The sequence below is a fragment of the Glycine soja genome, chromosome 15 (assembly GCF_004193775.1).
Source record: "Glycine soja cultivar W05 chromosome 15, ASM419377v2, whole genome shotgun sequence".
Lineage (NCBI taxonomy): Eukaryota > Viridiplantae > Streptophyta > Magnoliopsida > Fabales > Fabaceae > Glycine > Glycine soja.
The window spans coordinates 10,701,520-10,762,467 of record NC_041016.1 but is presented as its reverse complement, the minus strand read 5'-3'; the positions used below and the strand labels follow the sequence as shown (position 1 = coordinate 10,762,467).

Genomic DNA, 60,948 nt, shown 5'->3' with positions numbered 1-60,948 from the left:
TAAGAAATAAGATGTAACAAAAAAAAAAAAAAAGAAGAGATCAGACACAGAGAAGAGGGATGTCACATGGCCAATAAGTGTTTATTATAAAAAAAGTGTCCATTTATCGTTATGTTTTCCAACAAATTAAACCCCTTCTCTAAATCACCTTGTGACAGTTGTGTACAAATATTGTGTTTGAAATGTATAAATAAACCTATTGAGAAATGCTAATTTTGGACACACTTTTTTAACATTTTTTTATTGGTTAAAATTTATTAAAAATAATAAATTTTGTGAGTCACATATTATATTTAATTATTCTTTCTCTTAATTTTATAATTTTTAATAAATTTTAAAATATTAAAGGATGCGTTTGAAAGAATACGTTTCTAATACTTTTCTTAAATATTTGACGGAAACAAACAATGAAAATTCTCTTCAATGAAATTATGGCATTAATTAATCAAGTGACATCAATTAAATAAAATTCAAACTATTTCCAAATTTGAACGACTAATATTATGGCTAAATTAAAAACTATGCTTAAAAGAAATTATTTTAACTTACAGAAGAAATTTAATTTATTTTATCTTCTCTATTTTCTTCTCTTATGATATTATACAAGATATTATGCAAAAAATTATCCAAGCAAAACCTTAATATTTTTAATTTTTATTCTTTTATAAATATTATATATCTTTTTGAATTTAAAATTTAAAAACTTAACTTCTCATTTCTTTTCTTCTAAAATTAAGTTGACCCCCAAGAAAATGATGTCCTAAAATAAAGATGGAGAATGAAAATTGAAAACTTGAAAGGAAATAAGAATTACAAAACCACATAAATATTGGTGACGGGTTACACTCAAATATAAGTAAAAAACATGTGCTAATTAAGAAAATTAGTTTATATTTTAATCCACCATTCATAATTATTTTTTATATTTTAATCCGATTAAAATACATAACAAGCGACCAACTGTACCAATTAATACTCAGCTCTATTATTATTAATTGATAGAAAGAGATGTTCATAAATGAGCATAGTAGCCATATGTTAACATTTTTTTGGACAGCAAGCCATATGTTAACATTTATTTCTGATACCAAAAGATGACACTTGGGAAAATGCCATCCCTAGCTAGTAAGAAAGCACATGTATCTTTACCTGATTTTAATGTCCATCTTAAAGTCCTCTCCAATAAGCTGAGACAATTTTGAAACTTCCACAATATCAAACTGTGAGGAGGTATCATTTTGTGTTTTCACAAATTTCAAATTTTTCCTTGCTAAATTCTTGCTTTGCTTAGGTATCCCCAACACAGTTACTTTCTCTAAGATCCACTTTTTGTCCAAAGCAAATGCTCCATTGGTAACCTTAGATGTAACAAGAACGCTAGTAGTGTTCAGTAATGTGGCATTAAAGCTTACCAATGTCCCTGCTATGTCAAGTTGAAAAGTAGTGTTCCGAGCAGCTTCAGTTGTCATTGCTTCTCCTTGCATGGCCAAAATGTTACCTTCCCCAACATGCACATTTATGTGATCGGATGGAGCATCAAGAGTGACATTCTTGCCCGATTCGCCGTTCACCGAATTCGAGAAATTAAAGAGATCAAACCAGTTTCCTTTAGGGAAGTATGTATCAACAGTGGTTGCTCCAGATTTTAGCACAGGTGACACCAGAACCCCTTTACCTAATAGAAATTGTGAGCTTATTTCGTTAAGTTGTGACATCCTCAGGGAAAGAAAAGAAAAGGGGTCGTGCAATTGGTGTCCCTTTTGTGTGTGCTTCATACATCAGTGTGTACAAATAAGGGAGAAGACGATAACGGAGGCCAAGCACTTTCTTAGCTGAATCTGCAACGGAGTCCCAAAGATAAAGCTCTTGCCTATTGGAGTTCTTGTCTGAATGATCTCTGGCAAAAGGGTAAAAGGCCCCCAACTACGTACATTGAGGAAAACTAATTAATGCAGAGTTAGATACATGTATACAATGCTTTTGTTGTATCAAAATTGTATCATAATTAAACATTATAACAAGATATAAGGTTAGTTCAATAGTTTAGAAGGAAGGGCTTAAGAGTAATGGAAAGAGAAAAGAAGTCATAAATTTGAATCGTCATATATCACAAAACAAAGAAATTAACATTTGTCTATAAAACAAATCATAATTAAAGATTATATGTCCCTATATATATATTACTGCATGCATTTGAGAATCAATTTAATTACCTGTGTCCAACGGCGGCAAAGTTCTTCATTTGTACTTCCTAAGAAACCACATATATCTGCTCCAACCATTGGAATTCCAAAGATTCCGGAATTTAATATAGCCCGGATTGAGTATGCCAAATCATTCCATGAAGCAGCATTGTCTCCTGTCCAGTGGGCAACATACTTACCAGAACTCACAAAAGTTGATCTACTTAGGATGAATGGCCTTTTACCAGTTATATTCGTCAATGCCTTGTTTGTTGCTTTGGATTCTAGTAATCCATTCATATTGTGGAGGTTATACTAGCTCTGTGATATTACCAAAGTGTAAAGATGTTGGTGGGACTGTTCTGTCATTGATACCATGGGTAATTTTGTAGGGAGGGTTATCAAGAGTAGAATTTTCAATGGGAGAAGCAATGAAATTGGCCAACTCATTCATGTCAAGCCAAATACCATCGACAGGGAGAAGGTCCCTAAACAATTTGATTTCCCCACCCCAGAAATCTTGGGTGGTAGGGTTTAGAAAATCAGGTAAATAAACTGGTCCAGGCCAAACTTTACCAAGATAATTGGTTCCATTCCTCTTTATGTAGACATCAGCCTTTAAACCTCTAGGATAGGTTTCGTACGTGTCATTGATACCGATACCTGTTAATTCCAAAATTTAATTCAATTGATTTCGCTCAAATTAATGAATAAAAGATGCATGCACAGATGTTTCTAGATCCAACATTAATTAAGAACGTACATAATATGTATGATTTGTTTGAAGGAATAATGTTTATGGTGTCAAATTAGATAATTAAGTTAATTACCTGGATCCACGATAGGCACATATTTCTGACCATTTTGGTGAAGAGTGTCAACAAAATTTTTCATCCTTTCGATTGGAAAGTTGATGGGATCAAACGTGAAATCCTTATATGCATCCATCTAATCAATATCTGTCCACATAAATTCAAGGGGTATACCTGTTTTTGAATAGTTGGCAACAACAGTCTCGAGATCACTTACATTCTAGTAGCCATATCGACACTGATGAAAACCTTCACATACAACAGATAACATACATTAATGATCAATGATGTGAATTAACATGGGAATGAAGTAGATATATATAGTACTGGATTATAGCATTTGCAATGCATGAATCGACGACAAAATATATAAGGCTAGCATGGTGCTTGCAGCTAGGCAGGCAGTGATTATTTTTTTTTGTTCATAAGAATTAAATACAAATATCAGATAATTTATAATAACTCATCCACACTACTCAATCAACTAAACTAGATCCGACTCCGTAGTTATGATTTATTCAACTTGCCAAAGGACCAATAAGGAATGAGAGTAGGCCTGCCAATGAGTTGAGTGTACTGGTCCAACACCAGTTCAGGAGAGGATCCAGCGAAGAAATATAGATAAAAAACCCCAACAATTACCTTATAAGTAATGCGATCACCGATGTACTCGACGTCCATATATTCCATTGCTGTTGAGAAGCAACACCCCGTGTGTGGTGCCGGCCTTCACTCTTCCATCGGAGGAGGTTGATCTCACGTCCATGTAAAAAGGGTGAGAGCCATAGAGGTTGCTGTCCACGTTGGCGCTAGGAATGTCCGCATTCCACATGGTGAGGAGGCTCGGCTGAAGCTTGAAGGATTTCTTGGTGTGCTCACCGAGACCGTAAAGAGAGGCTCTTTGAGGTGGAAGAGAGGAAGATAGTTGCAGGTATTGATCCTTAAAAATAAGAAAATTTGAGGTGTTGGAAGGGTCTGGTGTGGTGTTGAAGAGGACATCATTGGAGGATTTGCGTGAGACTGTGAAGCCAAATGGGGTGGTTTTGTGGAGAGTGAAGATAAGGTCTGAGTCTGGATGAGTTAGTGTGAGATTTGAAGGAGAGTCTTGTGGCTGAGGCTGAGGCTGAGGCGTAGGAGAACTTTCAGGGGCACCTTTTCGCTATTGAGGGAGCCAAGAAGGTCATTAATTTTGGCAAGAGGAGCCTCTGGGAAATGGGAATGATGTCTTCTGGGATTTCCCATCTTTGGTTGTTGGAGTCAGTGATTCTCACTCTCAGCCTATCCTTGGTCTCAAAACTGCATGCAATTCAGATCAACCAATTATTTATATATATAGATCGATAAACCATGTGTCAAAATTTTATTATATATAGTATAAGACAAGTTACTGGATTTTTATAATTTTTTTAAAAGCTTGGGTACTTCACATATACATATGAGTGAAGTATCCAAGAATATTAGTATCAGATATAACTAAATTAAAATATTAGTGCTTTCATATTGTATGAGTGAATGGACAATACTTAACAACTTAAACTAATTGGTTGTTGATGATGTTGTTTGTTACCTGGCAGTGAGGGAGAGGTTTTTGATGTCGGGTCCATAAATATAGAGGGAATTTATGAGATTAAGGTTGACAGTCAAAGAGCTGTTTGTGGGATCATTGTTAACAGTTGAGATGGTGTAGCCATAACCAATTGTTTGATCATCCGATGATGAAGGGGAGCAAAAGATGAAACAAACACATACAAAAGATCATCTTAGTGTTGATAGTGGTAGCGACCTCAGTCCTCCATCGTGTAGCCATAATGTTGAAGTGAGTGTGAAAAAGGATAAGAAATGATAACATATCTTAGTGTTAGTTATATATAGTAAGCATGATAAAGCAAGGCGAGTTGACTTTTTTTAATACAAACGACTTGACTTTTTTGTTGACTTTTTTATTTTTGTTGAATACAAGCTAGTTGACTATCATGTCTTACATGAGCATTAAAGACTTATAGACCAAAATGGATTAAAAAAAACAATTTCTTGATTTGGTATAATTTTGAAATAATTTACCTAGCATCAGTTGCATGTTTTGATCACATAAGAGGCAGGAGATGTCATCATGAATGACTCTTTATGCTAGTATTTTGTCATTAAAGATATAAAAGATAATGTTTTATGCTAGTACACAATTGATATAAAAAAATATGACAAACAAAACATGAGACCACTCAAGAGGACTCTTCCTACTATAAGACAAAAAAATGAATATAAAGTGTCATTAAAGATAATGTCTCCTGCATTTTGTGTAACAAAAAATAATTCATAATAAATTATTTCAAAACTGCACCAAACGAGTAAATAGTTTTCTTGTTAACCCATTTTGGTCAAATAAGTCTGAGCATTACTCCTTGGAACCAACTACCATTTTTTCCCTCGTGCATTAAAGTGTATCAATCATGTTTGATCATTGATGCGAATGTGATTCAATTAGTCTTTTGCTTGACCAAATTTTCTTTTGGTAACCATCCATACCTTCATTTTCAATTCACGTTAGACTTTTCCTAATACTAACAAGCTCCTGGATCCATGCAATTCGTGGGATACAAGGGAATATAGTTTTAGAAATATAATTACATTCTGGTTATATTAAAAGATATTTACTAATGGAATATAACTTAATTGGTTGAATATAATAGGTAAATTATTGTAAATTTCTTAATACCTGTCTTTTTTAATTCATGTGGATAAAAAAATACTAAAAGATATTTTTAAGAATTAATTAAAATTTGAGATAAAATATGCTTTTAGTCCTCATGTTAAACATGACCAAAGATACTATATTTTAATATTAATGAATTTCATGTTCAATTTTTAAAAAAAATGTAAATTTAGTTCTTATTTTAGGCATTTTTAAATAATCAATTAATTAGTAACTAATTTGTATGTGTTTTTTATTTTGAAGATTAAATTCATAGGAATTAAAAACAGAAATAAAATACTATGTATATTTAATTAGAAATTATATTTGATATTGTATTACATTAGATTATTTAAAAATCATTCAATAGAAAAATCTATTTTTTTATCTCTACATATAAAATAATTAAAATATTAATAATATATTAATTTAGTGAACTAAATATTTAAGATATATAATTAATAATATATATATATATATATATATTAAAAATTAATATATCTAATAAATTATGTATTTATCAATAAATTTTGACCCTTCACAGTAATTATTTTTATATATTAATTAATTAATAGTTATATGTATAATATTGTTGCATTATACCAATAAAAATATATATTGGTAACATATTTATATACTTATCATTATGTACATTTAATTATAAGTTGTATAAGATAATATATTATACTAACTTATTTAAAAATATTTCAATAGTCAAATATATAATATAATTAATATTTATGAATAATATATTTATATTACTTTTAATATACTAAATATTTAATTTTGATGTAATTAAAAATATTGTGATTTAAAAAATTGTGTATAAATATTAAAAATGTTAAGAATAAAAATATGGGAAAAGATAAATTATTTTTAACTTTTATTTCCATAAATCCTTAAATTCTATTTTTTTACAGATGGACACCATATGAACTTTGATTTTATTTTAGGGAAAAGAGTATCTAACCACTCTAAATTTTACCTTTTTCACAAATACACATCCTAAACTTTAATTTCATCCTCTTAAACTTTATCATTTTTTTAATTAGACACCATAAAATTTATTTTTTTAATTGATCTTTAAACTTTATGATTTTTGTAAATAAAGACCTTGAACTTTAATTTCATTTTAATTGATACTTAAAATTTATCCTTTTGCAATCATTTCGTTCTATCAAATTAGAGTTAAATTATTTATCTTAAATGCCAACATTTAAGTATCAATTAGAATGAAATTAAAGTTTAAGATGTTTATTTACAAAAATCATAAAGTTTAAAGATCAATTAAAAAAATGAAGTTTATGGTGTCTATTTAAGAAAAAGGATAAATTTTAAGATATAATAAAAGTATAATAAAAATATGAGTTCCAAAAAAAACAATAAAAAGTCTTTATTTGATTTGTAATTATAAGTTTTATTGTGATTTATTGTTTGCAATAGATATTTATAAAAAAAATAAATGATTGGAATTTAAAATAAATAAATTGTTTAATTTAACAACAATTTAATATAAGACACTATAAGTCAATTTTAAGGATTAATTGAGATTCCGATGTCATCACCCCTGGGTTTGCTATGTCTTTATCATCTTTGTTATCACCATACAATTAATTACATCCTTAAACTAATTTTAATATGATAAAATCTCTAATTATATAAGATTATTTTGAAACAAAAATTTAGACAAAAAAAACTAAATCTAAATTTTACAAACTAAAAAAAATGATTATTATTTTTAGAAGTTTTGAACTTACAACTAAAATCACTTTAAACTGGCTTGGCTTGTCCCTTTGTTCAATAAAAACATGAGGGCATACATGAAATTCAAATTAATATATAGTGGACTCATTAGCAATTTGTAATTTTTATTCATATTACAGGACTATTAGTAAAAGATATGTATTTTTGATGTCCTAGTAAAAGATAATTCCTTAAAAAAAAAAAAATCTCCATCATTTATTATTTTAATATTATCCACATGTTTGGTGTAGCGTTGTCAAAGAAAGAACGCACGTTACTTGAAAAGTAAAATCAATTGGAGGAGAAATATATATTCATGTACTTGCATTGTTAACGCTAAAACAAAGACACTCACATCCTATAGATAAAAATGGTGGTAGACCACTTAATTGATGATCACGGTAGAATGCACCATGTCGGTTTGATTTTTTATAGAACGTGGGGGCAAATAAAGGAGATAAGTTGGAGATACGAGGGACCACCAATAATAATCATCAAATTTAATGCACCTCGTTTCAAAGTTTCAACAATTGCTTGGCGTTAAGCAAAGTTGAAGTGAAGCACAAAAGGACAGGATTTGCTCATCCCGTATCATTTCTTCATTGGGTTTATCGAAAGGATTTCCGATTTTCGAAGCTGATGACAAAGAATGAATTTTAGAGAAGAGTGACAAGGGGTAGCAACGCTGCAACTGCAAGGACACATGCATTGTAAGATAAGATATGGAAACAGATCGAGAAGAAGAAAATATGAAAATAGTCATCATAGTAGGCTACAAATTAATTTTACGCCAATGAGGATTTCACCCTAACGTGTAGTTTATTTACTCCAAGTAGCATATAATCCATATACTTATAGGTTTCTTTTTTTTAAATATTTTCACCCCCTTAAACAAGAGAAAAATTATGATGAACATACATTATAAAAAAATCAATATTTAAAATAAGTTTAGATATTTTTTTTTCTTGGTGTACAATAGTCTTATAGAAATTAGAATCTATAACCTTATACATACTACTTAAAACCCCATTTTTTGGCCAACCCTAGAAGGTTTAATACGTTTATATTTGATCATAAGGTTTAATAAGTTTATATCTGATCATGATCATGGTTATCTTTACACCAATACATTTCATTGAAAATAACTCATTTTTCTAGTGAATTTATATTTGAAATATAATGCTTTTCATTTTAATTTTTAGAATTTCAATTTTAACTTTTCATTTTTTTTGCACAGCTTTAACTTTTAAAAATAAAGTATAGGTTTTATAATTGTAAATATTTTTATTTCTAAAATAGACTATTTTACTTCTACTTGAATCTATGTTTATTTATAATCTAAGCATTCCTTTAAATTAATCAAATGATTGAGTACAAATGGTTAATATAAAAATTAAGGTTGAATTGTTTAAATAATATACAAATTTGATTCTTAATAAAAATAATTTTTAATCAAATTTTAATTAACTTCAAGCTGAATTTCAAATTAATGAATTTCAAATTAATAAGAAATCTTTTTTTTTGACGAATGGGATGATTAAAAAAAACAAAAAATTCCTTGGTGCAAAGAAAAGTCCTAATGCAAAGTGAAAATGGTGGATGCTTGCCAAAGTGACTTTATATCCAGCGAAAGAGCCATAATTTGAACAAATTGCGGAATTACACTTGCATCAAACATGATACGCTTATAACAAATACACGTGGGAAAATATTGTTGGTGGTTGGTTCCAAAGAAGACAACAAATAATGTTAATATGAGAAACAATAGTGAAGTTAACTTGCCTCGCCTCCATCATGCCATCATTTCCTATCCTTATTCACACACTCACTTCAACACTAACACTATGGCCACACGATGGAGAGTGACTAAAGCCACCGCTACTATCTTCAGTGTTTTTCTCATCTTTTGCTCCTCCTTTTCATCGTTGGAAGCAACACCAGTTGGTTATGGCTACACAATCTCAACTGTTTACAATTTTCCCATAACCAACTCTTTAACTGCAAACCTTGATCTCATCAAACCCTCCTCTGTTTTCGGACCCGACATTCCACACCTCTCCCTCACTGCCAGGTAATAACAACAACATCATTAACAACCAAATAATTAACGTTGTTGATTGCTGTCCATTCACACTTACACAATTCACACCATTAACTTGTCTTATACTAAAATTTTGACATGTAATCTATCTATGTATCTATCTAAAATTGGATGTTCTGAATTGCAGTTTTGAGAACAAGGATAGGTTGAGAGTGAGAATCACCGACTCCAATCACCAAAGATGGGAAATTCCACAAGAAGTCATTCCCAGAGGCTCCTCTTTCCAGTATTACCCTCTTCGCTCCCTCAATAGTAAACAAGGTTCCCCTCAGAAAAAACACTCTTTCAGTCTCACACATCCAAATTCAGACCTTGTTTTCACTCTCCACAACACTACCCCATTTGGCTTCACAGTCTCGCGCAAATCCTCCAACGATGTCCTCTTCAACACGGCACCTAACCCTTCCAACCCCGAAACTTTTCTTATTTTTAAGGATCAATACCTGCAGCTCTCTTCCTCTCTTCCATCACAAAGAGCCTCTCTATTCGGCCTCGGGGAACACACCAAGAGCTCCTTCAAGCTGCGACCGAACCAGACCCTTACACTGTGGACTGCAGACATTGCAAGTGCCAACTTGGACTTGAACCTTTATGGCTCTCACCCTTTTTACTTGGACGTGAGATCATCCTCTTTTGATGGAAAAGTGAAGGCTGGCACCACACACGGGGTGTTGTTATTCAACAGCAATGGAATGGACATTATGTATGGCGGTGATCAAATTACATATAAGGTCATTGGTGGGGTTTTTGATTTCTACTTTTTCGTTGGATCAACTCCTGAACTGGTGTTGGAGCAATACACTGAATTCATTGGCAGGCCTGCTCCCATGCCTTATTGGTCCTTTGGTAAGTCAAGGTTTTTAATTGCAGTCATGATCGAAGTGTTGTTGCGATCCTTGATATTGCGAGAATTTAAAGACAAATGCGATTAATGCAGCCAGGCAGCTGTAATTGCAGTCACAGATACTCTAAAATCCTTAACATTGTGGCCAAAATTGCAGACAATTTTATAAAATTTTGCTTTTGAGTCTTCAATTTCATTGTTTTTAACTATTGTTAAAGAAAAATAATATAGAAATGACAAGCTTTGAAACTTGAAAGGAGGTGTAATTTTTTCTACAGGTTATTGTATCATTGATAATAGAGTAGTACAACTGCTTAGCTTGTTTCTATAGTCTTGTAGTTTCCAGTGTCCTGTGATTTTGTGTTACAGATACCTGGGAACAAAGCAGTTAGTCATATGTTTAGTTGTTTACTTTTTGCTACATAAGTTTTTGAGTGAATATTGGTTCTCATATTGTAGATACATATACATACTGTAGATTCAAGGCAGAGGAATAATGAGCTACAATTATGCTATGGCATTAATAAAGGAAGTTATTTACATGTTTTCTCGAAAAAGAGAGGCTAGTAAATATAGCATGATTCCTTTTCGTATCTGAAGTAAAAATAGTAGGAGATAAAGCTAAAATGGCTTTGTTTTCTTTTCCTTCTTGAAAACTTTTAGCATTGACAAGTGATCACATTTTCTATTTTGTTAGTGACGAATCTTGCTACTCTGTTTCTTCCAAGGACAAATGGTCGATTCATGCCTCATTGAATTAAAGATGTGTTGGTGAACCTTGTGTACTTTATGAATTTATCTATGGAATGGGCCACAGACATCAAAATCTAACTTATCAATTGCAATTTTTCTGTCTATTCAAGCTAATCCATTTTATCTACTTCCCTTGTTAATCCACATAATTATTATCTATTGTGAAGGTTTTCATCAGTGTCGATATGGCTACAAGAATGTAAGTGATCTCCAGGATGTGGTTGCCAACTATGCAAAAGCAAGTATACCCCTTGAAGTTATGTGGACAGATATCGATTACATGGATGCATATAAAGATTTCACATTTGATCCAATCAACTTTCCGCTGGATAAGATGAGAAGTTTTGTTGATACTCTTCACAAGAATGGTCAGAAATATGTGCTTATCGTGGATCCAGGTACCTAATTTTTACACCATAAATTTTTTTTTAAAAACGAAAATCAAAATCATTATGCTTGAGGAAGCATCTGTACATTTTTTTTTATTAATTTGAGGCAAATTTTGGAAATAGGTATCAGTGTAAATGAGACATATGCAACCTATATTAGAGGTTTGCAGGCTGATGTCTACATAAAGAGGAATGGAAGCAACTATCTTGGTAAAGTTTGGCCTGGACCAGTTTATTATCCTGATTTTCTAAACCCTCGCAGCCAAGCATTTTGGGGCCGGGAAATCAAATTATTTAGGGACCTGCTCCCTATTGATGGTCTTTGGATTGACATGAATGAGTTATCTAATTTCATTACTTCTCCTCCCATTCCATTTTCTAATCTTGATAATCCTCCCTATAAAATTAACAATGTTGGAGATCAACATTCCATTAATGACAGAACAGTTCCAGCAACATCTTTACACTTTGGTAATATCACTGAGTATAATGTCCACAATTTATATGGACTACTAGAATCCAAAGTAACTAACAAAGCCTTAAAGGATATAACTGGCAAAAGGCCATTCATCCTAAGTAGATCAACTTTTGTGAGTTCTGGTAAGTATGCTGCCCACTGGACAGGAGACAATGCTGCTACATGGAATGATTTGGCATACTCAATCCCTGCGATATTAAATTCTGGAATCTTTGGAATTCCAATGGTTGGAGCAGATATATGTGGTTTCGGAGGAAATACAACTGAAGAACTTTGCCGGCGCTGGATCCAGGTAAAATTGATTCAGTAGTATGGATAATATTTTGACTTGTGTGAAATAAATAAACATATATATTTAACTTCTTTTATTTTCCTCAATGAAGTTGGGGGCTTTTTACCCCTTCGCAAGAGATCATTCAGACAAGAACTCCAATAGGCAAGAGCTTTATCTTTGGGACTCCGTTGCAGATTCAGCTAAGAAAGTGCTTGGCCTCCGTTATCGTCTTCTCCCTTATTTGTACACACTGATGTATGAAGCACACACAAAAGGGACACCAATTGCACGACCCCTTTTCTTTTCTTTCCCTGAGGATGTCACAACTTACGAAATAAGCTCACAATTTCTATTAGGTAAAGGGGTTCTGGTGTCACCTGTGCTACAATCTGGGGCAACCTCTGTTGTTGCATACTTTCCTAAAGGAAGCTGGTTTGACCTCTTTAATGTCTCAAATTCAGTGAATGCAGAATCAGGCAAGTATGTTACTCTTGATGCTCCATCTGATCACATAAATGTGCATGTTGGGGAAGGTAATATTTTAGCTTTGCAAGGTGAAGCAATAACAACTGTTGCTGCCCGGAAAACTGCATTTCAACTTGTGGTAGTTATCAGTAACAGCGGAAGTAGTTTTGGACAAGTGTATTTGGATGATGGGGAGGCACTTGACATAGCAGGGGTGAATGATCAGTGGACATTGGCAAGCTTTTATGGCGCATTACACAACAACAGTGTTTTAGTAACATCTAAGGTCACTAATGCAAGATTTGCTCTGGACCAAAGGTGGATCATAGACAATGTAAGTTTCTTGGGGATACCTAAGAATAAGAGATTTAATGGAATGGATTTGGCAGGAAATGAGTTGAAAATTGTGAATGGCATGGATTCAATGAGGACGGCAGTTGTGAAGTCAGAATTTGATAGCTCTTCTCAATTTGTTAATGTACAAGTTTCAAAATTGTCACTTCCTATTGGAGAGGAATTCAAGCTGGAGATAGAAATCAAGTAGAAGGGTACTTTAAGATAGCAAATTCCCACAAAGAATTTGTGCTCTCTTTATAGTTGCATCGTTTTGGCTCTTCGTTTTATCACTGCTAAGGTTACTATATAAGGATGTCATTTTCCCAAACCACGACACAAACATTCATAAAATGTCATATTTTGTGTCAGGAATAAATTTTACAGAATATTGTCAACATGGCTATGAAGTTCAAGCCTAAACGTATGTCTGCCTATCAATAACGGGGTGAGTATTACCTAGTACTGGTGGTCGCTCTTAATTTATGCAATCAATGTAGCAATTACCTTTAGTTGAGGTTCCATGAGTCCTACTCTTATAACTCTTCACACTCTATTTAGTTGGATTCATGCTAGCAGTGCAGTATCCACAAACATCTTTTGCGTAGACTGATAATAGAAACTACTGTTTCATTTGTAGTTCAACTTATATGAGATTTATTAACTTACCGAGGAAACCACAAACTGCTTCTGACACCAAATCTCAGGTCCCAACTGAATAGGTTAATTGGTCCTTTGACTTTATTTGATTCTGACTTTATTTTCAATGCGGGATTTCATTCATAACCCACGTTCCACTCACAACTCCGCTTGCAAATCACAATTCACTTGGATTCCCATTTCCTAACAAGTGCACAAATAATACACTCTGCACATCTACAACAAGCATGTCACTAGTGTCAAGACAGAATCACAGTAAATAAAGTGAGACGCTAAATTCAAATACATGAATAATTGTTCTGTGCACATCTAACATGTGTGTTTGGATGAACGCTAATAATGTTGATTTTGAATTTAATTTGGTTAATTTTGATTTTAAAATAGTGTGATTTATGTTTTGATGTTTTTATTTTAAAAGTTAGTAATGTAACCAAAAAAATTCTAAAACTTTGTAAAGTTACCTAAATTGCTTCAACTTAAAAATCAACACTAAAACCAAAATCATATCCAGATTGCAGAATCAAATATATAAAAATTTACTTAAAATCATGTTAATTGATTTTTGAATGTAATTCTGGAAAATTCAAAACCCACTCTACACAAGCACGTTACAGTGTGAAGTGATATAATCAGAGTATTTAATATAACGCGGTGTGGAAGTTTATGGGGTAACACCTACATATTCTTGATGATTATTGCAACCTTGTGCAACGGAAACAGTCTCCTCTAACAATTCGTAGAGATAGCAGCAGGACAAATGCCATCATATGTTAGCAAATTATAAAGGATTAATGTAATACTATTTCATATATCCTCAAGTGATCAAAAATCGATTTTTTAAAATTATAAATACCCGTGAGGAAAAAGTGGTGATTGGTTCCAGGTAGTAAAGCTCACAAAGTAAAAGACATGAAAGTCAACTCGCCTTCCTTCCACGATCATCCTTCGTTTCACATCCACACCCACATCAACACATGGCTACAACCACTGTCATCACTCCACTACTATTCTGTATCTGTGTTTGTCTTGGCTTCTGCTCCAGTTCTTTGTCAGAAGCAACACCAGTTGGTTATGGCTACATCATCTCAACTGTTAACAGTTATCCCATAAGCGTCTCTTTGGCTGCAAACCTTAAACTCATCAAACCATCCTCGGTTTTCGGACCCGACATTCCGCACCTCTCTCTTGCTGCCAGGTAACAACATCCAATTAATTAACGATGTTGACTATTGTCCATTCAGTCAATCACACTTAACGTAATTCATATCATTAACTTGTCTGATATAATTACTTTCTAGTTCTAGAGAATAAGTGTCTATGACGGATCCTAATCAATTTTTACATTACAGGTATTAAAAATTTTCAAAAAACTAATGACACTTGATAACATATCATGTGAAGATTCATTATCACCTAATAGTTTGTCATATCTATGTGATGTATCAGTCTAAATAATACTACTATTGCTTGTTCTAAATTGCATGCAGTTTTGAGAACAAGGATAGATTGAGAGTAAGAATCACTGACTCCAACAACCAAAGATGGGAAATACCCCAACAAGTCCTTCCCAGAGGGTCCCCTTCCCAATATTACCCTCTTTACTACTTCAATACCAACCAAGGTTTCCAACACTCTCTCAGTCTCACACATCCAGACTCAGACCTTGTTTTCACTCTCCACAACACCACCCCATTTGGCTTCACAGTCTCGCGCAAATCCTCCAACGATGTCCTCTTCAACACGGCACCTAACCCTTCCAACCCCGAAACTTTTCTTATTTTTAAGGATCAATACCTGCAGCTCTCTTCCTCTCTTCCATCACAAAGAGCCTCTCTATTCGGCCTCGGGGAACACACCAAGAGCTCCTTCAAGCTGCGACCGAACCAGACCCTTACACTGTGGAATGCAGACATTGGAAGTGACAACTTGGACGTGAACCTTTATGGCTCTCACCCTTTTTACTTGGACGTGAGATCACCCTCCGCTGATGGAACAGTCAAGGCTGGCACCACACACGGGGTGTTGCTACTCAACAGCAATGGAATGGATATTGTGTACGGCGGTGATCGCATTACTTATAAGGTCATTGGTGGAGTTTTTGATCTGTACTTTTTCTCTGGATCCTCTCCAGAACTGGTGTTGGAGCAGTACACCGAACTCATTGGCAGGCCTGCTCCCATGCCTTATTGGTCCTTTGGTATGTCACACGCACCAAATTGCTTTCATTACTTGTGAATTGGTATACACAGGAAAATTATTACATAGTATCCCACTATCATAATCCTGATTAATCTCCGTATGACGTATCCCACCATCATAATCTTGGTTAATCTCCATGTGACGTATCCCACCATCATAATCTTGGTTAATCTCCATGTGACACATAATTGAGTTTAATTAACATTTTCTAGTAAATTATAAAAAGAAAATTGAATATATTTCATTTGGAGATTGATCAGGACCATGTCATGTGGTGGTCCCAAGCTATACTCATGTGATGATCTCAGACCATACAATAATTTCTTGACACAGATTAAAATCTAAGTTATGAATTGCTATACATATAGTATGTCTATTCATGCTGATCCTCATTGGTATGATCTTTCTTGGTCGGGAAGGTTTTCATCAGTGTCGATGGGGCTACAAGAATGTAAGTGATCTTGAGGGTGTGGTTGACAACTATGCAAAAGCAGGTATACCCCTTGAAGTTATGTGGACAGATATTGATTACATGGATGCATACAAGGATTTCACATTAGATCCCATCAACTTTCCGCTGGATAAGATGATAAGTTTTGTTGATGCTCTTCACAAAAATGGTCAGAAATATGTGCTTATCTTGGATCCAGGTACCTAATTCTGACTATAGCAAAATTCTTTTAAACAAATAAAAATCATATTCTGCTCTTAATGTTTGAGGACATATCTATGCTTCTTTTATTAATTTGTGGTAGATTTTGGAAACAGGTATCAGTGTAAATAAGACGGATGCAACCTATGTTAGAGGTTTGAAGGCTGATGTCTACATAAAGAGAAATGAAGTCAATTATCTTGGTGAAGTTTGGCCTGGACCAGTTTATTACCCGGATTTTCTAAACCCTCGCAGCCAAGCATTTTGGGGTGGGGAAATCAAATTATTTAGGGACCTTCTTTCTTTTGATGGTCTTTGGCTTGACATGAACGAGTTATCTAATTTCATTACTTCTCCTCCCAATCCATCTTCTAATCTTGATAACCCACCCTACAAAATTAACAATGGTGAAGTTCAACAATCCATTAATTACAGAACAGTCCCAGCAACATCTTTACACTTTGGTAATATCACTGAGTATAATGCCCACAATTTGTATGGACTACTAGAATCCAAAGTCACTAACAAGGCATTGGTGGATATAACTGGTAAAAGGCCATTCATCCTAAGTAGATCAACTTTTGTAAGTTCTGGTAAGTATGCGTCTCACTGGACAGGAGATAATGCTGCTACATGGAATGATTTGGCATACTCAATTCCATCGATATTAAATTCAGGAATCTTTGGAATTCCAATGGTTGGAGCAGATATATGTGGTTTTGGAGGAAATACAACTGAAGAACTTTGCCGGCGTTGGATCCAGGTAAAATTGATCCTCAAATGCAGTAGTATGGGATTACATTTTCATTTTTTGAAATAGTATAAAGTAATCAATGCCTTCTTTGCCTAAATATACAGAAGTAACTTGTGAAAACTGAAAAGTACCACGATTTTTGTTTGTTGAAAATACATGCAAAAATGAACTACGAAATACCATATTATACTACTTTAATTTTTCTCAATGTAGTTGGGGGCATTTTACCCCTTTGCGAGAGATCATTCAGAGAAAAACTCCATCAGGCAAGAGCTTTACATTTGGGATTCAGTAGCTTCATCAGCTAGGAAAGTGCTAGGCCTCCGATACAGTCTTCTCCCTTATTTCTACACACTAATGTATGAAGCACATACAAAAGGGACTCCCATTGCAAGACCCCTTTTCTTTTCATTCCCTGAGGATGTCACAACATATAAAATAAACTCACAGTTTCTAGTAGGTAAAGGGGTTCTGGTGTCACCTGTACTACAATCTGGGGCTACCACTGTTAATGCATACTTTCCTAAAGGAAGCTGGTTTGACCTCTTTAATGTCTCAAATTCAGTGAATGCAGAATCAGGAAAGTATGTCACTCTTGATGCTCCATCTGATCACATAAATGTGCATGTTGGGGAAGGTAATATTTTGGCCTTACAAGGAGAAGCAATGACAACTGATGCTGCCCGAAAAACTGCATTTCAACTTGTGGTGGTTATCAGTAGCAGCAGAGATAGTTATGGACAAGTGTATCTGGATGATGGGGAGGCACTTGACATAGCAGGGGAGAATGATCAGTGGACATTGGTAAGCTTTTATGGCACATTACACAACAGCAGTGTTATCGTAACATCTAAGGTCACTAATGGAATATTTGCTCTGGACCAAAGGTGGATCATAGACAATATAATATTCTTGGGGATACCTAAGTATCAGAGATTTAATGGAATGGATTTGGCAGGGAATGAGTTGAATATTGTGAAAGGCACGGATTCAATGAGGACGGCAGTTGTGAAGTCAGAATCTGATAGCTCCTCTCAATTTCTTAATGTACAAGTTTCAAAATTGTCACTCCTTATTGGAGAGGAATTCAAGCTGGAGATTGAAATCAAGTAGAAGGGTATTTAAGATAGCAAATTCCCACCAAGAATTTGTGTTCTCTTTATAGTTGCATCGTTTTGGCTTTTCTTTTTACCACTGCTAAGGTTATTATATAAGCATGTCGTTTTCCCAAACCACGGCAGCAACATTCATAAAATGTCATACTACTTTGTATCATGAATAAATTTTACAGAATATTGTCAACATGGCTATGAAGATCAAGCCTTAACATATTTCTGCATATTAATAACGGGGTTAGTATTACCTAGTACAAATGGGTGGCTTATAATTTATTCAATCAAATTAGCTGTTACCTTTATTTTGAGGTTCCTTGAGTCCTACTCTTATAACTCTTCACACTATACTTAGTTGCATGCAGGCTAGGAGTGCTGTATTCACAACATCTTATGTGTAGAGAGTAGAAAATTAAGACATACGAAACTACTGTTTCAGTGTTTGGCACATTAGGGTATTAAACTCATGAAGTTCAATTTATATGAGATTTGTTAACTCATCGAAGAAACCACAAACTGCTTCGACACCAAATCTCAGGCCCCAACTGAAAGATTGATTGGTCCTTTGACTTTATTTGATTCTCACTTTTTTTTCAGTGAGGGACTTCTTTCCTATGGAATCTCAGAATTCACTCATAACTCACGTTCCACTCACATCAAAATTCACTCAAATTCCCATTTCCTAACAAGTGCACAAATAATACTCTGTGCACATCTACACCAAGCACGCAATTAGTGTCAAGTGACAAAATTCTTTTCAAAAACTTGTGAGGTTCCTTGAGGTCCAACCCTTATAACTCATCACACTCTATCTTTAGTTGCATGCAGGTTAGCAGTGTAGTATTCAGTGATTACTATTCACAAAACCTTATGGGTTCGTAGTATGACATTCTCTACCCATACATATATGTGCTAATAATAAAAGGAAAAAAAATTATAATTAATTAAAAGTTCTTAAAACACATTTAAATAAAATCCTTTCAAAAGGGTAAAAGGTTTACATTCGCTTTTTTCGCATCATAATAAAACTTATCTAAATAAATAATAAAATCATCTCGGTTCAAACAAGGTCGTCCAAGACTTCATGCAATTAATATAAAAACCTATATCCCAATGTCACATCCTATCAGAGCATTGTGTTCCCGCGTCATTTAGCATTAGGTTCTCCATAACCATTCACCTAACCATCTACTCTCACGAACACAAAGTTCGAGATCATCACATGATCCAAACACAAATAGTACACGGGGAGTGAGTTATCACATTCCTAACTAATAGAGAGAAACGAGACAACTAGATATACATATCATGTAAATGAGATACAACTTACTTTAAGATAACTCACATAATTTCACCACTTTGTCGCGTAACATCACATCACAACACAACACGTCTTATTCATTTTCACATCATTCACGTACTCAAAGATCAAAACACAATATCATTAAATCAATCAATATCAATAAATACACAAACATTATGCAACAAATACACTAAGACTCAAGCCTATATGCAATGTGGTACCATATCAGTGAAAAATCACCCTAGGACGCTTAGGAGTACATAACAAGTCACACCACACAATGGGTATGTCAAGTCATTCTCACTAAGTAAAATCATAAAGTGACAAGTCATGGTCACTCTATTTTGCGAGAATGTTCCAACCATATGGGATCAACATAAACTTAAAGGAGTACTCAAACCGAGTGTCTTTACCCCCAAGGTCTAGACTTCGAAGAATCCGTTAGAGCCTCACCTGCCTGATTCAGGTCCAACCCCTAAAACAATTTTTTTTTACACACAGACACTACTCATGAATTATACAATACACATGACCTCATACTCATGTTTCAAACACGTTTAACACATTACGTTACAATTTAACATTGGTTCCTAACAAGGAAACTTACACTTTCCCTTTAACATTGCGCATAAACATTTTTCTCAAGGTAAACACTGGTTGGGTTATTGTATAATTCACAACGCACAATACAAGTATAATCACATCAAGTGTTAAACACACTTATTTACAACCAAATCTCATGTCCACAATTTAACATCTCATAATGTCACAATCCACCATCACATGTTTACGCGTATCTCACAAATTAACACATGTTCAACTTTGCACTTATACTCAATCTCAATAACAATATTATAATTTCAAAGCAACATGTTATCCCACAATTCGTCACATATTTAATTTATCACTTATACACAATTTTAATCATAATTTCATGATCACAATATAACTATTTATCACGTTAATCCTATCAAAAACACAACCAAATTATACAAAAATATTTCTCAATCCACAGGGAGTAAAACCCCTTAAAAAATTTCACATAATTATACAGAAAGAATTTCAATACAATAAACATCAAAAAATAAACCCCAATTTGATCCTCTAAGGATTCCTACACTTGTTCATTCTAATCCCAATTGCGATAAACTCATCCCTTACTTCTAAGCAGGCTCACGTGTGTTCCGACAGTGATAGCGGCATCTCTAACGATACCCTGACATTCCTCAAGCTTTTTCCTCTGGTTGCTCTGATAAGGTTTCCAAACGTTAGAGAGAAGGAGAAAAAATTGAAGCCTTCATTCCATTGTATACGTGCAGTGAGTATTTCTACCTCCTCAGATATCATTTTTCAAATCTCAACGATGAAGATATGCGGAAATGAATTGCAAACTTGGTGTCCAAATTCCACAATGACCCAATGATTAATGAGTCCGGGATCATAGTTTTACTGAGATAGATGTTGGGTCTCTACGGGAAAAGAGAAAACTCCAATACGAAGGGAATTTTTCTCATCTCCAACATTGTTTCATAAATTCCAACGGTGAAAATGTTCGTAAATGAGTTCTGAACCTGGTGCTCAAATGTCACGATGATCCAATGATTAACAAGTTGGAGATCATCGTTTTACTGAGATATGTTTGAGTGTATGCGTAAAAATAAAAAATTTTGGGAAAACGGAGAGGAAGAGGAACAGCAGATACTAACCTCAATCTGAAAAATCACCTAACATATCTCTATTTATGGCTAGGGTACTCTCAATCCATTATTTACTCTATTTTTTATTTATTTATTATTTTATAAAGAAATACTCTAATTTATTTTCTATCAAATAAATAAATCAAATATTTTTTTATTTTTCTTCAAACCATTATTTGAATAAAGTTATTTCTCCTTATTTATTTAATTATAAAAATCTCACCATTTTTTAAAACTATTTATTTTTAACTAAAAAAATCTTTTTAATTTATTTTACGAAATAATAGAATATTATAGATAGTATATCTACAAGAGCATCCTCGGATGATTGTAATTTTTTCCAGTAAAAATGATAATAAGAATATCTTACTGCAAGAATGTCATTGTCGGTTGAGTTGAGAGTGTAATTGTGTAAGATACCCAACAATTTAAAAATATTAATTAACTACAAATAAAATTTAAAAAATAGTTATAATTTGTTATAGTTTTCCACATTTTTTTATCAAAATTAAAAGTCTCATCTTAATGATTTGTATAATAAAAAAACAAATTCGGCATAATAAAATATATATTAAAAATCAGTATAGAGTATTAAGATAAACTATAATTTTGATGAAGTAATTGCAATTTAAGTTTTGTCCAATTGAAAAAACCAGCTTATAAAAAGCCTAAAGAAAACCCTTGAATAGTGACTGAGGGGTTTAAGAGCATAAGTGGCTTGTGCAGTTGAGCTGAGCACTCAGTTGTTGAACCATGCTTTCTCGCACTCGCACCTTTCCTCTCATTTCCCTCGCTTCCAAAGGTACTATTACTCTCTCTTTTCCCTTTTCTCTCTTTACTGACCTAACGCCGTTTCTCTTTCCCGATTCCCAAATCCAGTGTGTGCCCCTCCACTGGAAGCCCTCTACTCCACCCACATTGTCGGCGACAAGCCCGTTCTGGTAAGTGATCCGTTCTCTTTCTCATACATTCAAAATTCAAAGCGATGCCTGCGCCGCAGCCACTGTTGTTCCTTCAATTATCGAACAGGTTCGGGATTTTATTCATTCTGCACTCTACCATCCGTTACATGGCTACTTCTCCCAAAGATCGCGGTCCGTTGGAGTTCTTCCTAATGCTATTAAGTTCAACCAACTTCAAGGTGCTGCTCCTTGCATTCGTTTATCTGTTATCTTAGTTATTTGATTTTTGAGAATTTAATACTGCAGTAATATGTTTGTTGAATGTTGATAATTAATAAGGCTAAACTGCGTACTCCACGTGCTTAATTGGAAATCACATTTTTTTATCCCTATGCTAACCCGGTTAATTGATTGGAAAACATTACACTGACACCCATTATACTTTACATTAACCCCCTTAATTGTTTTGAAAAATATTACACCCATCATACATAAGGGAGGGACTTATGTGTAATTTAAAGAAACCTTAGAGGGTGTTAGTGTAATTTACTTTTTTTTATATATATATATACTTAACTACTTTCTAATTCATGTCTCTAACTATTGGTAACTCGAACTTGCCATAACAGACAGACGTTTTAGTTTAAATCTTTAGCAATCCTGGCTGTTGAACTGTGAAATGTGAATAGTGTGACAGTTATCTAATAGGGCACCACAAATTTCAAAGTTCAAGACCCACCAATGCTGAAATGTGAACCAAACCAGTTTGAGGCTCTAATACGTGCCTCAGATTCTGGTGGAGGAAAGTAGGAGGTTGATAAAAGTTGGGGATGGTGAGATTGTTTTCGAGAGAGAAAGGAGTAGGAAGTTGATGCGAGTATGGAAATAATAGCCAGAAGGTTTTATTAGTTTGGATTACATGATGCAGTTTTTTAGCCTTTTGATTTTGTTCAGGCAGAGCTGTTGTATCCTGCAAATAATGACATCGGCTGTTCCCTTATTTATAGCAGAAAATGGGGTTAATATTTTACTTTGCCTGAAGGAGGGTGAGTGTACTTTACCCTATTGAGATTGATTGTTTGCTAATTTTTGACTGTCGGTTGTAAATATTTAGTCTGGGGAATTGGCTTTTCAATATTCTGCTTTCATATTATTTCAGTCCAGACAGTTTGTCAGTTCTCTGGATTAAAGGCAAAACATAGAACTTCTTAAAATTCCCAAATTATTATAAATTTAGTTCCAATACCTGCTGTTAGTTTAAGAAGCTGACTAACTCAATTTAACACTGATTATAACTTTAAATTTTCTGTGGTTTGTACTCATGTAGTAGAGTGGTGACATATTTCAGGCCGGAAAGCTTATATGAAGTACTTGGATAATATTTACAAGCAGAGTGACATATCATGGTTTACACCAGTGGAACTTTTTAAGGTACACTCTATGGGATAAAAAAGTTTCTAGTCCTTAATATATAAAATCAATAATATGACTCAGAATGTGATTTTTATGGTTCTCAGTTTGCTATGAAGAAAATTGTTATGTTTTATTTAATCAAGAATTTATAGTTTCCATGAACGTCTATTCTTTAAGAGATATTATCATGGTCAAGCTCAACCTTATTGTCAACAGGGGCTGCAAACAATAGAAATAGATTTAAAGGATCAATTGGTGTCTTTTTTGGGGCTGTGAGCATTACCTGCAAATTTGGGGTGCTAAGATGGATGCATCTAGGGAAAGTCTTGGCGAGAATTGACTAGGTTTTCAAGAAAATGGATATTTTATCCTGTCTGGCTACATAATGAGACATTTGAATTTGTAGGTTAACACTAAAGAAATCTAAGTTAAAATTGATAGTAAGAAAAATTAAGCTAGGTATCACACAAACAATAGGACTGAAGGACCAAGTCTGAATTCAATTCCCCATAACTACAAAACCCACAAGGAATAATTGGATGTTGAAATTATAGTTACAAAATTCTCTCAGCCATCCTGTGTATTGCCTACCAAATTCTCCCTACCATGTTCAGTTCACCCAATTCATCATTGGAATCTAAATGCAAAATCAGGCACATGTTGGACATGGGATGGTGTGCAATTTTTCAGAATTTGTACAGTATTTTTGGTAAGCACATCAAATTATAATGAAATTACTTTCTGGTGCTTGAAACATCTGTAGAATCATAAATAATATATTTATTTTTCAAAAATTTTGAATCATGTGTGTCAATGCAGTGTTATAGCTCTTTTATGTTTATTTATTTATATATTTGCTTTTGTAGCCTTGGTATGCTCATGCTATTGCTGAAGCCATCATGCGCACTGCAAATTTCTCTGTGCCTCTAAAAGTAAGTGTATTGCAATCTTGTTGCATTTGATCGTTGTTTCTTGCGTAGGTTCATCTGGTCTTTTTCCCGAATCTAAATTTGTCTCTTCATCCAGCAGCTGAGCTTATGAGAGCCCTGCATTATGCTGCTATTCTGCACTAAACCACTTATTAGATAATGTTTCAGTTCTATATAAGTTTTTTTCATTCATTTTTATTATCTATGTAAGCCTCATATTTCGTTTTTGATAATAATGTAGAAAGCATCATAAATTTATCTTATTTACGCAGGCTGTTACTTTTTATTACTTCAACCAGTATTTGATACAATCCTCTAATTTGCAATCAGATATATGAAATTGGTGGTGGATCTGGAACATGTGCCAAGGGTATAATGGATTACATAATGTTGAATGCTCCTGCAAAAGTTTATAACAGTATGACTTACATGTACGTGCCTTGATACTCAATGTAATATATATTTTATTATAAAACCAAATTATAGTGCTAGACACAGTTTTTAATTTTTTTTGTTGGGATAGTGGGCTGTGCTTATATTTTCTGTACCCCTATTGTCTGTGTACTTCATCTTTCTATGTTGCATAATTCTCCCATTAGTAACTTCTATTTAGGGTCAATCTTTAATTTGGGAGTTCTAATTTCATTGAGATATGATATGAGATTATTTTTTATATGAATCCCATTTTTAACCTTTGAAATTCAATGTAAAGAGAGTGATAAAGTGAGGTGGATTGAAAGGGATTGACAGTTAAAAAATTCAAGTATAAAAATAAAAGAAAGGTAGTTTGAAATGATTGCATTGGTAGTTGCAGCCTCGCGGGAAAAGTGTATAAAATGCATACCCAAAGGAAACAAGAGAGAGAATATTGTGAATGTCTAATTGAGAGGGAGAAAATAATTAGACTTTGAGTAGATTTGTGGGACAATATTCATATTATGAATTTTTACTGCATTTCAAATTATAATAACAATTTATAGTTATATTAAATGTTAAAAAGTTAGTGGGGGCAGTTGTCACTTGCCCCCCTCACTGTATATATGGATCCATGCCTGAGTAGATTCACTATTTTAGTAAGTTTGTCTTCTGTACCTATCTTTCATTGAAATCATATGATTCACATCTGAATTGCCATACCATTTTTTAACTACAGCTCAGTTGAGATTAGTCCTTCACTTGCTGAGGTGCAAAGAGAAACTGTTGGTGAAGTGCGCAGCCATATACCAAAGTTCAGGGTAGAATGTCGTGATGCTGCTGACCGGATTGGATGGGGTAGGATGCTATTATAATTCTGCTGAATTACATAAATTTTATTGTGGCTTCTAAAGTGATTCAGAATCTAAAGATTAAGCTACCCTGTAGTGGGGCCATTGATCAATTTACTAACATAGGTTATAAAAAATGCTACAAACAAGGGGTTAGTGGAAGGCAATGAATTGTTATGGTACATGGAGCTCAATTGTATACCTATTTTTCCCTTAAAAGTTAAATTTCTTAAACTTCAGGGCTCTTTTTTGGAAATGTGTGGGGACTTGTTTGCAGTGTGTCAAAGATAAGTTTATGAAATAATGCTAATACCATTGTTTCCTCCTTTACAGGGCAGGTGGAGCAACAACCATGTTGGGTAATAATGCTTGAGGTGTGTTTTATAATTGAGAAGCTTTTATGTCCTCCAGTTCAAATATTTTTTCCAGTAAAGGAAAAGGACTTGTGGAATGGTCACGGGAGAAGAGTTTCAAATCCTATTATGTTTCTGAAGCAAATAATGCATTACTAAATGGGGGAGAAATCACATTTTGCATCTCTAAAGTCCCTAAACAATGATGTTTTAGGGGGTAAAAAGGGATTTTGAAGCCTATATCATGGTAGTGTCACAATAGAGAATAAAAAGCCACTATTTTGGTTGCAGTGGTCGCTATTGAACCCTTTACTATTTGAATCCCATAGCTGCCCATGGCCGCTTTGCTCTGCTATTATGCTATAGGGAACTATTGACTAATATGGTTTCAACTGAGCAAGCTTCTGTGATGCTTTCTATGATGCTTGAGTGCTTGACTTTCAATGTGATTTCAAATGCCTAAATTAGTTTGTATGATGAACCTAAATCCCTTAATTTGGTGCAGCCCAATGTATGATGAATTTTAGCAAGGTTAGGGAATTGGACTGCCTGTAATATAGTCTTAGAATCTTAGAATGTGAGTTTAGGCCTAACTCAACCCCAAAAGCTAGCTCAAGGGGTGAGAGTTTCCCCTCACTTATATACTCTTACTTGGCTTTATCTTTAGCCGATGTGGGACTTGGGTTTTTGCCAATATATAGCGACTGTTAGCTGTTATTGCAGCACTTGAACTGCTATTAGTGAAATGGTCTGCCACAACATGTATGATAATGGACAGTATTAGGAACCATGCGAGTGCTGACTAGCCTGTTCTCGAAGTTCAACCAGGTGCCATTGGACAGTTTTTGGCATTAAACACTTGTGCTGGTAGTTCTCCTTTAGAAGCTAAGATCTGGCATTTGGCCATCTGCCATTGTCAATACAAATGCATCACAAAAATCAAACAATTATGAGTGCGTTGCTATGAATCTAGGTATTAAAATGTTGCAGACTAGAAATGATATTCTGCCCCTGTTTTTTCTCTCATTAATGAGGTATTTTTATAGTTATTATTATTTAGATATTTCACAACAATTAATTTACTTCGTGTAGGTACTTGATAATCTTCCGCATGATCTTATCTATGCAGAGAATCAAATTTCCTCATGGATGGAAGTCTGGGTTGAGAGGCAACATGACCAGTAAGTCTCAGCTTTATGTGTGGACGCTGATCTTACAAGTGCACATACCCCTTGGCACATATTCAAGTGCTTCATTAGGTAGTATCTGTTAGAAAATCTCATAAATATCTGATGATATTTTTTGTATCTTGGAATATTTTAGAGTATCCTAGATGACCTTTGTAGTTGTAGGCCTATCATATCATGTAAATAGGGGGGTAACATGTTTTAGGTCCTTCTAAAATGACTATTGCTCGAATTTGATCGGTCTAAAAATTTTTGTATTATTTTCGTCCCTCTCATTTTAAAAAGTATTTTTTTCATCCTTCAAAATTTGAAATGTATCACTTTTGGTCCTTAAAATGCTTTCGATAGCTCTTTATACAAGGTAAAACTGGTTTAGATAGCGCTTAAAATGAAAAAAATACATAAAATTAGAGGGACCAAAATCATAGGTAAAATTTTAGAGAGACCAAATTCGAACATTAGTAATTTTAGAGGGACCTAAAACATATTTTACCCTAAATAGGGTGTTATCTCCTATATTTATTTGTATTTATTGTTGCCTGAAGGCTGTATAAAATGGACTTTGTTGCGTAGTCAACTCAAGACACTATTTCAACATCTCTTGCATCTATTTTTCTCTCTTTCAACATGGTATCAGAGCGGTACCATCCTCCACGACCTGTCTTGACACTATGCTGCATTGGGTTCCCAAAAATTTGAAACACCATTAGTCACCTCTTTTGTTGTGTCTCTTTTTTTCAGTGTGACTGACACTTTTCTAATAGTAGATTTTCTTCTGGATAATTCACTTTTATTATCTATAATTTTAATTACATTCTGATTGTACTTTTATGTCTTAGACAGAAACATTATAATCTTAGTTGTGTATTTTGTTCATTGTTGGATACAAAATTAGTTGATACTGTTGGTGTCTTAAAATATTGAATAGTATATCATTAATTCTCAAAGATATCCATCGGCATGAAAATGCTGATTCTATCACAAATAATTTTTTTAATCACCTCTGTTATAATTTGTATTTATTGTATTAAGTCTATAAAAGACAGACTTCCTTGTGTAGTCAAGACAGTTTCAGCATCTTTTGCATCTGTTTTTCTCTATTTCAACATAAGCGACCACAAAATAAAAAAGAAGAAAGATGTTCTCTTTTTATCATATCAGTGATTATTAAATCATAACATTATTCCGTGGCCTCTTTTATGCAACCTAAATGAGAATTACACGTCACCAACCATTTTCTACCTTTAATAGGGAAACATTCAGCGAGTTATACAAGCCGTTGCAAGACTCACTAATTACACGTTGTGTTGAGATCATGGACTTGGATAAAACCAAAACAACTCAGAGCACTGCAGCATCTACTATGAAAAGCATTTGGTCTAAGGTTTACCCAAAACCACGTAGATGTTGGCTGCCGACTGGTTGCTTGGTAAGAATCTCTTAAATCTTCCCTAAGTCACTAATGTATAAATTGATTATTGCATTTATTATCCTTTCACTTTTCCAGAAATTACTTGAGGTTCTCCATGAGGTGCTACCAAAGATGTCTTTGATTGCTTCTGATTTCAGCTACCTACCTGATGTGAAGATACCTGGTGAAAGAGCTCCATTGGTTTCAACTAAAGTATATTATTGTTATACTTTTAACAAAACTGCAGTTGTTTGTTTTCACATCTTGTAAACTTTAGAGAGAATTTTAATTAACTGAGTTTTCCTTATGAATGCAGAAAGATGGGAGCAGCTTAGATTATGATAGTTATATGGAGGCAAAGGTTCAGCTTATCACTAGCTTCTTTCCTTTTCAACATATTTTCCATATTCTCACTCATTCACTTCATCTGGTGCCATACATGATTAGAGGATACTCTATTTGTAACTTGAGACAAACATGTATTTCCTTACAATAATCTTAAAAAGCTGTTGAATCTTGAATCCCATATTTCCATGGTAGTATAACAGAAAGAGCCTGATATCCAATAGTTCAGCTTAATAATGGTTAAGCATCTTGGTTAATTATTTTGTTAGTAATTATTTCCGGCTCATTTTGTTGCATTCACTTGCAACAAGAAACTATTTAAGCTCAATCATGATTTGTAGTTACTTCACAGGAGTACAAAACTAATTATGCATGCTGTCTTATATTAGTGATGATCTTACATAGAACAATTTCTTCCTGAACTTCTAAAACTACATGGTTGTAATAAAGCATGTGTTTATCTTTTGCAGGGTGACGCTGATATCTTTTTTCCTACAGACTTTTGGCTCTTGGAACAAATTGATCATTATTGTTCTGGGTGGCTAAAACTTCATGGTGATCATTCATCAAAAAAAGGAAAGAAAAGAAGAACAATTACGGTAATTTCCAACATTTCTATTATTTGATGAGGCAATACCAGATGTGCTTTGCTTCAAGATCTCAGTAATTAAATGTTCTCTAGCTTAATGGTTTATATTTGATGTAGCTGGAATCATCATCTTTCATGGAGGAGTTTGGTTTGCCCACAAAAACAAGAACCAAGGATGGATACAACCCACTCTTGGATGACTTCAAGAATACCAAATTTTATCTTAGTGTCCCTACACACAATATTAAGTAAGTCATGCTCAATACTAGTACTTGCATTCACAAGAACGTGACACGGGTGCTTTATTGAGATTATACATGTTACGTGTATACCATTATTTCATGGTCTATGACCATAAATGAATTTCAAAAATATAACGTGGTCATATACTGTCGTTGGGAAATTTTGCCTTGGACATGTAGCCCTCCTCTCTGAAGCCCCAGAAATTGTCTGATTTAATTGTAAGATAGACATTTTATGTAGGTTTTAGAATAATGAGTTGTAAAGATCTTAATTTTTGTTGTCGTATTTGTTAGTACTTTGTACTATATACTGCAAGTTGTCTCTATCAAATAATATAAGCTTTGAAGTGTTGAGGGAAATTAGCCAAGGAGAGTGAATGGGATGTGGTTATAAGCTTTCGAAGAGTCATGACTTCATTTTTTTTATTTGTTCTAAGCAAATGAATACTTGTTGGAAAATTCTGAGTCTATTTTCATATGAACAAGTTAAAAGATGAAAACTCATAGGAGGATAATTTAAGTTATGATAAAAAGATTGGCTATTTTTCAGAGTTTTAAGCTACCTCCTTGAATAGCTTACAAGGAACGAGGTTCTATCATACCATCATTTTGCTCTCAACAATTATGCTTTTGAAAGTTACATTCTTCCATGTGTCTAACCAAAATGGTTTGATATATATATATATATATATATATATATATATATATATATATATATATATATATATATATATATTTTACCCACAACAAAACAAGTTAAGAAAATCCAACAATTATTTGATAAGAGGCATAATCTCCAAGGTTGATGCTTTGCTGTCTGAAGTTTGCCCTGAATTTAAAGTTGTAGAATGCGCACCCTCAAATTTGGCTATCTTCAATTCCAGCAAGCTCAAGTTCTTCATGGTGCTCTTGTGCATTAGATTGTTTTTCCAGTTTTTGGATACTTTCCAATTCTAATGTCACTTTCATGGTTGGTCGCTTTTTCCCATTCAATTGTAAGCATCTTCTTGCTAGATTGGAAACTACAATGATGTTTTCTTTCTCCCCTTCCTGAATGACTCTTTCATCAATGATATCAAACAAACGATTTTCCGCCATACAGAGAAGAAAATATGGAGCTAAACTTTTAAGTTCTTGTTCTTTAACAGAGGATATTGGCTTTTGCCCTGTTAAAAGTTCAACAAGAACCACTTCAAAGCTGTAGACATCACTCTTCCTTGAACTGCAGTAGTGAGATGAGTAGCTTCAATGGAAACCATTCTTGATGCACCATAGTCTGCTACTTTTGCCTTATACTTCTCATCCAATTATTATATATTTGTCGACTTCACATCTCTATGATAAATGGGCTGAGAAGCAGCTGAGTGTAAGAAAAATAGAGCTCCAGCAACTTCAGAAGCAATTCTCAAACGCATATCCCATGTCATTGGTAGCTCATTTTGTCCATGTAAATATTCATAAAGGCCATTAGGAATGAATTCATAAACGATCAAAGGGATTTCCGTCTCCAAACAACATCTTAACCACATTTCTATGGTTAATTTGTGAAAGAATGACAAATTCATTGATGAATTCTTCAACCTTCCCATTGACCTTAAATTTTTTCACTGCAACAATTTTCCCATCTACTAGCATCCCTTTGTAAACAGTACCTTGGCCTGCTTTACCAAGTACTCTAGTTATATTAAAGTAATTAGTGGCCTTCTCTAAGTCCTTTAAGCTGAAGAGTTTAATTTTGTCAACATTAACTTCACCAGAAGATAGTCTTTGTTCTAACAACAACCCTCCATTTTGTTTGAAGAACTTTTCTTTGCGTTTCATTGCCATCTTTTTCCTTATAAGTTTATGCAACCACCACAAACCGTTCACAGCTGAATACAATAAAATCTGGGTCAAAGTCAACATTTTAAATAGAAATGAACAATTGAACACGTGCAACGAACCCCCAATAATTTAGTGAAAACATTCGTCATTCGTCTAAGTAATTTCTTAACATTTTCTCTTGTTGCAGCCCAAACTTTATTTGTGCTACTAGTAGTAGGAAGACATGTGGGCATGTGGCAACTTGTCCCGTTAAGTCATAAATGGACACATTTTAATAAGGACAAAACATAGTACTCTGCTTTTAAAAAAACAAAAATCACTTTTTAAAATAGGATAGGATGATCTGCGGGTTAATCTTGGTCCCATATTATGTGGGACTGTAACCCTATAGGACCACTCATTAAGGGGGCTAAGGCCCGGCCCCCTGGGGCGATTATGGAGGGTCAAGTCCTAGGACAAAAGTGACAGTTCTATTGACACTTTTTCATCTCTTTCCCCTTACATTCCATTTAATGCTATTATTCACCTCCTCTGCTTATGCAATGGAAAGCCAAAGTCACATCCTTGTATAGTTTTATTCGTGTCTTACTCACAGAAGAGAACTATGCGTGAAGCCATAATATTGAATGCAAAGGATCAATGAACCGATTTTGTTTGAGACAATACTTAATATTCTGCCTGCTTTGTTTTTTTCGATTTACAATAAAAAAAATTGATGAGCAATGCATTGATGCACCGATGAGAAATACCGATATTGTTTTCATAAAATTTTTGTCCTGCAAGCTAGATGCTTTGATGTTTTAACATTGCTTTCATGATTGATATGATTGGCTTGTCTCTTACTAATCACAAGTGATTCAAAAGTTGAGAGTAATATATATGGTTAAGCATCTTCGTTAATTATTCTGCTATTAGTTACTTCTGGATTGCATTCACTTGCAACGAGAAACTATTTAAGCTCAATCATCATTTGTAGTTACTTCACAGGAGTATAAAACATTATAGAATCATTTTACGAATGTCATCGTTTTTGTTTGGTATGCAAATATTTTTTGGGATAATCTCTTTTTACATGTTATATACTTTTTCTGATGAAAATGGATATATACTTTTTTTCTGAAATAGAAATATGATATGTTCACAATGGGTATATACTTTTTACATGTTGATGTTAAAACCACCCTTTTATGTTATAGTGTGCTTTGCTTCAAGTTCTTAGCAACTTAATAGTTTATATTTTATTACGTAGCTGGAAACATCATCTCTTTCATGGAGAAGTTTTTGGTTTGCCCACAAAAACGAGAACCGAGGATGGTTACAATTACAACACACTCTAATTTATACTTGTTAAAAAAGTTGATTAATTTAATCAATATAGCATTAAGTTTATTTTTTAAAAATTATCCTTAAAATTATTAAGTCTAACTATAGTATTACTTTTTTCCACTTAATTACTTTCCACCTAAATAATAATAATGAGGTTTTAATTTGTTAAGATTAAACTCTTCAATGGTACAATTCTCATGAGAGTAATAAAAAATTCGTAGCATTTATTATTTATAAAATAAAACTATTAAAAGTATTTTGGTCAACATATAATTAATGTAATGGATAATTAAGAAAGAGTCTTATAAAAAATTTGAAATTTTTCAGAAAAGGCTTATATTTAGTAACAGGAGAATTATAAAGTGTACATTCTTCCATGTGTCTAACCAAATTGGTTTTTATTTTACACACAATAAACAAGTTAAGAGAATTCTTCAATTATTTGGAGTAGGCATAATCTCCAAGATTGATGCTTTGCAATCTGAAGTTCCCCCCAAATTTGAAGTTGCAGAATGCGCAGCTCAAAGTTGGAAGTCATCAATTCCAGGAAGCTCAAGTTCTTCATGTTGTTCTTGTGCAGCAGACTGTTTCTTTGATTTTTGGATACTTTCCAATTCTAATGCGACTTCTTTCATAGTTGGTCGTCTTTTCCCATTCAACTCTAAGCATCTTCTTGCAAGATTGGCAACTACAACGATGTGTTCTTTCTCCGCTTCCTTCATGACTCTTTCATCTACAATATCAAACAAGCGATTTTCCTCCATAGAGAGGAGAAAATATGAAACTAAACTTTTAAGTTCTTGTTGTTTCGCAGAGGATATTGGCTCTTTCCCTGTTAAAAGTTCAATAAGAACCACTCCAAAGCTGTAGACATCACTCTTATCTGTTAATTGACTAGTACGGAAGTATTCAGGGTCTAAGTATCCAAAAGTTCCTTGAACTGTAGTAGTGAGATGAGTAGCTTCAATGGAAACCATTCTTGATGCACCAAAGTCTGCTACTTTTGCCCTATATTTCCCATCCAATAGTATATTTCTTGACTTGATGTCTCTGTGATAAATGGGTTGAGAAGCAGCTGAATGCAAGTAAAATAGAGCTCCAGCAACTTCAATGGAAATTCTCAAACGCATTTCCCATGTCATTGGTAAGTCCTCATTTTGTCCATGTATATATTCGAAAAGGTTACCATTGGGAATGAATTCATAAACAAGCAAAGGGATTTCAGTCTCCAAACAACATCCTAACAACTTAACCACATTTCTATGGTTAATTTGTGAAAGAATGACAAATTCATTGATGAATTCTTCAACCTTCCCGTTGACCTTAAATTTTTTCACTGCAACAATATTTCCATCTACTAGCATCCCTTTGTAAACAGTACCTTGGCCTCCCTTCCCAAGTACCCTATTTATATTAAAGTGATCGGTGGCCTTCTGTAAGTCCTTTAGGCTAAACAGTTTAATTTTGTCAACATTAACTTCACCTGAAGAGAGTCTTTGTTTTAACAACAACCCTCCATTTTGTTTGAAGAATTTTTCCTTGCGTTTCGTTGCTATACTTTTCCTTATAACTTTATGCAACCACCACAAACCAAGGAGTAAAATGACGGTTCCGAGGCTTGAAGAAACTCCTGCACATTTACATCTTATAGTTAGGTTGGCACACGATTAGATATTAGAACACTTTACGTAAACACATCCACACCCAAGAGTACAAGGTGAAGATGAGAGTATAAGATGAACAAAATCTCAACAATGCAGTTTCTTTTACTGCAAAATCTCAATAATGTAGTTAAACTTGGTGGTTAAGAATAAAATTTTTAAAAACAAGCTTGACCATTCATATATGATTGTATGTTCAAGTAGTTTATCTCTTATGGTCTCACTTGGTATGTCTCTATATGTGTGTATGGAAGACCAATTAAAACTTGATGTCAAAATTTGTAAAATTAGCACATTTCATAACTTCTTACAAAATGTGTTTATTGATTTTTAATATTTTTATTAAAACTATTAAAAGGATCTAGTTAAATTGGTTGAATAGGATAAATGAATTATAATAAATTACTTAACACTTTTTTATTCCCACAGATAAAAAAAATATTTTTTTATTAAAACTCCATTTTGATATATATCGCACAACATAATTAATGCTATTGTTTTTTTTTTTTTTACTTAAATAAGTTTTTGTTCTATAATAAATTAATGAGTTTTATTTTTTGGTCTCTAATATTTTTTTTAATTTGTCATATTATTATTTTCTTTTAATCCTTCTAATATATCTATTTTTTATTTTAGTTCTTATACAATTTTATTCATTTAGTATTAGTTTCTTTTTGAAAAATATTGGACAATAACTACTAACAAATGATGATCTTCATAATAATATGGAGGGACAAAAACAAATGATAGACTTTTCCTGTTATAAAAATAAGACACAAGATAAATATACTTTTCTTTATCATTTCATGCGTACCTATGGCCCACTTTAATCGAGTTTTGTTTCTTTCAGGAGAATCCTCCATAGCTGAAATGTCAAGAATCAAGTTCAAATAAATTTTATAACAGTAATTTATGTAGTACAAAACTGAAAAAAAATATAAAAGTAAAAAAATGATAATAGTTAAAAAAATCAAAACTAAAAAATAAAATATTAATTAGAATGTATTTACAATATAAACTATTTACACTACATATAATCCAAATACAAATTAATTATGGCAAGTATATTTATTTTTATAATAACCACTTTACATATTATTATATCCATCATTATTTTCTGTTAATTATATTTAAGATGAACTCTGTTAGTCATATCTAACATGGTTTTTTTATTGGTTGAATGTATAAAAATATTTATGCCATCAAAGTCCACAATTAACCGATAAAGGGTAAATTTGTTTTCCATTGTAAACTAAAATGGGAAGGAGCTCTACAAAAATGGCGTACTACATTGGTTATTTTCCACATTTAATGTCGATTATGTGGTGGTTATTTTCCACATTTAATGTCGATTATGTGGATCGTCATCGTATCACACGTCATAGAAAGGGTACGATGACAATTTACAATAATCGTCATAAAATGTGTGAACATTCTAAGAACGGTTCATTGCGAGGAGCGTCTTAGAATGTACCACATTCTAAGACGGTTGCGTTGCGAGAACTGTCTTAGAATGTAACACATTCTAAGATGGTCTTAAACACAACTGTCGTAGAATGTATTATATATCCATGTCAACCAAATCTTGACGGCACGACCAAACTTAGGGCACGAACTCAGTTGGTACCACAGTACGATCAGGACACAACGACGGGCCGACATGGGAGATACTATTGACGGAGTGTGATTGACGAAGGCGACGATATCGATCAATGAGGGCTTCGACTGTAGGGTCAGTTGTTAGTCACGACTAGCTAGCTACACGCAAGTGATGAAGGACCCATACTAAGTGAGTATATGAACGCTAACCTTGACGGTTCTCTGGATTGAACCACCTTTGTACACAACATGCAATTTACAAAATTGTCATTGCGTTTCTACCTACAAAGATAGTAAACCAAAAACATCGTCATTCTCTTCATGTTAATTATAGTAATGTCACCGCGACACATTCTAAGACGAGTGATGGTTGTTTGGTCAAGCAGGGCAAGAAGAGTAGTGCTGAGAATATAGAAATTGGAGCTCATAAACTGATGGGGACGCCAAGTGAAAAAATCCCCACTTATAATCGGGGGTTCTGTTGGGTTACTTCTTGGTCATGCTGGAGATTCAATTCGGTGTTCGAGTGTCCTTTCTTCTAAAATACACCGTAGGTCGTACCCCAAAGGTGGAAAATAATTCATATACCAATTTTGTAACTTATTAATGATATGTGATGACAAACCCTTTATTTTTCGTTTGCATGGTGAAATTTGACGAATCCTGTGGACCACCATCATACATGCACCATAATTTAGAGTTCTTAGATATATCTAAGGTGCAAAATCTTATTATCATGGATCCTCTTATCCAAACCATCTCCTCTTTCTCCTTCAACACCCCCTCCATCGTCCTTGCATGATAAGATTTTGCATTTGTTTCCCTCCATCTTCTCCTTCGACAATTAAATAATAATTGGTTTAAAAATCAGGTACGTAGAAGGATTGGTTGTGGGGATAACACTTTGTTTTGGCATGATAAATGGGTGGGAAATATTTGTTTGAAGCAACAGTTTCAAAGGCTTTGGTATTGTTATCTATCCAGAGATTATCATGGTCTTGGATAATTTCTAAACGAAACTTGTTTTGATATTTCTTTTGCCAATCGGTGTAATAGTCCTTTTCAATGACGTTAGCTACCTCATGATATAATTTTTGTTTTGATTATAGGTCACATTTTGTGTACAGATTATCATTAGATTAATTTAATTGAATGGTATGAAATGTAAGTCATATATATATATATATATATATATATATATATATATATATATATATATATATATATATTGAAATGATACTTTTACACTTAATTGAGAGAATCACATTTAAGCAAAAAAATCATAAAAATTACTGTATTATTTTTTAAACTCGCATAATTTCTTAAATTATTTACATATTTTAATTTTAACTATTCATAATAAAATGTAATGATTACTATTTTTTTTTCATTTTTAGGTATAAAAACTGTTTCAATAAATGCATATAAAAATCAGAAATAAATTTGAACTAAATGATTAATCAATGCTGTAAAAAAAAGCTAAATGATTAAGCAAAATTAAATTTAACTCTGAGGGATGGTTGTATGTAAATAGGGGACATACCTAATTTACAGCCTTGGTCAAGGTAGGGATTTCCCTTGAAGCCATATTTGCATGTACATCTCCAACCCGATTTTGATTGTGCAGATGTAACATTAGTGTAACTGCAGTTGTAGTTGGCATATGAATCCGCATCTGTACGGAATTCGGGGAAGGAATTGTTGGGCATGTGAATCGGAATCTCCCATTGAAGCACCGCAGGAACATCTTTTACTTTCTTTAGGTTCCCAAGAGTAGGAACCCAGTAACTTGAATTGTATTCATCGTACACGTAATTGAACTGAAAATAATCTGCTTTAATCAGCCCATAACCGCACTCTGGTTTGATCTCACTTTTCACTTCTACAGTTCCAACTGAGACGTTGTATGCTTGAAGGTACGGTGGCAGTGAAGTCTCACAGCAGTACTTGCCGCGACAACTTGACACGTCCATCATATTGGCATTTTTTGGGTCGTCGTAACACACGGACACACAGGCAGTAAGTATCGTGTCGTTTGACAACAACAAGGCTGCGTTTTGGCAACCTACGGTCACAAATGAGTTGTAATCCTGGGAATACACGAAAGGACCACCTTCGAGATTTATGCCTGTACTAGTGTTGTCGCAACCAGGGTGAAAAATTGGATTCTTGATCCCGACCGTACCGTATTCAAGATCAATGTACATTACCTCTAGATTTATATACTTGAGGTAGGGTGCGATCAGTTTCTCACCTTGAGAACCATTTTTATTGTGTCTGCATTCTATTTCAAACGGCTCGCTTGCATAGCATTTGGGTTTGCGCATTCCGAAAGGGTAAGGAATGGAAACATTTCCACATTTCGAATCGCAACCGAATCGTGCTATAGTCTCTTTCTGATTTTGTGCAGATATTATAGCCTGATTCTGATATTGTGCACATGTTAATGGATACATCCGCCCTATCATCACAATGATGATATAAACAAGTTTCAGAACCATTTCTGGCTAGCTAGAGGAGTGATCCTAGTTTTGAAGAGGGTGTGTTTAATTTCCAGGTTAGACGTTAGAGGATGGATATTTATGCTCCCGCCTTATATTGCCAGCATCACTTGTCTATGTAATTTCTTGGCATTTTCTTCTACGAGAACTCAAAACTAGTTGTAGCTAGGGGAGACTTGTGTCAATTAACTTGTCCCACACGTTTCAATAATTCACACTATTACTATAGTTTAGTTTGATAGCTAGACAATAATTCTACTAATGATTGATGTAGACTTGGACAAGGTGGAGGAGACTAAAAGCAAAGACGCCTACAATGCTACATTAAATATTGAATGGAATGTCCTCATGGCCGTGTTCCAACAGTGTTGGAGATCTAGTGTAGGTAAGTGGAGGATAAATTTTATCTTACAAGCTGATTTTATGGAGTTAAATTTGATCGAAATTTAAATTTCAAGATACTATCAGAATATATATAAGTAATTATTATTAGGCTTATCAAGTCATTCATTATCTTATCGTTATCTTATCACTCGCAAATATTTAATACTGCCAATTCTACCGTCGAAATGTTCCTCAAACTTTGGGGCAGTAAGCCAGTTTCATTTTATGGCATGAGACCGACCATACATATCCTCATGCAGGATTGCTGAGTGTTGTGCTATGATTATCTATTCCGCGTGGAGAATCAATTAAGAAAAAAAGCAAAAGCCTTTACTTTGTCAATTATTGTTGCTTTCGGCTACAGCACGTGGCCCGCTATCCACCCAAGCCTTTACTTTGACAATTATTGTTGCTTTTGGCCTCCACCCTTACTAGTAAAGTTAATTAAAGTCAATATTACTTATTAGTCAATAAATTACTTTCTAGAAAAGCTAAATCAAATTGTCGACAAGAAAAATAGAAGTCACATGTCCTTAATTATAATCAATACACTAATATTTGGTTTGATAGTGAACAATTAATAAATAATAACAAAATAGTGGAAAAGAGAATCAAAAGCTATGGTATATTCAATAGCTTTTCGAAAAAGCTAAATCAAATAGTCGAGAAGAAAAGTATGAGTTTACGCACGAGTGTATTGTCGGCATAAAAAGTATCTCCAACTCACGAGTGTTAAAAAAATTAAATCGAACTGAATTATCGGAAAACTGCTGATACGAATAACGCTACTTTATTCTACCGCTATAGTTAAGGAACTAAGGAAAGCTAATTGAGGTAATTGTTCTCTTCTTTTCTTATTTCCTCTGTTCCTTATTTATAGATTTTCTTACAAAATATCCTATAGTTTGTTATAACAGAAGTGTGAATATTGCCACTAATCAGGTAATGATAATAAAACGTGCAAAATGCTTGTGTTGGTATCCGCTGAATTGCTATCATTACCCACCGTTTCAAAACAACCTTGTCCTCAAGGTTGGACAATAAAACAAGCGAAAACAGGGGTGAGTTTAAAAAACAGGAGGTATGTTAGGGAAGTTACTTTGTTTGTGAGCTGGTTTAGGCCCAACATTATTAATGTCTGAAGCAGTAAGCGAGTGTGTGACCCATGCCACGAAACTGAACGACCAAGGAAAGGAGTGGGTGTGTTACCCGCGCCGTAGAGCAATCAAGGGAGGTGTTAAAGACGGTAACAGAGATAATGGTGGAGGCGGTGGCTTCGGAGGTGGTGGTGGCCGTGGCGGCGGGCATGGCGGCGGGCGTTGGCGCCGAGGACGAACAAAGCAACGCTAAGTCTCAGAAGCACAAAGAACCCAAATCCAACGAGGATGAAGCTGATACGCAACCACGACGTTCCCGTGCAGGTTGATGTCGTTGTCGTGGGGGATCTTGCGGTAACAGCGGGTGTTGGTGCGGAGCGGCAAAGGCCACAGCTGGATGGACTGGAAGTGGCGGTTGATGTCGGCACGGTGGTGCTGCCACACGCTGACGGGGAAGTCGATGGTGCTGGAATCGATTCCAATAACAGGACTATCTCGTTGTCTAGCCATGGGAGGAGGTACGTGAGAGCAAGGCGGAGGAGCTGGCGGTGTCGATGGTGGTTGCGCTGAAGGAGGAAACGGTGGCAACGGCGGCGGTGGTGGCTGTACCGGAGAAGGTGACGGGGATCGTTGGCGGAAAATCATGATATCTAGTTTCCGGCTAAGGAAATCAAGTTTGAAGAGCATGGAAGCGTGGAGCGCATCTAAACGAAGGTGAGATGCATGGAGATCGGAATCCACTGCGGCGAGGTTGGCCATGGCTGCCTCGAGCCGGTCCAGGCTGGCGTTGAGAGGTTCAGCATCTGCCATTGAAGAATGGCAGAGAAGGGGGCAGGTCGGACCAATTGATACAAATAACGCTACTCTATTCTACTACTACAATTAAGGAACTAAGGAAAGCTAATTAAGGTAATTGTTCTCTTCTTTTCTTATTTCCTCTGTTCCTTATTTATAGATTTTCTTACAAAATATCCTATAGTTTGTTATAATAGAATTGTGAATATTGCCACTAATCAGGTAATGATAATAAAATGTGCAAAATGCTTGTGTTGATATCCGCTGAATTGCTATCAACTGCACTGAATTGAAATATAAAAAACTGGCCTATTTTTTTATGAAAACTGAACTGAACTTTTTTTTAAGTTTAGTTTTACAAAACTGAACTGTTACAATCCGTGGTTGGATTAATTGTTATAAAATTGATCTATTATACAATATCTATTAAACTTATAAAAAATTAATATCTTGATACTGAATCAAACAAGCACATAATAACTTGTTGCAAAACCAAATTAACAACAACAACAGAAAAAAAAACCAGTCCATGAATATATAACAGTTCAGTTCGGAGGACCAAAATAGTGCAGTTCGGTACAAACTTTTAGAATGCAACTCACTGAACCCAAAAAACCAGATATCATGAAACACAACTAGCACAATAGCCATTGATAGAATCATATGATACTTCCGGTCACACCATAACATAACAAATATCAAGACATCTAGCAGTTAACATGCATGATCACAAAACATGATACAATCACCACAATCATATGAAGGGATTATAATTGCACACAAATGATGCATCCTAACCCATGCTACACACAAATAGAGATTTGAAGCACAGTCATTGTCAGACTATTTTGTAGGTGAAAATAGTCTAAGTTCTTGTAATCAAATTAAAATAAAAAAGTTTACATGCCACACTATCAATTAAAATTAGAGCATTCACCCTTTAGTCCCTTTTTAATTCCCCAAAACCTTTTCCAGTTCTCTCGTACAAACTATATGCTTCAATAATCCATACAAAGAATAAGAATGTCTCGACAAAGATACATATAAATTGCAATAACATATCAAGCTGATTCTAGGTGGTATATAGTTTACCGGTGCTTGGTTTTGTAAATTTATTGTCTGAATGTTACACTGGTGCTGTGCAAAGGGGGATATCGAGCCATGTTGATATATATGTGGTGTAGGTAAACCATGATCTAATTACTGTAATTTTTGTTCAATCGGGTACTACTTGTACCTGTTTTTTGGCTTTATCAATAAAATGCACTTTTGTTGGCTTTAAAAAAAATACAAAGAAGAAAATAACAAGAAGGCAGTATTTGGTAAGAGAGCAAACACACGGATCCTCATGCACCATTGATGAGTCCTGTGCTCTGTTTTATTATAAATAACTCCTAACAATTACACTTACAGAGTTTAGGCTGTTACATGTCTTCAATTACCAAAAATGATTATCGATTCTGCATGAAGAACAAATTATGAAAATTCATCAATTATTATAATGTAACAATAGGTATAACCTCCGAGTCTGATGAGATTGTTTCACTGCTTAGAGTTGGCAACGAATTTGATGTGGAATATGCAACCCAAGGTTGGCAATCTTCTATTCTACCAAGTTCAATTTCTTCATGGTTTTGTTCTGCATTGGATTTAACCAATCTCTTGATCCTTTCTAACTCAAAAGTAACTTCTTTCATAGTTGGACGTTTCTTTCCATTCAACTCTAAGCATCTATTTGCAAGATTAGCAACTGCAATGATTTGCCCCTTCTCTGCTTCTTTCACAACTCTTTTTGTCAATAATGTCAAACAGATTATCCTCCTCCATACACTGAACAAAATATGAAGCCAAATTATTGGATTCCGCATTTCTCACTGAGGACATTGGTTGTTGGCCTGTTAAAAGTTCAGCAAGAACTACAAAACTTTAGACATCACTTTTTTCTGTAAATTGACTAGTGTGAAAATATTCGGGATCCAAGTATCCAAAGGTACCTTGAACGACTGTGGTGAGATGAGTATCTTCAATGGAAATCATTCGGGTTGCTCCAAAGTCTGCAATTTTAGCTCTATACTTTTCATCCAATAGAATATTTGTGGATTTGATGTCTCTGTGATAAATGGGTTGAGATGCAACTGAGTGCAAGTAAAACAGTGCTCCTGCAATTCCTGTTGCAATTCTCAAACGAATATCCCATGTCATTGGTAAGTCCTCGTTTTGATCATGTAAATATTGAAAAAGGTTACCATTAGGAATGAATTCATAACAAGCAAGGGTATTTCTGTCCCCAAACAACATCCTAACAGCTTGACCACATTTCTATTGTTAATTTGTGAAAGGATGATAAACTCATCCTAACATCCTAACAGTACCTTGGCCTCCCTTTCCTATAATTATGTTCAAGTTAAAGTGGTCAGTGGCTTTCTCTAAATCCTTTAAGCTGAACAAAGTAGCTTTGTCCACATTAACTTCACCAGATGACATTCTTTTTTTTAGCAACAAACCACCATTCTTTTTGAAGAATTTTTGTATGCGTTTCTTTATCACTCTCTTCCTTGCCACTTTATACAACAACCATAGACCAAGGAGGCAGATGATAGATCCCAAGGCCTGACGAAACTCCTACACATAATTTATCTGTTGACTACAAAAATTGATGTGAATGCACTTATATTAATCAGTAAATTTAAATTCATAAAGGCTCTAGTTTACAATACGGGGATTTGAGTAATATGCATAAGGTTATACTTCTAACTTCAGGGCAACTATTGTAAAAAAAAAAAAAAAAAGAATTCCAGGAAATTATAAAGAAAAATGTTTCTTGGACAACTTTGAGTTGTCTACAACTCGAGAGAGAAGAAAGAGGAGAGATATAAGTGTGTGGAGAATGGGCTCTGCATGAATTGTTCGAGCTTGTTGACTGTGTAGGCTATGTCTAGCCTTGTCATTGAAAAATACTGAAGGGCTCCTATGATGCTTCTATATTAAGTAGCGTCAACTGCACTTGTGCCATCATATTGAGTGAGTTGAGAAGAGGTGGACATTGGTGAATCAACAACCTTTGCATCTGCCATTTGTGTGTGGCCAAGCAAGTCATGAATATATTTGTGTTGACTAAGGAATAGTCCTTGAGTGGTAGGAATGGCTTCAACCCTAAGGAATAAATGAATGTATCCCAAGTCCTTAATGGAGAACACCGTAGCTAGTGTGGAAATGCACCTATGTATTGCTTGATCATTGTTACCTGTAATTAAAATATCATCAACATATACCAATGTGTTGAGTTTGGCATCACCTTTGAGATAGATAAACAGTGACGGGTCGGATTTGGAGTTGATGAACCCATAGGAGAGTAAGAAGGAATACAAGGTGTTAAACCAAGCTTGAGGAGCCTGTTTTAAACCATACAAGGATTTCTTTAGCCTGCAAACATGATAAGGATAGTCTGGATTGTGAAATCCTGGTGGTTGTTGCATGTAGACAGTTTTCAAAAGCTTACCATGCAAAAACACATTGTTGACATCAAGCTAACGAATGTGCCAACGGTGTTGAATGGCAAGTGTAAGAACTAACCAAACTGTTGGCGGTTTAATCACCAGGCTGAAAGTTTGATCATAGTCTAGTCCAGGGCGATGATGAAAGCCTTTTTGCGATTAGACGTGCCTTGCACCTATCAATGGAGCCATCTGAGTGCCGCTTCACTCTGAACATCCACTTACACCCAATGAGATTAGAGGCTTTATTTTTGGGAACTAGATCCCATGTCCCTTGCTGGATTAGTGCATTGAATTTTGAGGCCATGGCGGCATGCACGCCACTCCAGGGAAGCCATTGCTTGTGAGACAATGTAGGTTCATGTGATGGTGGTATGGGATGTTTTGTGACCAGCAAGAATTTTTTGTTGGGTTTATGTATGTCGTTCATGGACCGTGCAACAGGTCTTGAAGGCACCGAGGTTGATGTTGATGTGTAGTCGACTGGTGGTGGCATTGGTAAAGGGTTGGGAGAGGTGGTGTTACTTGGTGGATGGTGTGGTTCGGGTGTTGGTTGATTAGATGTTTGGGTAGTACTGGGTGATTGATGTGTTATGGATGTATGTTGATTTGGTGTGTGGGAGTTATTAGAATTTAGAGGTGGGGTTACGGTTGAATTGTGTGACGTTGAAGTGGAGTGATTTGAAAGAGTTATGTTTGGGCTGATTTGGAGGGATATTGGAGAGTGATGTGGGGATGCGATTTGGGGATTGGGTGCCATTGAATTTGGTGAGGCGGTTTCGGCCAAGGGAGGTATGATATTGGGGAGTGGAAGCCACGAATTGTGTGGTGATGGTTGAGGGTTGGATTGGGAGAAGGGGAATTGGTCTTCAATGAAGATTACATGGCGAGACATATGCACCTTTTGATTTGCTCGATTTGGACAAATATAGGAGTGATATTGTGTAGAGTAGCCAAGGAAGACATATGGTGTACTACATGGAGAGAGTTTGTTTGGAGCTCTGATACCATATGAAATGAGCGTATAATATGATAAGGATAATATTTGCATTAATATTCACAGCATACAAATGTTCAGAGTATATGACATTTGAATTTTGAATTGACTCCTCATATTACTCTTCGATTCTCTCCAATTGCTTAAATTAAGACTTTTGACAGCTATTATTCTTAGATTAGCTCATCTCATGAATAGTTTGATTCTATTGTCTTAACAAGAGTCAATCTAAATTAACGTGAAATAAGATTTTTTTTCTGACAGAAAATTATTATTGGTATTATTTTTAACATACTAATTATTATAAAAATTAATAAACATACATTATTCATGTTATTTTTTATTGGATGAAAATTCAAATATATATATATATATATATATATATGCTCAGATATATTTTTTTGTCATTATAAGATTTGCAAAATTTAGATTTTATTCCTATAAAAATTTTGATATATTTTTCATTCTCATAAACTTATAACTTGTCATTTTTGGTTCATAAAAAATTTCAGATATTTGAACTATAACTTTTTTACATCAGTTATATATAATGGGTGTAAAAAAATCTACCCTATACCTTGCTCCAAGTCAAAAAATTATATATTATAATTTTAAGAGAACAAATTTTTTTAGAAGAATTAAATTTAAACTATCAATTTCACAAAAAAAAAACATATTTTAGTCATTTTATATCTAATATATTGAGAACCATAGATCAAACATATATAATATATAGAGAACCGCATTCATATTTATAAAATTTTCTTTAGTAATTGTTTATATTCAAACCTGGATTCTTGATCCATTACCAATTATTTCAGCAGATAGCTAGATTGAATTTAGGCCAATTGATGACATCCTTAACACATAAATGTCACTAGGGAGAATTTTCTTGGTAGATTCCTAAACTAAATGCAGGTGTCAGATTATGTTAGAAAAAGATATATAAAAAAAGTGAATCAGAAAAGCAAACACAAAGCAGAGTGAGTAAGGCATATGCCAGGAAGATCCTTTCCTCCACTTTCCATTTCACTTACAAATTAAAAGCCACTTACTAAAACCAACAAGTTTTCTTCACCTGAGCACCATTATTGTATTGTCACCTTGTGTTTGCTCTTATCAGCAAACGTTTTGGCACTAACTCTTCTTTCTTCCAGCCAAGGTCAATATGAATCCCAAGTTCAGATCATGGGACAGCGTTTGCAATCATCAAGGGAGCAAAAGGAAGAAAGGGAGCTCTTCATATATGTTAGTCCGACTAGTTAGGTCACAGTTGTAATCCTTAACCTTGAAGGGCAACCAATGATCCTTTGGCAATGTATGTATCCTGCTATATATCAGATATATACGTGCAGTATAATAAGGATTCTTGGTAATTAGTTTCCTTTTTTTTTGCTCTTATGTTTATTGTTTAATGGATGTTTCTGAGCAACATATTTTTATTTGGATAGCCTTGGCCCTGAGTTACTATTAATGTTGAGATTGAGATGTTCTGCATGTTAACCTCTTCCATACGTGTAGTCCTCTTATACAAATATATAATATACAAGGCTTAAAAAAGAAATGTCCTTAACTGTAATTTCAGACATAACGTCAAGATTTGTTTGATCTTTGTGACCGTAACGTGATTAAAATTACAGCCACATCAGTTCCATTTATATGTAATTTCTCTCGATATCAATATCAAGAATCATGACAAAATCGAGACTACAACAACAATTTAAAACCTTGGGAAAATATGTCACCGTAAGTACAATATTGTATTCACATGTTCAGTTTGACTATTCAGCTAAGCCATCTTCTAACATATGGTATATTCATTCAATTTAATGCAAGTATTCTCTAGCTTAAAAAGCAAAACTCGGTGGACAATTTAGTCGCAACCAAGATCATGAAAAAAAAAAGTATGAAGAGATTGAGAAAGGATAATTAATTTATCGTTAGACAGTCCTTATTGTTTGGTTTGTTTTATCGGTGTTTTATCCTACCTATTAGGTTAATTACAGCTAATTTTGTTACAATTTGATGTTTAGTTATCCATTTGAGAGTATTTAATCTATTAATCATGTGAGGTTTCTGATGGTTTGAGAATTTGTTTACGAGGGGATCATATCAAATTAACAATTAATCTGATTAGGAATCAAGTTAATTATTTGACTTAAATAACCTTTTAGTTTTTATAATTTAATATTTTTTTATTTTCATCCTTACAATTTTTTTTCTTAATTTTTATAAATTTTATTTATTTTATTTTTTATCCCTAAAACAATTTAAATACTAAATAGCACTTGAACAATGAAAAAAGTAATTTAGACGGCACTTTAAGAAAAATAAAAAAATTAACACAATTTATAAGGACTAAAATTAAAAAAATAAAATAATATTGTATTATAAAGAAGTATAAAATATTATTAAAAAATAATATAGAAACTCATACAAGTATGAAATATCCTTACCAAAAAAAATAAAAATACAAGTATGAAATATTCTTTCACTGTTTGATTCCCTATGCTTTGCTCGGAGCTAGGGGAATACTCTGTTCATTCCTGAAAAAGTTTGTCGAATCAACTACAGTCTTAACCTTGATGAGCCTCTGAAAATTGCCATTGAAGTACTTTGCCCCATAAACCTCCCCTTCTTGAAAGCTATTCTTACGAAAGTTGTTAACACCAATATCAAGGTCCCTATAATTCAAAAAGGCACTTCTTGGATTCTTGGACACAAAAGGGGTCATGTAACTGTACAGCTTCCTAGCCTGATTCAAGAAATTCTGAGCCGCAGCAAGTGAAGGATCTTTCCAAGTCACAGAGTATTGAACCTTAAACAGGTTCCCCTTACGGTGTGGAAAAGGCGTCGCATAGAAGAAACCTGAGCCATTTTCCTTCCATAAGGGTTGAACACAAGCCCCGTTTTCCCCAACTCAATCATCCTCTTCCATATAAACTCCAACCCTTCTCTGGGAATAGCTTTCTGAACATAATCAGATTTTCTTTTAAGGAAATCAGCAGTGTTGGCATGCCTATCCAATAGGGTTTCAGGTTTGGCACCATTTTTCAGACTCTTATCATCGTCCCACCAAAGAACCGAATCCATCCAACTCACCTCAGTGCAATTCTCCTTCCTTAACCCAAGAAGCGGAAATTGTTTCGCCAAAATCGGCACAACCTCGTTAGCCCCTCCGAGAAACAAAGCCACAACCGAGGCTCTAATGGTGTTCCCTCCCTTCACAACCTTGGAACTCACGGGCTGCAATAACAGCCTCATGAAAAGCCTCTCATCAGTGGTTGGCGCCACCTGCTGCCACTACAACACAAAGTCAGTGGCATTCTCTTCCAATGTCTTCTCAACGCGAAAAACGGTAACCGTTTTAGGCACGGGAACTAGCTTAAAAGTAAACGACAATATGACACCAAAACTCGCTCCTCCACCTCCTCTAATAGCCCAAAAAAGATCTTCTCCCATTGTTTTTCTGTTTAGAAGATTTCCTTTGACATCAACGATTTGAGCATCAATGACATTATCAACAGATAATCCATGTTTTCTCAACATGTTATCGTACCCTCCTCCACTGATATGGCCACCGACATCGACAGTGGGACACACCCCTGCAGGGAAGCCAAGAACTTTACTCTTCTCCCAGATTCTGTAATAAACTTCTCCAAGTGTTGCTCCGGCTTGGACCATGGCAACCTCGTTTTTTACATTGACGATGATTCCACCAAGGTTGATGTTGGGTTGTGACTAAAATCCATATGGCAGTTTATTATATTATTTTTCTGTTTTGTCCTCTGCTTATATAAGGTAAGGATGCCCTGTATTTTAACAAGCTTCCACTTGTATATTGCATCAGTAAAAAAAGGCTTTCTGTTTCACTCCCGTGGAAGTAGCCTTACTCAAGGGTGAACCATGCAAATATGTGTGTTGTTCCTCATCTTTCTCTCTTTCACCTTGCTGCAAAACTCTGCGTATGACATAGTTTTCTGCTGCATCTGTTACTGCTGTTCTTGCTTGTTCTTCTTCACTTCCATAACAAACTGGTATCAAGAGCTCAAGTTGCGATCAAGGGAATTCAAGATTCTCGTCTGAATACGAAGATCAAGTTGTGGGAGTCTTGTTTCTGGTATCTTTCGTTGCTTCACTATGATCAAGAACACTCGAGAAATCATGTCAAACACAATCAAGATTGAGAAATTCAATGGAAAGAACAGCTTCAATCTGTTGCGCATCAAGATGCGTGCTTTGTTGAAGGAACAACATGTTTGGGCTCCTGTTGCTTCTACATCTATGAAGAAACCAGTGGCTTCTGAATCAAAAGAAAAGGCCTCTGTTTCAAAGACTGAAGAACTTGCGGAACAAGAAGAAAAGGCTCACTCACTAATCTTGCTTTCTTTGTCTGATGAAGTTTTATATGAAGTTGCTAATGAAGGAACTGCAAGTGGCTTATGGCTCAAGTTGGAAAATCTATATATGACCAAGTCAATCTGCAACAAGCTCTTCTTGAAGACGCGTCTATTTGGTTTACACATGAAAGAAGGTACATCTCTTAAGGACCATCTTGATGAATTAAATTTTATTTTGATGGAATTAAGAGATATAGATGTTAAGATAGAGGATAAAGATGCTTCCATGATTCTGTTAGCCTCTCTACCACCATCATATGAGAGCTTTGCCAATTCTCTTAGTGTTGGTAAGGAATGTGTCACCATGGAGGAGGTGAAATCCAGCTTATACTCAAGGGAACTTTGATCTAAAGCACCTGGAAATTCTGAAGAATCAAATGGAACTGGTCTTGTGGTCTCTAACTCTAACAAGAACATCAAGAAAAAGGTGTTTAAAGGAAAGAAGAAAACTCATGTCAATCCAAAGGACATCTGTAACTACTACAAGGAGCCAGGTCACTGGAAGAAAGATTGTCCTAAGAAAAAAGGCAAACCATCTGCTGCTGTTGCCAAGGAAGGTTCCACATCTGAAAATGAGCTTGTTCTCTCAGTTGCTGATCACCACCAACATTCTGAAGATCAGTGGATATTAGACTCTGGTTCTTCCTTTCATATGTGTCCTAACAAAACTTGGTTTGACACCTATGAAGAGAAATCGGGTGGAAATGTCTTCATGGGAAATGATGTCTCATGCAAGACAGTTGGAATTGGCACAGTAAAAATCAAGATGCATGATGGAATTATCTGAACACTCACTGAAGTTAGGCATGTTCCTGAGCTGAAGAAGAACCTAATCTCTATAGGTATTATGGATGGAAAGGGGTTCAAATGCAACACTAAAAATGGGGTCATGAAAATTCAGAAAGGCTCTACAATGGTGATGAAGGGTATAAAGAGGGGTAATCTCTATATACTTCAAGGTACAACATGTATTGATGATGGTCTAGTAGTTGTTGCATCAAAATCCAATAAGAGAATACCTGACTTAACTCAATTATGGCACATGAGGCTTGGTCATATGAGTGAAAAGGGTATGATGATACTTTAAAAACAACAGCTATTGGGAAATCAGAAACTGGATGAACTTAAATTCTGTGAGCACTGTGTTTTCGACAAGCAACATAGGATTAAATTTCCTAAAGCAATTCACACCACCAAAGGAACTCTTGATTACATTCATGCTGACTGCTAGGGGCCTGCACAAGTACCTTCACTAGGTGGTGGAAGGTATTTTCTGTCCATAATTGATGACTACTCAAGGATGACATGGATCTACATCATGAGTTAGAAGAGTCAAGCTTTCAAATGCTTCAAAGAATGGAAGGCACTGATTGAAAAACAAACTGAAAGGAAAGTTAAAAGACTCAGAACTGATAATGGCTTGGAGTTTTGCTCAACAGAATTTAACAAATTCTGTAGAGATGAAGGGATTGCTAGACAACTTACTGTTAGGAACACTCCTCAGCAAAATGGAGTTGTTAAACGAATGAACAGAACACTTCTGGAAAGAACAAGATGCCTATTGTCTAATGCTGGTCTCAACAGAAGTTTTTGGGGAGAAGCTATCAATACAACTTGTTTTCTAATCAATAGAACACCCTTTACTGCTATAGGACTTAAAAGTCCTATTGAAATCTAGAATGGCAAAACAGCAAACTACTCAAATCTAAGAGTATTTGGCTGCAATGCCTATTATCATGTCAATGAAGGAAAGCTGATACCTAGATCAAGAAAAGGTCTGCTCATGGGTTATGGTGATGGGGTGAAAGGTTATAGGATCTGGTCACCCTCTGAAAGGAAAGTTCTTCTCAGCAGAGATGTAATTTTTGATGAATCGCATCTGCTCCATCCAAAAATTGAGGTTTCAATTGCTGGAACACAGAGTTGCCACTCTCCTCAAGAAAAGAATGTAGAATCTACAACCAAAGACTCAGAAAAGGGGGTTATACAGATACATCTCCTGTTCTTCAAGAAGGTGAGCAATCAGAAGATTCCAGTGCAGATGAGGCTCATCAGAATGTTGAACCCGAGCCTGCACAGTTCAATCCTGGAATCAGTCAGAGACCTAAGAGGGTCATTAAGCCTCCTGAGAGATATGGCTTTGAAGACAAGGCTGCCTATGCATTACATGCAGCTGAAGAAATAGATTCAAATGAACCTGCCACCTACAAAGAAGCTATCAATCATCCTGAAGCTGAAAATTGCTTGTTAGCTATGAAAGAGGAAATGGAATCTCTATATAAGAATCAAACCTGGAAACTTGTTGAACTATCTAAAGGAAGACATGTGGTAGGTTGCAAGTGGATATTCAAGAGGAAACCTGGTCTTTTAGAAAAGGAAGGGATAAGATACAAGGCTAGGTTAGTTGCCAAGGGATTCAGCCAGAAAGAAAGAGTAGATTCCAACGAAATATTTTCACCTGTGGTTAGACATACATCCATTAGAGTTTTGCTTGCTATAGTGGCAAACCAAGATTTGGAACTTGAACAACTTGATGTCAAGACTGCTTTTCTCCATGGAAGATTGGAAGAAAATATTCTAATGAAACAACCTGAAGGGTTTGAAGTTCAAGGAAAAGAAAGGTATGTTTGTCAATTGCAGAGGTCCTTGTATGGATTGAAACAATCTCCAAGGCAATGGTACATGAGGTTTGACAGCTTTATCACTAGCCAAGGATTCAAGAGAAGTTTCTATGACTGTTGTGTTTATCACAACAAGGTGGAGGATGGATCAATGATCTATCTTCTACTCTATGTAGATGACATGCTTATTGTAGCAAAAAGCATGTGTGATATACAAAATCTGAAGATCCTCCTGAGTGGTGAATTTGATATGAAAGATCTAGGGGCTGCAAAGAAAATCTTAGGAATGGAGATCTATAGGGACAGAACTCAGAAAAGGCTATTTTTGTCTCAAAGGACTACATTCAGAAGATACTTGTGAGGTTTGGAATGACTGATTCTAAACCTATCAGCACTCCTATTTTAGAAAAAGAGAAGTTGTCTGTTATGATAAAGGTTCAAGCTCTGGCCGATTAGGACTATATGTGAAAGGTTCCATACTCAAGTGTTGTTGGCAGCCTCATGTATGCCATGGTCTGCACCAGACCTGACCTTGCTTATGCTGTTAGCATGGTTAGTAGGTTCTTAAACCAACCTCAAAAGGAACATTGAAAGGTTGTGAAGAGAATTTTCAGATATCTTAAAGTGCAGATGTAGGGTTGATTTATGGATCTAACTCAGATTGTTGTCTCACTAGCTATTCTGATGCTAATTTTGTTGCTGATCTTGTCAAGAGAAGGTCCCTAACAAGGTATGCTTACACCCTTGGTGGCTGCTTGGTGGGTTGGAAGGAAACACTTCAACCTTCTGTTGCCCTCTCAACTGTTGAAGCTGAATACATGGCTTTTACTGAAGCTGCAAAGGAAGGAATTTGGCTGGGAGGTCTGACAAATGATCTCGAAATTAATCAAGAATATGCTAACATCTACTGTGATAGCCTTAGTGTTATACGCTTGGCCAAGGATTAAGTTCATCATGATAGAACAGCATATAGATGTTAGATATCACTTCATTCGGTCAGAAAGAAGAATTAAGGTTCATAAGATCAACATTCTGCACAATCATGTTGATATGTTCACAAAGCCAGTTCCAAAGAGCAAGTTTGATCACTGTTTAAGCTTGCTCAATGTTGATTGTTGGGGTTAAGTTCATGTATGCTTGGAGGGAATAGTTTGTGTCTTATATGGATGTTAGTTCAAGGTGGTGGATTATTGGGTTGTGACTAAAATCCATATGGCAGTTTATTCTGTTATTTTTCTGTTTTGTCCTCTGCTTATATAAGGTAAGGATGCCCTGTATTTTAACAAGCTTCCACTTGTATATTGCATCAGTAATAAAAGGTTTTCTGTTTCCCTCCCGTGGATGTAGCCTTACTCAAGGGTGAACCACGTAAATCTGTGTGTTGTTCCTCATCTTTCTCTCTTTCACCTTGCTGCAAAACTCTGTGTATGACATAGTTTTTTGCTGCATCTGTTGCTGTTGTTCTTGTTTGTTCTTCTTCACTTCCATAATAGTTGAACAAGTCGAGGATGATAAAGGGTGTCTTGGAGATGTACGAGATACCCTCTTAATCATGGCCTCCACTCCTGATTTTGAGTTGAACGTTGACGCTTTTGGCGCATATTACAGTGGCCTGGACATGCGATTCTACCTGGGGAGTGACGATGAGTAACAGCTTTTGCGTCAAGGGGGTGTTGAAACGCGCGTTTCGGATGTAGTTTTGGGTGACAAAGGGGAATTTGGGGTTGCTTTGGGGGAAGACTATGTTGGAGAATTGGGTTGAGGAGTTTGTGTGCTGTGTGAAGCAGTGAAGGAAAGTGTCATAGAGTGAGGATTTTGGGGATGGTTTTGACAATGAAATGGAGACAATTAGAAGAAGAAAAGCAGCAAAAAGATAGGCCAAACTAGGTTTTGCCATTGTCATGTTACTATTGATGTGTGACTTGGTCGAAGGTGAGTGCGGTTTAATTTATACACAAGGGTGTGAGTGCTATGTGCTAACTGATGCCGTGTCACTCATCTTCCTTGACTTTTGAACATTAATTAGGGAGAGTGTTGACTCTAACAAGTCTTTGAAACTTGAAAGAATAATCATTCCTGGTCAATGTCCTAGAAGGAAAAAAAAAACCTAATGAATTTAATTTTCAAACTAGAAATATGGAAATAACGTTTATGGAAGTTAATAAAATAGAATTTTGACTCATCATATAAAAATCCATGACTTTGCTTCTTTCCTTTAAGGATAAATAAACAATTTTAACTATGAGAATACAAAGTGCTATCAATTTAACCCCCTGAAGTAATTGAATGACAAAAAGTTCATGGAAGCGTAATTTTTCACTTTAATCTAAACTTCAGAAAGTTTTATGACTTAAAGGTGCCAATATTAATTAAGTTGGGAATTAAAATGAAAAAAAAATAATTAAATTTGAAACTAAAGTGACAGTAAAGAGTCTCTCAAGAATCTTTTTGTTATTTAATTATTTTTAAGGATTAAATTAATTGTGTCTTATACTTTCATGAATAAAATTGATCATTTTATCCTTCCTTTAAATAATTATATATTTACGTATTTTTTTCCTATTTCTTCTTCTTCTTTTTTTACCATTTGTTATTCATTACAATATAGCTCAAATGCATTCTTCTATTATACTTTCATCATCCCTAAATATAAGATATGATTTTAAAATTTCTTTGTCCTTTTTAAGTACTCTTTTCTAATTATCCCTTGCATTAATTATTTTAGTCCATAAATAATAAATGTCATGGATTATTTCTTTTTCTCTCTTTTGAGGATTGAGAAATTGGAGAATTTAAGAGTTTAATTTTTAAAAATAAAATTCACTACTATTATTCTCTCTCCATAAATTAATTATTTATGCCTAGTTTTGAAAAATATTACAATTACATATAGATTTAATGTTAATAACTAAATTAACAAAACTTTCTTAATACATGTGAATTATTTAATAATGTCTTATAATTAGGAATGAAAGGATTATTTTTATTTTTTTTTGAAAGGATGGAAGGAGTATTTTAAAGATTATAAATGATTGCATTTGTAATCAAATGACCATTATTAGTTTTTCCTTTAATGGATTTTTTTATGATTATTTAGGAAATAAAGACTATTTCTTATTAATTTTTCCAAATGGGATAAACTTATGAATATTGTATAAGGGGTTGACAACTTAAACTTTGAAACACAAAAGTAAATATTTTTTATCATTTATTTTCATTTTTATTGTTCCCCTATGGTCTTGTTCTTGGCCATGTTTTTAGGTTCTGACGTGTTTGGGGCTTCTAATGCTTGAGTCCAAACATATTATTGTGTAATCTTTATGAAAACAAACCCAATATCGGTTTCAGGTTGCACTAAATGTTTGTCAAAAGAGAATAATATGAACTTTTTGTAAAAACTTATGATCCACCCATATACCAATTTGTATTATAAATTGATGATGATTATTTTTTTTATTGGTAAATATTAATTTGTTAGAAATTCATTATGGTTATTAGTCACATGTGAAATTGATAATTAACATTTCTATTTAATTTATTTTTTAGTCAATATACGTTCTATTATATGTTCTTGAATTGTTTTGAAAAACATATAATTGTAAGTATTTTATATAAAACTTAATACTTATCTATTTTTTAAAATAAATTTCAATTTCTAAAATTTCCTCATGCCATCTAACTTGAGCATTGTAGCAAGTACCCACAAGTGCACGAAGGAGCTTGACAAACCAACTAGCAGTTCAGAAAAGATAAAAGAACCAGTTCGAGATCAGATCAATCTACATAGTTGAAGGTCACATCAGGAGCTCTTCAGAAGTCGGTAAGAGAACATTTGATGCCCACTGCGCCTGAAGCAATATTTCCTTTGTCCACCAAGTTTTCATGGTACTAACACGACAAAGATTGTAGTGCAACTACACAATTCGGGATGGAGGAGAACTTGATTATAAAAGAAATACGGGAACAGTTGGAAGTAGTTCAATGCTAAAGACATCGAAGCCTTGCGTAGACAACATGAAGAAGTTTTGCAGGCCTTGCATCGGCAGAATGCAGATATCTGAGCACATAATCAATAATTTGAACAGGAGCCAAGCATTCCAGCATTCACTGATGTGGATTCTGAATACCAAGGTACTAATACTCACATGGAGGAGTACATCGACATCCATTTATTGATGGGATCATATATAGAAGTACCTCTGCCTCTAAATAAGGTGGAAACCATTCAATTTGGAGAGATATGATGACACGACTGACCCGAATGAACATATTGATGCGTACACAACAAAGGTAAATCTATTCACCAATGGCGATTATATATTATTTAGGAATTTTCTGATGTCTTTCAAGGATGCAACACTAAGTCGTTTGTTACGCACAGAAGCACGGAAAAGAACAGTCTAGCTTCGAGGGCTAGGAACCTCCATAAGAGAGAAGGATAAGGAAGAAAACTTGTATTATTTTCAGTTCTTCTCTATTACCTACTAAGCATCCCTTATATAGAGGCACTAGCCAAGGGTGCTGCTATGAAAACAGAAGGTGCTAGAATGCAAAAAGAAAATAACAGAGAAGTGGAAAATGGCGACAATGTAGTGCTGCACGATGGGAAGCAATATGCCAATAGCATATTCCCTATGAACCAGTATCCTCCTGACAACTCAGCACCTTCTAACAGATTCTGTTAAAGGGAATCCACCAAGGGGTTTGTACCCTTAGTGGTGCTTTTGCTGGTTTGTTTTGTCCCTCCTAACATTTCCTGACCCATCAAAAACACCTTGTCCTCAAGGTGTTGGGTTTTCAAACCATGGCTTCCAAAAGCAATACCGAATCCCAAGGTCTATTCCAGTGAAATGCACCTGGTTTCGCAGTTGTGCATAGTGCAAAGGCAACCGGTTGGCATTTGCGTGCGACCATAGCAAACCCATAATATTCAGTTTCCATCTCAAACAACGTCATGTTTTTCCCTTCGAGAGCCTTGTCATTAGGAGCTATTGCATGGCCATACTAAGCAACAGTACGAAAGAGCTTGTTGCATGAAAAAGTGGCACGAGTGTGGCGGAGATCGGGGAGGTAGGTAGAGGCATAGGAAGTGGAGCCGGCAATGGTGCAAGGAATGGTTGCACAGGTGCAGGACATGGAGGCACAGTCTGCATGGGAAGTGGAGCCGATAATGATGCGGGACTTGGTTGCATGGGTGTGGGGCATGGAAACGGAATCAGCATGGGTTGCGGAGTCGACATGGATGGCGGAGTCGACATGGGTGATTGGCTTTGTTGCATTGGCACCGGGCATGAAGGCACAGTCAACCTGGAAAGCGGAGGCAACGGTGGTGACTGCACGGAGGAAGAAGATTGGTAGTGGTGGCTGGTTAACGGGATTGGCAGTTTTAGAAAAATGGCATCCAGTTTGGATTCCATGGAAGCTTGGGTCACGACGAAGCGGAGTTGAGCTGCAGCAAGTTTGGCCATGGCGGCCTCGAGGTGGTCCGCCATTTGAGATGTGTGTTGAAATGGAAGGGATGAGTCTGACAGAGGTGGTTGCTGATGGAGGGTAATGTGGAGAGGATGCAATGAAGAGGTGGTTTGGCGGGTGGTGTGGGTTGGCATGGCAACCATGGAAGGCAGTCATTGGAGCTCAATGAAAGCACCAATTGTTACGCACAGAAGCATGAAAAAGAACAGTCTAGCTTCGAGGGCTAGGAACCTCCATAAGAGAGAAGGATAAGGAAGAAAACTTGTATTATTTTTCTGTTCTTCTCTATTACATACTAAGCATCCCTTATATAGATAATAGATGCACTAGCCAAGGGTGCTGCTACGAAAAGAGAAGGTGCTAGAATGCGAAAAGAAAATAATAGAAAAGTGGAAAGGCGACAATGCAGTGCTGCACGATGGGAAGCAATATGCCAATAGCATATTTCCTATGAATCAATATCCTCCTGACAGCTCAGTACCTTCTAACAGATTCTGTTAAAGGAAATCCACCAAGGGATTTGTACCCTTATTGGTGCTTTTTCGGGTTTGTTTTGTCCCTCCTAACATCGTTGGTATACTCGGCTTCCATATATGACATATGCTAACAAATAGTTTTTTATTTAGAATACTTTTTACTTTATTTGACATAGTTGATAGATTTTTTAATTTGCTAACACATAAGGATGAATTTCAATGATCTTATTCTTAAGAACCACTTTAGCGCTTCAAATTCAATTCAATTTTTTCTATCCATGACAGGGAGTATTGTAGAAGAAAATTCGTTCTTTAAGATCACACCCTTTCTATTCTTGCCATTATCTATTTAGAGGGTGAGCCATTGGCTTCAAATTTTCTCTAAGTACATTTTTATGTTATTGCTTCTATCTATATAATCCTATCCTAAGCTAACTTATATCAACTCCTTTGCAGCAACCAAAACAACACACAAGGGAAAGGAAGATCAATTGGAACATTATTTCAAAACATGAAAGTAGCAGCAGTGCTTTCACGTTAACCTAATTTCCAGCAAAAGCATTGAGGGATCTCAAGAATGAACTCAAAAACTGGCAAATATGTAAGCTTATTTGTTTAAAATGTTAGTTTCTATTACAATTTGTTTAAAATGTTTCTTAAGACTCAATGAGTATATTTGTTCTTAAATGTTAAGAAAATATATTAATAAATATTCATAATTATTTTCACAAATACAAATCAACATGTGTGGATCACACGGATTATTATACTGGTTAAAATCTATTTTCGCTTTTATCACAGCATAGTTAATAAGCACCCACTATACAAAACAAATATCCCACAAATCAGGCAAATAAGACATATCAAAAGCTAATAACTCCACCAATCAAAAGTCGCCCCTCTGCACACTAAATATCTCGTAGTAATAAATGCACCCCGAAATATATGCATTCAGACATGGTAACCACCCTACACACTAAAAGTGAAAGAATTCGTTGAAAATTATTGAATCATACCCGCATGCATGTTCCAGGATTGGACGACCACTGAATGAACGAATGCTTGAATTTATGATCATAATTACGAAGCCGGCCCCAATAGTGATATAAAAATCTGTGGGATCAAACTCATCTTTATGTAAAAAATTTCCCCTTAACCCTCCACCAAGTCACCATACAATAACACACATAATGATATCATGAGATGACAGAATTTGTGTGAAATTATGTGTAATTATTATATTATCGCGTTTTATTAGCCTGTGATGAGATGACAGGCTAATAATACGGAATAATATAATAATTGCACATAACTTCACAGATTCTGTTATCTCGTCATGATATCATTAACACACGACAATGGCAAAACCTAGTTTGGCCTATCTTTTCACTGCTTTTGTTTTTCTGTCTGTTTCAACTTCGTCGGCACAACCCCCAAATCCCCCACTCTCTGACACTTTCCTTTCGTGCCTCACACAGCATGCAAACTCCTCAACCCCACACTCCAACATAGTTTTTGACAATACCAACCCTAACTTCACCACCGTGCTCCCAAACTACATCGCTCGTTTGAACACCCCCTTGACGCCAAAGCCGTTACTCATTGTCACTGTCCTCCAAGAATCGCACGTCCAGGCCACTGTAATATGCGCAAAAAGCACCAACGTTCAACTCAGAATCAGGAGTGGAGGCCATGATTATGAGGGCCTCTCGTACGTCTCCCAGAATCCCTTTATCCTCCTCGACATGTTCAACCTTCACAGAATCACAGTGGATGTAAAAAACGAGGTTGCCATGGGCCAAGCCAGTGCCACGCTAGGCGAGGTTTATTATAGGATCTGGGACAGCAGTAAGGTCCATGGCTTCCCCGCATCAGTGTGTCCCATTGTTGCCGTCGGTGGCCATATCAGCGGAGGAGGGTACGGTAACATGTTGAGAAAATATGGCTTATCCGTTGATAATGTCATCGACGCGCAAATTGTTGATGTCAAAGGAAATCTTCTAAACAGGCAAACAATGGGGGATGATCTCTTCTGGGCTATTAGAGGAGGCAGAGTAGCGAGTTTTGGTGTCGTAGTGTTGTTTACTATTAAAATTGTTCCCGTGCCTGAAACGGTTACCTTTTTCCGCGTTGACAAGACTTTGGAAGAGAATGCCACTGACCTTGTGTTGTAGTGGCAGCAGGTGGCGCCAACAACTGATGACAGGCTTTTCATGAGGTTACT

General features: G+C 35.0%; 4 protein-coding genes and 5 pseudogenes across 5 annotated transcripts; 4 read left to right on the top strand and 5 right to left on the bottom strand.

Annotated features, from left to right (window-relative positions):
* Positions 1 to 1,050: 1,050 nt before the first annotated feature.
* On the bottom strand, positions 1,051 to 5,411 carry LOC114385822 (annotated as a pseudogene).
* A 3,774-nt stretch (positions 5,412 to 9,185) lies between these two features.
* Positions 9,186 to 13,741, top strand: LOC114388494 (alpha-glucosidase-like). The gene is made up of 5 exons (XM_028349006.1): positions 9,186 to 9,498; positions 9,656 to 10,374; positions 11,293 to 11,523; positions 11,638 to 12,284; positions 12,376 to 13,741. The coding sequence occupies exons 1-5, from the start codon at positions 9,272 to 9,274 to the stop codon at positions 13,273 to 13,275; spliced, it is 2,724 nt and encodes a 907-aa protein (XP_028204807.1). The 5' UTR covers positions 9,186 to 9,271; the 3' UTR covers positions 13,276 to 13,741.
* Positions 13,742 to 14,451: 710 nt separating this feature from the next.
* On the top strand, positions 14,452 to 18,698 carry LOC114388495 (alpha-glucosidase-like). Its single transcript, XM_028349007.1, has 5 exons — positions 14,452 to 14,919; positions 15,212 to 15,921; positions 16,343 to 16,573; positions 16,692 to 17,338; positions 17,543 to 18,698. Exons 1-5 carry the CDS (start codon positions 14,699 to 14,701, stop codon positions 18,440 to 18,442), a joined length of 2,709 nt encoding a protein of 902 aa, XP_028204808.1. The 5' UTR covers positions 14,452 to 14,698; the 3' UTR covers positions 18,443 to 18,698.
* Positions 18,699 to 22,117: 3,419 nt separating this feature from the next.
* Positions 22,118 to 30,482, top strand: LOC114386994. Its single transcript, XM_028347083.1, has 14 exons — positions 22,118 to 22,243; positions 22,321 to 22,382; positions 22,471 to 22,582; positions 23,692 to 23,774; positions 24,623 to 24,688; positions 25,016 to 25,116; positions 25,839 to 25,957; positions 26,284 to 26,324; positions 27,396 to 27,484; positions 28,742 to 28,919; positions 28,998 to 29,114; positions 29,218 to 29,262; positions 29,717 to 29,845; positions 29,953 to 30,482. Exons 1-14 carry the CDS (start codon positions 22,195 to 22,197, stop codon positions 30,085 to 30,087), a joined length of 1,326 nt encoding a protein of 441 aa, XP_028202884.1. The 5' UTR covers positions 22,118 to 22,194; the 3' UTR covers positions 30,088 to 30,482.
* Positions 30,483 to 30,935: 453 nt separating this feature from the next.
* Positions 30,936 to 31,982, bottom strand: LOC114385821 (annotated as a pseudogene).
* Positions 31,983 to 33,529: 1,547 nt separating this feature from the next.
* LOC114386996 (wall-associated receptor kinase-like 10) lies at positions 33,530 to 39,200 on the bottom strand. Of its 2 annotated transcripts, XM_028347088.1 has the most exons (3): positions 38,031 to 39,199; positions 35,703 to 35,753; positions 33,530 to 34,857 (listed from the first exon to the last, which is right to left on the bottom strand). In XM_028347088.1, exons 1-3 carry the CDS (start codon positions 38,986 to 38,988, stop codon positions 33,749 to 33,751), a joined length of 2,118 nt encoding a protein of 705 aa, XP_028202889.1. In that variant the 5' UTR covers positions 38,989 to 39,199; the 3' UTR covers positions 33,530 to 33,748. The 2 variants fall into 2 exon arrangements, with proteins under 2 accessions (XP_028202889.1, XP_028202890.1); XM_028347089.1 differs by lacking the exon at positions 35,703 to 35,753 and having other exon boundaries at positions 38,031 to 39,200.
* Positions 39,201 to 42,590: 3,390 nt separating this feature from the next.
* Positions 42,591 to 44,740, bottom strand: LOC114385820 (annotated as a pseudogene).
* Positions 44,741 to 48,212: 3,472 nt separating this feature from the next.
* On the bottom strand, positions 48,213 to 54,679 carry LOC114386628 (annotated as a pseudogene).
* A 5,403-nt stretch (positions 54,680 to 60,082) lies between these two features.
* LOC114385819 overlaps positions 60,083 to 60,948 on the top strand; it is a 1,678-nt pseudogene continuing 812 nt past the window's right edge.

Excerpts from the sequence above, each read along its gene's own strand:
- LOC114386996 (XM_028347088.1), bottom strand. The coding sequence starts at position 38,988 with ATGGTTCTGAAACTTGTTTATATCATCATTGTGATGATAGGGCGGATG. Across the intron at positions 35,754-38,030 it reads TGACCAAGGCTGTAAATTAG|CTATGGAGGATTCTCCTGAA; the intron begins GTATGTCCCCTA and ends TTGACATTTCAG. Across the intron at positions 34,858-35,702 it reads TCGATTAAAGTGGGCCATAG|GAGTTTCTTCAAGCCTCGGA; the intron begins GTACGCATGAAA and ends GTAAATGTGCAG.
- LOC114388494 (XM_028349006.1), top strand. The coding sequence starts at position 9,272 with ATGGCCACACGATGGAGAGTGACTAAAGCCACCGCTACTATCTTCAGT. Across the intron at positions 10,375-11,292 it reads CATGCCTTATTGGTCCTTTG|GTTTTCATCAGTGTCGATAT; the intron begins GTAAGTCAAGGT and ends TCTATTGTGAAG. Across the intron at positions 11,524-11,637 it reads TGTGCTTATCGTGGATCCAG|GTATCAGTGTAAATGAGACA; the intron begins GTACCTAATTTT and ends TTTTGGAAATAG.
- LOC114386994 (XM_028347083.1), top strand. The coding sequence starts at position 22,195 with ATGCTTTCTCGCACTCGCACCTTTCCTCTCATTTCCCTCGCTTCCAAA. Across the intron at positions 22,583-23,691 it reads TAAGTTCAACCAACTTCAAG|GCCGGAAAGCTTATATGAAG; the intron begins GTGCTGCTCCTT and ends GACATATTTCAG. Across the intron at positions 29,263-29,716 it reads ATAGTTATATGGAGGCAAAG|GGTGACGCTGATATCTTTTT; the intron begins GTTCAGCTTATC and ends TATCTTTTGCAG.
- LOC114388495 (XM_028349007.1), top strand. The coding sequence starts at position 14,699 with ATGGCTACAACCACTGTCATCACTCCACTACTATTCTGTATCTGTGTT. Across the intron at positions 15,922-16,342 it reads CATGCCTTATTGGTCCTTTG|GTTTTCATCAGTGTCGATGG; the intron begins GTATGTCACACG and ends TTGGTCGGGAAG. Across the intron at positions 16,574-16,691 it reads TGTGCTTATCTTGGATCCAG|GTATCAGTGTAAATAAGACG; the intron begins GTACCTAATTCT and ends TTTTGGAAACAG.